A 72,089-nucleotide genomic window follows, 5' to 3' on the forward strand; every position below is an offset into this window, starting at 1 on the left:
CCTGCCTCATCCATTTGTGTAGCACTCCCTCACAGTGGATGCAGAGACATCCTGCCCTGACCTGCAGAGAATGCACTAACTGCTAGCCCCAAACTTAATGTCTCAGAGACAGCAGACAATAATAAAGTATATGAAGAAACAGGATAAGATGGCTCACACAAGTGAGCAAAATAAAGGGGCAGAAAACCTTCCTGAGGATGAAATGGTAATAGAACTACCTGACAAGGAATTCGAAAGACTTATATATGGATCCTCAAAGAGGTCAAGGAAAGCACAGACAAAATGCTAAAAGAATTCAGGAAAACAACTCAAGAATAAAAAGACAAAGTAAACAGACAACTAGAAACCATACAAAAACAACTAGAAATCCAGAAGTTTAACAATAAAATACCAGAAGTAGATAACTTGATAGAAAGACATAGAAATAGAATTGAATCAATGGAAGAAAGAATCAGTGAAATAGAGGACAAATTCCTTGATACTAATTTGTTTGAGGAACACTCAAAAAAAAAAAAAAGAAGAGGAAGAAGAAGAAAACCTAAGACTTATGTGGGATACTAGCAAAAGGAATAGTTTATGCACAATTGGAATTTCAGAAGAGGAGGAGACAAAAAAAAAAGCACAGAGAGAATTATTGCGGATTTATCTGTAGAAAATTTCCCTAATATCATGAAAGGTTTCCACCCAAGAAGCTCAATGAACTCCATACAGGACAGACCCAAAAGAAAGTCTCCAAGCCATACCATAATCAAACTCTCCAAAACCAAAGACAAAGAAAGAATTCTGAGGGCAACTCATGAAAAACAAAATATCACCTACAATGGAGCACAAATAAGAATAAGCTCTGATTTCTCGACATAAACCATACAAGCAAGAAGGCAATGTGAAGGAATACATAAAATCCCGAAATAAAAGAATTGCCAACCAAGAATCGCATATGCAGCAAAATTGCCTTTCAAATAAAATGATGAAACTGTAACATTCCCAGACAAACAGAAATGAAAGGAATTTGTAAAAACCACACCAACATTACAAAACATATTAGAGGAAGTCCTTTGGACAGAGAACCAGTGACGTCAGACAACAACCTGAAATGAAGACACATGACAACATCACCCAGATACCAAACCAGATAAAGAATCCTCAAAAAACAAAATAAAGCCTCAAAACCGAAAAGAGGGAACCAGAGGCGTCAATCTGTAAATGATGACAACTTCAAAAAAAGGGGGGGAATAAATGGTGTAGTTATAGAACTTCAATATGGAGAGGAAGTCAAGGCGATATCAAGACATAACAGACTTTTAAATTTAGGAAGAGAAAGGTAAGTTTTAGAGTAACCCCAAAGAAAATTAACAAATCTACTCATCAGAAGAAAACAAAAAGACTCAGCAAACATAAAATCAACAACAACAAAGGAAACAATAATAAAATCCATAAACAAAAGGAACTCAGCACGGAAAGTCAAGTGGAACAAAGAAACCATTAATAACACAATAAAAAGCATAACAAAATAGCAGCAGTAAATTCATGCCTATCGATAATCACACTGAATGTAAATTGCGTAAATGCACAGGGAGTGGCAGAATGGATTAAAAAAAAATGTGATCACCAATATGTTGTCTACAAGAGACACACTTAGATACAAAGACATAAATAGATTAAATATCGAAGGATGGAAAAAATATATCGTGCAAACAGTAAAAGAGAGCAGAAGTGGCAATAATAATCTGTTATAAAATAGACTTTAAGTCAAAATCCATTATTAGAGACAAGGTAGGGCATTAGATAAGGATTAAAGGATCAATCCCCAATAGAACATAATCATAATAAAATTTATGTACACAATGACAGAGCTCCAAAATACATAAAACAAACTCTAACAGAATTGAAAAGAGAAACGGACAATTCTACAATAATAGTAGGAGACTTTAACACACTACTTTCAACGATATACAGAACTAGAAAGAAACTCAACAAAGATACAGAAGATCTAAATAACACAATCAACCAACTCGATCTCACAGACATACACAGAAAACACCACCCAAAAGCAGCACAGCACATTATGCACATGGATCATTCTCCAGCATAGAACATATATTAGGCCACAAAGCAACCCTCAATAAATTCAAAAACATTGAAATAATACAAAGCATCTTCTCTGATCATAACACTATAAAACTAGAAATCAATAACAGAAAGAACAAAGAAAAATTTTAATACTTGGAAACTGAATAACACCTTACTTTAAAACTATTGAGTAATAGAAGGAAGTAAAAATGAAATTTTAAAAAATTCTTAGATTCAAATGAGAATGAAAAAGCAACACACCGAAACCTTTGGGACACAGCAAAAGCAGTGCTGAGAGGAGAATTTATAGCAATCAATGCACACATCAAAAAAGAAGAAAGGGCCAAAAACAATACCTTATCTCTACAACTCAGATAGAAAAGGAACAACAAAAGAAGTTCACGGTCACCAGAAAAAAAGGAAATAATAAAGATTAGAGCAGAAATAAATGCAATAGAAAATAGAAAAACAATAGAAAGAATCAACAAGACTGGAAGTTGGTTCTTTGAGATGATCAATAAAATTGACAAACCACTGGCCGAATTGACAAAGCAAAAAAAAAAAAAAATGAGAAGATGCAAATAACCAAAATAAGAAATGAGGTGGGTGACATTACAACAGAACCAACTGAGATAAAAAGGATCATAACAGAATACTATGAAAATTGTACTCTGACAAATGTGAAAACCTAGAAGAAATGGACAAATTTCTAGAAACACACTACCTACCTAAACTAACACAAATACAGGTTGAAAATTTGAACAAACCTATAACAAAAGAAGAAATTGAAGGTATCATTTTTAAAAAAGAAGAAAAGAAAAAAACTCTCAACAAAAAAGCCCCAGCTCAAACAAAGATGTCACTTTAAGGACTAAGGTGCACCTGACCCAATCCATGGTGTTTTCAATCGCCTCATACATGTGCGAAGGCTGGACAATGAATAAACAAGACCAAAGAATTGATGCCTTTGAATTGTGGTGTTGGCGAAGAATATTGAATATACCATGGACTGCCAGAAGAACAAACAAATCCGTCTAGGAAGATGTACAACCAGAATGCTCCTTAGAAGTGAGGATGACAAGACTTCGTCTCACATACTTTGGGCATGTTATCAGGAGGGACCAGTCCCTGTAGAAGTACATCATGCTTGGTAAAGTAGAGGGTCTGAGAAAAAGAGGAAGATCCTCAACGAGATGAATTGACACTGTGGTTGCAACTATGGACTCGAGCATAACAATTGTGAGGATGGCGCAGGACTGCACAGTGTTTTGTTCTGTTGTACATAGGGTCACTATTAGTTGGAACTGACTCAACGGCACCTAATAACCACAATATGCCCTTCATACTACACACAGATACTATCTTGGAAAGGCTATCCTGAAAGTCGCAACTATGAATTAAATAATCCTAAAATGATTACTGTTTCATCAGATGTCAAAGGAGGATTGGCGCAGAGCTCAATGGGTAGTTTTAGAGCTACAGTCACTAGCAGAAAGGAAAGAAGGAGCCTGCTTGTGGGAAGGTGTAAGCTTACTCCGCAGGCATGAGTACTCACGGGAGTAGCAAAAACTATCACTAGTGAGTGGTCCACTGCATAGAGATGGCGCGCCTTAGATGGACTCTGGAAGCAGATCTTACAACCTAAGAAATAAAACCCTAGACCTCTGAGGACAGTGTTTTGGGGGATGGAACTAAAGCTAGAACTAATTAAGGGATTGCTGTTTGTGTGGCAAAATATAACCAACAATATTAATTTTTTTTGACAACTGTACTGGAGTCATTTAGTGGGAAATATTGCCCACCAAGAAGCTTACTCAGGAATGATCCAAAAGACCCTAGGCAACACACTGGTAGAACTCTCCACTCCTCACTAGCTTCACTCACTATTTCTTGGTGTTCAAAGGGAAGCCTAAACTGCCTACTGGCCTTGGTTTGGAATAAGCTAGATGTGGGGTGAGATCCTCACCTGTAAGCAGCTAAACTGAAAGGCAAATTCTAGGCTGCAGATTACCTAATGGACCTGGCAGTTTGACATAACACTGGGATCCAGAAAAGGTACCCTGACCCATCCCTTCCCTGAGACTAGGAGCACAGGGCCCACTATGTGCTTAAATGAGGAGAGATGGGAAACGGTGGAAATACAGAGAAAAATTAAAAATTAAATTCGTATCTCAAAAATATTATCCTGCCACTGGTGAAGAGTGAGCTCCTTGGATCAAGCGGACAAATGACAGTATGTGCGCAGCTCTTGAGAAAAGGTGAGAGGGCAGAGAGGGTCAGAACCTGGCCGAATGGACACAAAAATAGTGGAGGGAAGGAGTGTGATGTTTCATTAGAGGGAGGGCAACTAGGAGTATATACCCAAAAACCCAGTGCTGTCGAGTCAAAGGAGTATATAGCAAGGTGTATATATATTTTTGTATGAAAGACTGACTTGGTTTGTAAACTTTCACATAAAGCACAATAAAAATTAAAAAAAAAAAAAGCCCCAGCTCAGACAGCTTCACCAGAGAATTCTACCACACATTCAGAGAAGAGCTGACACCAGTCCTACTCAAACTATTCCAGTACATAGAAAAGGAAGGAATACTACCTAATTCTGATACCAGAGAAAGGCAAAGACACCACTAAAAAAGGAAATTACAGGCCAATATCCCTCATAAATATAGACGCAAAAATTCTCAACAAAATTCTAGCCAACAGAATTCAACAGCATATCCGGAAAATAATACATCGTGATCAAGTGGGATTTATACGAACAAGGATTCAACATTAGAAAATCAACATAATTCACCACATAAATAGAACAAAGGAAAAGTATCACATTATCACCTCAATAAAGGAAGAAAAGGTATTTGGTAAATTTCCAACACTTTTTCCTGATTAAAAACTCTTAGGAAAATAGGAATAGAAGGGAAATTCCTCAACATAATTAAGGGTGTATATAACCAACAGCCAACATTATTCTCAACAGAGAAAGATTGAAAGCATTCCCTTTGAGAATGCAAATGAGACAAGGATGTTCTTTATCATCACCCTTATTCAAAGTTCTAGCTAGAGCAATAAGGCAAGAAAGAGAAATAAAAGATCTCTAAATTGGAAAGGAAGAAGTAAAACTACCGCTATCTGCAGATGGCATGATCCTATACATAGAAAATCCCAGAGACTCCCCAGGAAAGTTATCGGAACTAATAGAAGGATTCAGCTAAGGGGCAAGGTACAATACACAAAAATCAGTTGAGTTGCTCCATACTAACGAGAACTCTGAAAAGGAAATCAAGAAATCAATATCATTTACAATAGCCCCCAAAAGCATAAAATACCCAGGAATAAACCTAACCAGGGGTGTAAAAGACTTATACAAAGAAAACTATAAAACAATATTGCAAGAAACTAAAAGAGATCAACATAAATGGAAAAATATTCCATGATCATGGATTGCAAGACTTAACATTTTGAAAATGTCAATATTACCAAAAGTAATCTATAGATACAATGCAATTCCAGCATAAATCCCAACAACATTCTTCAATGAAATGGAAAAACTAATCTTCAACTTTATATGGAAAGGAAGGAGGCCCTGAAAACCTAAAGCAATAATGAAGAACAAAGTAGGAGGCCTCCCACTTCCCAATCTCAAAACTTAATATACAACCACGGTAATCAAAACAGCCTGGTACTTGTTCAATGACACACACACAGACCAATGGAATAGAATTGAGAACCCAGAAGTAAATTCATCTATCTACAGGCAGCTGATCTTCAACAAAAGGTCAAAGTCCATTCAGTGGAGAAGAAACAATCTCTTTAACAAATGGTGCTGGCAAAACAGGATATCGATATGCAGAAAATTAATCAGGATCCATACCTCATGCCATGCAAAAAAATCAACTCAAAATGGATCAAAGACCTAAATGTTAAAGCTAAAACTATAAAGTTCCTGGAAAATAACATAGGGTCAAAACTGGGGGACCTAATTTTCAACATAAATAGACTATCAAACAAAGCTAAAAATGTACATACAAAAGATAACACTGGGACCTCCTAAAAATTAAATACTTGTGCTTATCAAAAGATTTTACCAGAAGAATAAAAAGAGAACCTACAGACTGGGAAAAAATCTTTGCAACAACATACTAATAAGGGCCTAATCTCAAATATATATTTTAAAAACTTCAATAAAAAGACAAACAATCCAATCAAAAAATGGGCAAAAGCTATAAACAGACGCTTCACCAAAGACGACATTCAGGCAGCCAAAATAGATGAAAAGATGCTCACACTTATCAGCCATTTGTTGTTATTGTTAGGTGCCATTGAGTCGGTTCCAACTGACAGTGATCCTATGTATAACAACAAAACACTGCCTGGTCCTGTGCCATCCTCACAATAATTGCTATGTTTTAACTCATTGTTGCAGCCACTGTGTCAATCATCTCATTAAGAGTCTTCCTCTTTTTTCGCTGATCCTCTACTTTACCAAGTACGATGTCTCCAGGGACTGGTCCCTCCTGATAACATGTCCAAAGTACGAAGGAGCATTCTGGTTGTACTTCTTCCAAGACAGTTTTGTTCGTTCTTCTGGCAGTCTATGGGATTAGTCATTAGTGAGAATTAAATCAAAACTACAACGAGATATCACCTCATCCCTGCAAAAAATGGCAAAGATTAAAAAAACAGAAAACAACAAATGCAGGAGAGGTTCTGGGGGACTATAACTCTTATACATTGGCGGTGGGATTATAAAATGGTACAACCATAATGGCAAACAATATGGCACTTCCTCAAAAACCTGGAAATAAAAATACCATATGATTCAGCAATCCCACTCCTAGGCATATATCCTAGAGATATAAGATCAGTGACACAAATAGATATATGCACACCTATGTTCTTTGAAGCATTATTCAAAGTGGCAAAAAAGATGGAAACAACCTAAATGCCTGTCAGTAGGTGAATATGTAAACAAATTGTGGTACATACATACAATAGAATACTATGAACTATAAAGAATAACAAGGAGTTTACAAAATATAACATAGATGAATCTGGAGGGCATTATACTGAGTGAAATAAGTTAATCTCAAAAGGACAAATAATTGCATGGCCTCGCTTTTATAAAAAGTCAAGTATAAGTATACAGACAGAAAACAACGTTCTTTGATGGTTACCGGGGGGAGGAGGGGGAGTCACTTTCTAGATGGTAGACACTTGTTATTTTTGGTGATGGGAAAGGCAATACCCAATATGGGTGAAGTCTGCACATCTTGTCCAAGGTAACTGAAGACACCAAGAAGTACAAAGAATAAGGGCCAGTTTTGGTAAATGCTATGACATACAGTTTTGCAACAACAATAATAACAACCAAAAAAATATGCCTGTGGTTACATAGGTAGACACATATGCATATACGTGTATGTCTTAGTCATCTAGTGCTACTATAACAGAAATACTACAAGTGGATGCTTCAACAAACAGAAGATTATTTTCGCACAGTCTAGTAGGCTAGAAGTCCAAATTCAGGGTGACAGCTCCAGGGGAAGTCTTTCTCTCTCTATTGGCTCTGGATGAAGGTCTTTGTCATCAGTCTTCTCCTGGTCCAGGAGCTTCTCAGCACAGGGACCCCAAGTCCAAAGGACACACTATTCTTCTGGCTCTTGTTCCTTGGTGTTATGAAGCCCCCATGTCTCTCTACTCCCTTCTCTCTTTTACATTTCAAAAGAGATTGGCTCAAGACAAAATCCAATCTTGTAGATTGAGTCCTGCCTCATTAATATAACTGTTGCTCATCCCATCTCATCAACATCATAGAGATATGATTTACAATACATAGGAAAATCACATCAGGTGACAAAATAGTGAACAATCACAAAATACTGGAAATCAGGGCCTAGCCAAATTGATACACATATTTTTGGGAGACACAATTCAATCCATGACGTTGTACAGGAAGGATACATGAGTATATGGGTGTGCATATATAGGTGTATCTCTAGGCATATGCATAAAATATTTATATGCACTGTATACACATTCATATATATATATATATATTGTTGTTAGGTGTCTTGGAGTTGGTTCCGACTCATAGCAACACTATGTAAGACAAAAAAAAAAACACTGCCCAGTCCTGCACCATCCTCACAATCATTGTTATGCTTGAGCTCGCTTTTGCAGCTACTGTGTCAATCCAGCTCTTTGAGGGTCTTCCTCTTTTTTGCTGACCTTCTACTTTACCAAGCATGATGTCCTTCTCCAGGACTGGTCCCTCCTGATAACATGTCCAAAGTATGTGAGACATAATCTCGCCATCTGTCCTTCTAAGGAGCATTCTGGATGTAATTCTCCCAAGCAGATTTGTTCATTTTTCTGGTAATTCATGATACATTCAATATTCTTCACCAACAGCATAATTCAAAGGCATCAGTTCTTCTGAGGTCTTCCTTATTCATTGTTCAGCTTTCGCATGCATATGTGGAGATCAAACACATCACGGCTTGGGTCAAGCACACCGTAGTCCGCAAAGTGACACCTTTGCTTTTTATCATGTTAAAGAGGTCTTTTGCAACCGATTTGCCCAAAGCCGGCTGCTGCTTTTTTTGGGAATTGATTATAGATCCAAGTAAAATGAAATCCTTGACAACTTCAATCTTTTCTCCGTTTATCATTATGTTGCTTATTGGTCCAGTCGCGAGGATTTTTGTTTTCATTCTGATAAGGTGTAATCCATACCAAAGGCTGTAGACCTTGATCTTCATCAGTAAATGCTTCAAGTCTTTTTCACTTTCAGCAAGATTGTGTCATCTGCATAACGTAGTTGTTAATGAGTCTTCCTCCAATGCTGATGCCCTATTCTTGGATTATTTGCTCAGCATACAGATTGAATAGGTATGGTGAAAGGACACAACCCTGATGCACACCTTTCCTGACTTTAAACCATGCAGTATCCCCTCGTTCTGTTTGAACAACTACCTCTTGATGCATGTACAGATTCCTCATGAGCACAATTAAGCGTTCTGGAATCCCCATTCTCTGAAATGTCATCCATAATTTATTATGATCCACACAGTCGAATAATGCCTTAGCGTAGTCAATAAAACACCTGTCTGTCAGTATGTCGTACTGTGGGGGCTTGCGTGTTGCTGTGATGCTGGAAGCTATGCCACCGGTATTCAGATACCAGCAGGGTCACCCATGGAGGATAGGTTTCAGCTGAGTAACCAGAGTAAGACAGACTGGGAAGAAGGACCTGACAGTCTACTTCTGAAAAGCATTAGCCAGTGAAAACCTTCTGAATAGCAGCGGAACATTGTCTGATATAGTGCTGGAAGATGAGCCCCCAGGTTGGAAGGCAATCAAAAGATGACTGGGGAAGAGCTGCCTCCTCAAAGTAGAGTCAACCTTAATGACGTGGATGGAGTAAAGCTTTCAGGACCTTCATTTGCTGATGTGGCATGACTCGAAATGAGAAGAAACAGCTGCAAACATCCATTAATAATCGGAACCTGGAATGTACGAAGTATGAATCTAGGAAAATTGGAAATCATCAAAAATGAAATGGAACGCATAAACATTGATATCCTAGGCATTAGTGAGCTGAAATGGACTGCCATTGGCTGTTTTGAATTGGACAATCATATATATAGTCTACTATGCTGGGAATGACAACTCGAAGAGGAATGGTATTACGTTCATCGTCAAAAAGAACATTTCGAGATCTATCCTGAAGTACAACTCTGTCAGTGATAGGATAATATCCATACGCCTACAAGACCAGTTAATACGACCATTATTCAAATTTATGCACCAACCGCTAGGGCCAAAGATGAAGAAATAAAAGACTTTTATCAGCTGCTGCAGTCTGAAATTGATCCAACACGCAATCAAGATGCATTGATAATTACTTCATCAGTAAACACAAAAGTTGGAAATGAAGAAGGATCAGTAGTTGGAAAATATGGCCTTGGTGATAGAAACAATGCCGAAGATCAAATGATAGAATTTTGCAAGACCAACAGCTTCTTCATTGCAAATACCTTTTTTCACCAACATAAACAGCAACTATACACATGGACCTCACCAGATGGAACACACAGAAATCAAATTGACTACATCTGTGGAAAGAAAAAAAAAAAAAAATTTTTTTTTTTTTTTTTTACACGATGGAAAAGCTCAATATCATCAGTCAGAACAACGCCAGGGGCCAACTGTGGAACAGACCATCAATTGCTCATATGCAAGTTCAAGCTGAGACTGAAGAAAATCAGAGCAAGTCCACGAGAGCCAAAATATGACCTTGAGTATATCCCACCTGAATTTAGAGACCATCTCAAGAATAGATTTGATGCATTGAACACTAGTGAGCGAAGACCAGACGAGCTGTGGAATGACATCAAAGACATCATCCATGAAGAAAGCAAGGGGTAGCTGAAAATACAGGAAAGAAAGAAAAGACCAAGGTGGATGTCGGAGGAGACTCTGAAACTTGCTCTTGAGCGTCGAGCAGCTAAAGCAAAAAGAAGAATTGATGAAGTAAAAGAACTGAACGAAAGATTTCAAAGGGCCTCTTGAGAAGACAAAATAAAGTATTATAATGACATGTGCAAAGAGCTGGAGATGGAAGACCAAAAGGGAAAGACACACTCGGCGTTTCTCAAGCTGAAAGAACTGAAGAAAAAATTCAAGCCTCAAGTTGCAGTAGTGAAGGATTCCATGGGAAAATATTAAATGATGCAGGAAGCATCAAAAGAAGAGGGAAGGAATACACAGTCATTATACCAAAAAGTATTAGTCAATATTCAACCATTTCAAGAGGTGGCATATGATCAGGAACCAATGGTACTGAAGGAAGAAGTCGAAGCTGCTCTGAAGGCATTGGCAAAAAACAAGGCTCCAGGAATTGATGGAATATCAATTGAGATGTTTCAACAAACAGATGCAGTGCTGGAGGTGCTCACTTGTCTATGCCAAGAAATATGGAAGGCAGCTTCCTGGCCAACTGATTGGAAGAGATCCATATTTATGCCTATTCCCAAGAAAGGTGATCCAACCAAATGTGGAAATTACAGAACAATATCATTAATATCACATGCAAGCAAAATTTTGCTGAAGATCATTCAAAAACAGCTGCAGCAGTGTATCGACAGGGAACTTCTAGAAATTCAGGCTGGTTTCAGAAGAGGATGTGGAACCAGGGATATCATTGCTGCTGTCAGATGGATCCTGGCTGAAAGCAGAGAATACCAGAAGGATGTTTACCTGTGTTTTATTGATTATGCAAAGACATTTGACTGTGTGGATCGTAACAAACTATGGATAACACTGCGAAGAATGGGAATTTCAGTACACTTAATTGTGCTCATGAGGAACCTTTACATAGATGAAGAGGCAGTTGTTCGGACAGAACAAGGGGATACTGATTGGTTTAAAGTCAGGAAAGGTGTGCATCAAGGTTGTATTCTATCACCATACCTATTTAATCTGTATGCTGAACAAATAATACAAGAAGCTGGACTATATGAAGAAGAACGGGGCATCAAGGTTGGAGGAAGACTCATTAACAACCTGCATTATGCAGATGACACAACCTTGCTTGCTGAAAGTGAAGAGGACTTGAAGTACTTACTGATGAAGATCAAAGACCACAGCCTTCAGTATGGATTGCACCTCAACATAAGGAAAACAAAAATCCTCACAACTGGACCAATGAGCAACATCATGAGAAATGGAGAAAAGATTGAAGTTGTCAAGGATTTGATTTTACTTGGATCCACAGTCAATACCCATGGAAGCAGCAGTCAAGAAATCAAAAGACACATTGCATTGGGCAAATCGGCTGCAAAGGACCTCTTCAAAGTGTTGAAGAGCAAAGATGTCACCCTGAAGACTAAGGTGGGCCTGACCCAAGCCATGGTATTTTCAATCGCATCATATGCATGTCAAAGCTGGACAATGAATAAGGAAGACCGAAGAAGAGTTGACGCCTTTGAATTGTGGTGTTGGCGAAGAATATTGAATATACCATGGACTGCCAAAAGAACAAACAAATTTGTCTTAGAAGAAGTACAACCAGAATGCTCCTTAGAAGCAAGGATGGCGAGACTGTGTCTTACACACTTCGGACATGTCAGGAGGGATCAGTCCCTGGAGAAGGACATCATGTTTGGAAGAGTACAGGGTCAGTGAAAAAGTAGAAGACCCTCAACGAGGTGGACTGACACAGTGGCTGCAACAATGAGCTCAAGCATAACAACGATTGTGAGGATGGCGCAGGACCAGGCAGTGTTTCGTTCTGTGGTGCATAGGGTCACTATGAGTCGGAACCGACTCAATGGCACCTAACAACAACACCACCAACAACAACAAACATCTTCCTGATATTCTCTGCTATCAGCCAGGATCCATCTGAAATCAGCAATGATATCCCTGGTTTCACGTGCTCTTCTGAATTCAACTTGAATTCCTGGCAGTTCCCTGTTGATATACTGCAGCAGCCACTCATAGTGACCCTATAGGACAGAGTAGAACTGCCCCATGGAGTTTCCAAGGAGCGCCTGGTAGATTCGAACTGCTAACCTATTGGTTAGCAGACGTAGCACTTAACCACTACACCACCAGGGTTTCCAAAAAACCCATTGCTGTTGAGTCACTTCGGACTCATAGCGACCCTGTAGAACAGAGTAGAACTTCCGCATAGGGTTTCCAGGGAGCACCTGGTGGATTGAAACTGCCAAGTTTTTGGTTATCAGTTGAACTCTTAACTACTACGCCATGAGGGTTTCCAGCTATCTTACCGTCTCCAAAACATTTATAGGCTACTTTATCTTTTATTCATGATTTAAAATAGTGCCTTATCATATACTATATATGCACATATTACATGTCTCTTCTTTAACCTCTGTTGTGTTTCATTCATCTATATTTCTATTTATTATTGCTACAGATTGAATTGTGTCCCACAAAAATATGTGTTGTAAATTCTAATTTCTATACCTGTGGTTATAATCCTATTTGGGCAGGACTGCTGTGCTCGAAGGCCAGAAGAAGCAAAGGGCCTGCCAGGACCGAGAGGGTAGGGCTTCCACTCAGATGGACGAGAAGAATGGGGCCACTCAAAGCCAGCAGAGCAGAATTGCCATCCCAGTTGGTCTTCGAAGGCCACGCAGAAGGTGAGGGCTGAGGGGTCTCCACCCAGAATCCTGAGGGCATGGCGAAAACCTAAAGTCTGGAAGGCAGGGCCATTCCCCAGATGGTCTCAAAGAACAGAGGATTATTTTCAGGGCTTGAGAGCTAATGTAAATTGTTCTACTGGGTTTTGGACTTGTTTGATGCCTGTTTTCCCTTCTTTCCCTCCAATCTCGCCCATTTGTAATAGAAATGTCTACTTTGTGCCTGTTCTAGTATTGTACTTTGGAAGCAGTTAACTTTATCATAGATTTCACAGGTTCACAGGTGAAGAGGAATTATGCCCCAGGATGGAATATGCCTGAAGTCTCAACCATATTTGATTTGATTTAGATGATGAGATTTTGGACTTGGAATGGATTTAAGACTTTTGGTTTTGGTGATGGGGTGAATGTATTTTGCATGTGGCAAAGACATGAATTTTCGGGGTCAAAGTGTGGCCGGAAACCCTGGTGGCACAGTGGTTGAGAGCTTGGCTGCTAACAAAAAGGTCAGCAGTTTGAATACACCAGAAACTCCTTGGAAGCATTATGGGGCAGTTCTACTCTGTCATATAGGGTCGCTATGAGTCAGAATTGACTCAACAGCAATGGGTTTGGCTTTTTTTTTTTTTTCAAAGGATGGGATGTTATGGATTGAATTGTGTCCCCCAAAATATGTGTTCTAAATCCTAACCTCTATACTGATTTAGGAGATAATCGTGGAGCCATTATTCCCTGTCTTTGAGTAAAAAGAACGTGACCCAGCTGGTGCTGGACTCACAAGGGCCCACAAGGACACATCAACTGGGCCCTGAAGTATAAAGACAATAGCTACGACAATCTTGGAAAACATCTTTCATGGAAACTTTCACATAAACTAATTAAACAGAGCACAAAGACCCACATACTTTCCACTCTTATCTTTTTCTATTAGCATTTAGTGAATAGTAAGATCTGTTGGCCTAACAAAGACCCTCCTGACTGTCCTTACTGAAACCTGTACCAATGATTATTAAGAAAGACAATTCAAAATGTAGAATCACGGTGATTTGGCAGTTTTTAACCAATCTGTGAAAAGGTGAATATTTCAATGATTTTACCAATTTGTAATGTTAATATATACTGATGATTCTGTAATATTCCTGGGACTCAGGTAGACATGGCTCTGGCAGCGTGTTTACCTGTTTCCCACTTTTGCCTCTTTGTGAACATATGCCGAATAAACCTTTGTTCCTGCTGTACTATAACTTTGTGATGATTTTCCCTTAGAATAATATCTGTGGTTTGAAGCTCTGGTGGTGCAGTGGTTAACAGCTATGGCTGCTAACCAAAAAGTCAGCAGTTTGAATCCACCAGGCACTCCTTGGAAACCCTATGGGACAGTTCTACTCTGTCCTATAGGGTGGCTATGAGTCAGAATCGACTTGACAGCAATGGGTTTGGTTTTTTGGATTATACCTGTGGTTATAATCCCATTTGGGAATGAGGTTTCCTTGTTATGTTAATGAGACAGGATTAGTGTAAAGTATGTCTTGAGTCAATCTCTTACAAAACGTAAAAGGAGGAGATTAAGGAAGCAGAGACGAGAGGAGACAAGCCAAGCCACATCAATATTGCCCAGGAGCAGAAGCTCAGAAGAGACGAGGACCTTCCTCCAGAGCTGATTTAGGAAATAATGTTGGAATCATTATTCCATGTCCTTGAGCATAGACAACGTGACCCAGCTGGAGCTGGGCTCACAAGGACTCACACGGACACATCAACTGGACCCTGAGGTATAAAGACAAAAAAAACCCCACTGCCGTCAAGTTGATTTTGACTCATAGCAACCATAGGACAGAGTAGAACTGCCTCCCATAGAGTTTCCAAGGAGCGCCTGGTGGGTTTGAACTGTTGACCCTTTGGTTAGCAGCCATAGCACTTGACGTCTATGCCACCAGGGTTTCCATAAACACAATAGCTAGGATAATCTTGGAAAATATCTTTTAGGGAACCTTTTTTTTCACATAAGCCAATCAAACAGAACACATTAGACTTTCCACTCTTATCTTTTTCTGTTAGTATTTAGTGAATAGAAAATTTGTCACACCAGTGAAGACCCTCCTCCTGACTGTCCTTACTGAAACCTGTGCCTAAATGATTGTTAAGAAAGATAATTCAAAATGTAGGATCACCGTTTCTAGCCAATCTGTGAAAAGGTGACTCTTTCAATCGTTTTGCCCGTTTTGTAATGTCAATATATACTGGTCATTCTGTAATAGTTCCTTGGACTCGGACAGACATGGCTGTGGCAGCATGCTTCTCAGTTTTCCCATTCTTACTCTGCAATATTCTTTGGATTTGGGCAGACGTGGCTCTAGTAGCTTACTGGTCCGTTTTCCCACTTTTGTCTGTTCTGTAATATTTCCTTGGACTTGGGCAGACATTAGCTCTGGCAGGATGCTTGTCCGCTGCCCGCTTTTGCCTTTTTAGAATGTACGCCGAATAAAACTTTCTTTTTGCTTTATTGAACTTTGTGATGTTTCTTTCCTACAACAGAGCCCACAGAAAGAAAGCCTTCCCCTAGAGCCAGGACCCTGAATTTTGACTCATAGCTTCCTAAAACACGAGAAAATAAATTTCTGTTTGTTAAAGCCACCCACTTGTGGTATTTCTGTTAGAGCAGCACTAGACAACTAAGACAATTATTGATCTATTTATTAATGTAGTTTTGTGGTATGTTTGTAGTGAAAAAACATAAGCCAAGTTCCCCTCACTGGTTTTTTTAATAGCTTTTTTTCTTGGTTATCTACTTTGTGTATGAATTTCTGAATCAGCTCAAGTGCCAGATACTGAGAAACCCATTAAAACCATACCCATTGTCATCAAGTCAATTCCAACTCATAGTACTCTAATATACATTTTCCTATACAGTTAAACTTGTGAGAGCTGTAACTTGACAGGACTGCCTTGTTTTTTGGGGTCTTGCAAGTTTTTTGCCTTTGACAGGGCGTAGTCTTACCACTTTTCTATCACTCTCTATTACTGGAAAATATTTTACTGTTCCTTCTCTGACAGGTATCTGCCTTATACTGGTTCCAGCTTTCACAGGTTTTACTGTGATACTACTAACTGGTATTGTCAATTCTGAGCATGGCAACCCCACGTGTTAGAGTAGAACTGAGTTCCATAGGGAGCCCTGGTGTTGCAATGGTTAAGCACTCGGCTGCTAACTAAAAAAGTTGGCAGTTCAAACCCACTAGCCGCTCCACAGAAGAAAAGGCCTAGCGATCTGCTTCCATAATGATTACAGCCTTGGAAACTCTATGGGGCATTTCTACTGTGTCTTACAGAGTTGCTAGGAGTTGACATCAACTCAATGGCAAACTACAACAATCTTTACAGAAACAGATTGCAAGGCCTTTCTTCTGCAGTGCTGCTGGGTGGGTTTGAACCACCAACCTCTCAGTTAGTAATCGAGGGCAAACTGCACCATGCAGGGACTCCTATGTTAATAGAACCTCTGTTTTTAGCTGGGAACGTGCCATATAATTACAATTCCGTCTTCCTGGCAGCTAGGTATGTTACGTGACTGTTCTAAGGAATGAGATGAAAATGGAAAAGTAGGCGCCATTTCTGGGAATTGTTCTTAAAGAGAAGGCAAGCGACTTTCTTCTCTTTGTTCCTCTCCACCTGCTGGAATGTAGACAGGATGACTGGAGGTAAGTCTTTGAAAACGGCACAGTGAAGTGCAACACAAGCCCTGCATTGCCCACCTGATCTTTTGTAGGAGGGAATTACACTTCAGTTTGCTTAAGCCACTGTTATCTTTAACTTTTACAGCTACCACTAATCCTAAGTAACAAAAATGCCATTGGAATGACACTTATTTTATGAATTTGAGGATAATTGATGTCTAGGCAATATTGAGTCTTCACGAATAAGACCACATAGAATTGTTTATTCAGGTATTTTATAACGTTCATTATAATGTGTAATTTTTCTCATATGGATCTTGCACTTCTATTTATTCCTAGGTAGTATATATATATATATTTTTTAGTATATAGTCCATGGGAAACCTTGGTGGCATAGTGGTTAAATGCTATGGCTGCTAACCTGAAGGTCAGCAGTTCAAATCCACCAGGTACTCCTTGGAAACTCCATGGGGCAGTTCTACTCTGTTCTGTAGGGTCCAACTATGTGTTGGAATCAACTCGATGGCAATGCGTTTTTATACAGACCACATTTTTATCACAAATGAGATTGTAAAGGTTACATTTCCAGTTGGTCGGTGCTATTCTATAGAAAGCTATAGATTTTTGTATTTTGAACTATTAAACAAAGCTTTTTATTTCTAATGGCTTTTCAATTGATTCTCTTGAATGTATTGTCTCCACAATCACATGGCCTAAAATAATGACTATGTTGTCTTTTCCTAATATTTCTATTTCTTTGGGTTAAGTGATTGTTATGTAGACAACAGGCACTGTTGTCTAGCTCCTGACTTGAATGTGAACATTTCATCATTAGGTTCAATGTGTATTGAACGTTTTTGGTAGACATCCTTACCAAGTTAAAAAGGTTTCCTTCTATTATTCTCTGACAAGATTTAAATGGAATGAGGGTTACACGCTAGGAAATGGTTTTTCTTTTTTTTTTTCTTTCTGGTATGTAATAATTTAATATCTATTAAAATTATTGCATAATTTTTTCCCAATTTAATCTGTTGGTTTTTTTTTTTAAGTTATAATAACAGATTTTCTAAAGTATTGGATAAACTCTACTTTGCCACGGCACATTATTCTTTTGGATTTGATTTGCTGTTTTATTTCCAATGATTACAAGTTTGTTCCTAGGTGATATTGGTCTATAGTTTTCTTTAATAGACAATTTTCCTGGAGTAAGGGTTATGCTAGCCTCAGAGACCAAACTGATAGATGTTTCGATATTTTTTATCATCTGGAACAGCTTTAAAAAATAATTTTTTCTTCAAGATCTACTTCATCTCTATTAATTTCTTTTTATTTTTGCTTTGCTAGATTCATGAATTTATGCTTGGTTTACTTACGAACTTGCTTGTGTTGACATGTTTATATTTAAGACTATCTACCATTTCAAGTACATTGAATAGGTCTAATAAGTTTTTCTTTTTAAATGCAAGCACTAGGAGTGTTTTTACATCTGATTAGATTTATTAATTTATTGCGATTCACTTGTTAATTTTCAGTTTTATTGCACTATGATGACAGGATGGGGCCTATATAATTTCTACTTAACAAAAAAAATTTTTGTTGTCTGCTTCACGATCACATTTTAGCAGTATTTGAAAAGAAATGCTTTATAACTATTAAAGTTTGTGACTTGTATAAATCTGATTGTTTCAATTTTGAATTCTTTCATAATTTCTCAGAGCTGTGTTCAAACTCAGCTATGCCTGCATGTTCGTCATTTCTCATTTATCCAGGTTTTTCTTCACGTAATTTGCTACTGTTTCTGAAGTTTCATGAGTGTTAATTTCTGAATCCTTGCGTGTTCTAAAATTTCACTCATAACTTTAAAAGTGTCTTCTAGCAGCCCAATTTACAGATGAGAAGGCTGAGACCAATGTGGTTCTTGTCCCCTTAGAGGTAAATTTGTTCTCTTGAAATGGGTTGAGATGTCCCACTCCCCATCCCACCCCCCACCCCACACACCATGGGATTACAGAAATTTCATCAGAATTTATCCAAGTGTATGTCTCCTTTTTCATTGTTTCTGCACAGCACGTTGGGCACTTCAATATGAAGTCATTCATTAGAAGAATTTTTCTATTATTTCATTTTTTTCTGTTCTGACCTTTTGAAGCTCACTCACTCAAAAATATTCATTGAGCACTTATAATGTGCCTGGCATTGTGATATATGCAGGGTATTCAAAGGTGAATTCTCTATGCTTATGGCTCTGAATCTCACCAAGTTTCCTTTTAAATGGATGGAATCTCCTGGATCTTCTGCCTCGTAACTTTTTCCTGTAACTTCCAGCTCTTTGACCTTTTGTGAAAGATTCTGGGAGTATTCCTCAGCTCAAAATTCTAGCTCAATAATTTGATTTTCAGTCATGTTTATTCAACTAATTAGTCTACAATATTTTCACTTTAGCAACTATTTATTTCCAAGACGTTCTTCAGTTTGCATGTTTTAATTAGTGCAATATCCTTTCAAATGTCTTAAAATGACATGTAATAAGTCATAAGGATTACACAAAATACTAATCATACCTTTTTCTCGTTTCCCCATGAATTATTTCTGCTTGTTAAATTTGCTGCCTTTCATCGTCTTCTTCTCCTCAAATGTTTTGTTACTTCATTGTTTGTATATTATTTGCAAATGAGGGCCTGAGGGTTGACAAACTTTTTTTGTAAAGGGCCAGGGAGTATTTTTGATTCTGAAGTCTACATATGGTCACATAGTTTGTTTTCCGTAACCCTTTAAAAATATAAAATCCATTAAGAAAAAAAAAAAAAGGTCTGGGAGGCCTGCAGATGGTAGTTTGCCAACCTCTAGATTTTTCAGTATTGTTACTTGAAGTTTATTTTCTCAGCTTGAGTAAAAAATTCCCTTTCCCAGGCAGATTTTGATTAGAGGGAATCTAACATTTCAGTTGTGTGAGGAATGGAGAGGAGCAGTCAGTAAGAAAAATGGAAAATAGCCAGGGTCACTTTTTTGTTTGTTTTTTGCCTGTCTTCTTAATGTGGGAAATCACAGACCCTTGCGGTATCCACGAAACATCTGGGGCACTACCATACTTCTATGGCCCCTACATATATGCTCTGGGAGACTACCATATCAGAAGTATCACACTGTTTGGGAAACAGAAAGCTGTACCTTGGCTTTAGCCTGGAGGAATCTACGGACCAGCAGATCATTAAATGGTCCTTTAAAAATCTCACGTACCACATTACAGCCTATCTCTGCTTATTATCAGTTGCCTTCAGGTAGGTTCTGACTCATCGCAATTCCATGTGTGTCACAGTAATACTGTTCCATAGGGTTTTCAATGGCTGTGACCTTTCTTACAAGGCACCTCTGAGCGGACTCGAACTGCTAACCTTTCGGTTGGTAGCTAAGCACTTAACCATTTCACTACCCAGGCGGCCTCCCTCTTAAAGCTGCATCTGAAAATGGGGGCAAATCCTTAGTTTTCATCCGCACGTAGCTGTGAACTGAAGATAGAATTCCTGGTTTCACCAAGATCTGATTCCTTGTTTTATATTTTCTAGAAATGCTTCATAGCACCCTTGTTGTCCTAGCGTGGTTGTGAATTTATCTTACTCCCTGTACTTTATCATTCTAATTCTTCTATAATTTTAAGAGTTTTAGAAGATAATGACTTGAAACCACTATGTCACCTTGATTTGAAACTCTCTGATTCATATCTTCTACTCATTTTAAATAAGAGCTAAGCTGCCCGCAGTTCCCCTCCACACTCCATGCTATTTCACACTTCCCTGTTCAAGCACCTCCAGCTGAACAGAATGACTCCCACTGTCATCAACACCACTTCATTCCTACCCTTCAAGTACAATTTTTTAAATTATTTTAAAGAAAAAAACAAACAAACAAAAACTCAGAACATCAGGGGAAGGGAAAGTATTAAGAGACTAGTATGGCTGTTTCCCAGGAGGCCTCACAGGGTATGGGTGACTATTGAATCTACAACTGCCAAGAATTTGCCCTCTAGCCTTGCAGGCTCCCTAATTTTGCCTTCATGCCAAATAGGGGTCCAGCTATTACCAGGGCAGGATCAGCTTACCTTGGCTCAATGAACTATAACTACCAAATAAGAAAGTCAAACTGTTAATTCATAATATGAATTGTAACTGTCACACGGACTGCAACACTTCTGCCAGCATGACTATTCTATTTTTTATCCATCAGCAGAACTACAATGGATACCAAACTATAATCACAAGTTTGAGTGTATTCAAACTAAGAAAAATTTGGTAGGTAATTCAAATGTTAAATAACACAAGCCTAAGATAACCTGATAGTATCTACCTCTACAATAAAGACAATCTTGCCAAAAACAAAAACAGAATTCTCATGTATGTTTCAACATGCGCTACCAACATCTGCCTTTGCAGCTCTTTTTTCTATATGGCCATGACTTTTGATACACAAATTTCTCTGGACATTTTTTTTTTTTACCTTATTCTTAGAACAGGTATATTATATATTATAAAATATATAATAAATATAATATTTAAAATCCAGTCAAACCATACAGCTCTAGGAACCACTCTTTCTTGCAGCGGGGATCATAAAGTCAAATGACCACAGGGCCAGGCAGTTAAGATCAACATGTCAAGACTGATGAGTTAAAGACTGGATAAGTAGGCATGAAAAAAACACATAAAGCCACATACGCTACACTAAAAGCATATGGACATTATCCTGATTAGTATGGAGAGCCGATGAAGTTCAAGCAGGGGAATGACAAAAAGGATTGTTATATGGGTAAACTACTATTACTGCTATTATGACTTCACAAATATGGTTGCAGAATTAAATATCTAATGGGTTTTTAAAAAAAGGCCCAGTTTTTTGACTTCCAGAGGCGCCTGTTGGATGTTATTCTAATGCTTTAGTAAAACATTATGGAGAATCTCCCAAACCTATGCCTGATTTCAAAAGGGCAGAAGCTCTTACTTTGATATGGGAGTTGGAGGCACTAGAACTTTGAGGGCCCTAGCACAATGCTCTCAAAGTGCAATCACTGACCAACCACAAAAACCAAACCCACTGGCTATTGAGTCGATTCCGACTCATAGCGACCTCAGAGGACAGAGTGTAACTTGTCCCGTAGGGTTACCAAAGAGAGGCTGATGGAGCTAAACTGCCGACCTTTTGATTAGTGCTGAGCCCTTAACCATTGTGCCACCAGTGTTCTAATCACTGACCACTACCATCAAAAGTACCTGGGGTACTTGTTAAAAATACACCATCTCCCCAAAAATTAATTAAAAAGAAAATACACTACCTCCAAAGAGTCTGATCTAGTAAGTTTGGGGTAAAACCACCCAGTGCCGTCGAGTCGATTCTGACTCACAGCGACCCTACAGGACAGAGCAGAACTGCCCCATAGAGTTTCCAAGGAGCGCCTGGTGGATTCGAACTGCCGACCCTTTGGTTAGCAGCCATAGCACTTAACCACTATGCCACCAGGGTTTCCATAAGTTTGGGATGGTGACTCTAAATCCTCACTTGTATACAAATTTAAGAACTACTTCTTAAAGTTTCCACAGAAAAGCTTTTTCTAACATTTAACGTGATCTGAAGGATAGAAGAGTTGAACAAAGAAAGCTGATAGGTATATGCTAGAGAAAATGCAAAGATCTGGGTACAGAATAACTTTGTCAAAAAACTGACAGCATGGTTGGTAGAAAGAACAACACGATATAAAGTAGGAAAACTAGGCCAGGCTCATCCGTAAAGTTTACAGGTAAAAGGGAAGCCAATGAAGGGTTTTAAGCAGGAGAACAGCATTATTTGAAATATATTTTTAAAAATTTTTGCTTGGAAAACTGAGTCTAACAGCTTGACAGTTAATACAAAATTAGTTAATAACTTACTTCAATAGTCCAGGAAAAAGATGAGAGTAACTTGGACTGGGCTGGTAGAGCAAAGGTGGGAACAGTGGACAGATAAATGTTGGAAGCAAAATAGACAGGCTCGGATAGATTAGAGGAAGGGGGTAATAAAAAGAGAAGAATATAGGACAGCCCCTAGTCATTCACAATCAACTGTTAACTTTAAGACTGGAGGTTCGAGTCCACTCAGAGATGCCTTGGAAGCAAGGCCTAGCAATGTACTTCCAAATAATTAGCCATTGAAAACCTTCCAGAACACAATTCTACTCTGACACACTGGGGTCGCCATGAGTCGGAATAAATTTAAAGGCAACGGATAGGTTGTAAATTCATTTTTTGGGCTTATCAGAACTATATGTTTAGCTTTTTAAGAAATAAATAATACTCGGATAAAACAAGCTGAAGGCTCTTGAAGATCTTACATAAGTCCTTATTTATTACAAAAGATTGAGAATATAAACACGAAGGATCACAAAAATTAATCTGCCTGCAAACTAAACTGTCCACCTGCAAATTATCCAGCAAGATATACAAGAAAATACACTTTACTAGTCAAAGGTATAAAAGGTTTTACTTCTGTTTTTATAGACCCTGAAAGAAGAATCCACGAAAAGTTACTATTTAAATGTTCTTTCCTCTCTCATTCTAAAACATTTACTCAAAGTTGTTACAGATTGTTACACAGGATTCCTTCCAAAATTTTAGCATCTTAAACAGATTATCACTTAAAAAAAAAAAAAAACTCTACTTAGTGTCAAAATAACCAAATTCTAATTCTAACCCAACCAAAACCAAACCAAACCCACTGTTGTCAAGTCAATTTCGACTCAAAGTGACCCTACAGGACAGAGTAGAACTGTCCCATAAGGTTTCTAAGGCTATAAATATTTACAAGAGTCACAGAGCAGCTGGTGGGTTCAAACCACTGACCTTTTGGTTGGCAGCTGAGTGCTTTAACCACTGTATCACCGGAGCTCCCTTCTAACCCAAAGGAATCTGTTACTTTTTACCTTAGCCCTTCCACAAATATTTTAAAATAAAGGCGGAAACAAGAGGGCTGATCAAGTCCTTTTATCCTTAAAATTTGAACCTCCTGAGCAAAAAGACTTCTTGAAGCTTGTTTAACAGAGACTCTTAGATAGGATCCAAATGTCTCCAGTCTTCAACAAACCTTGTTCGTTTTGGCTCCAAATTCCTATAACTGAATATAAGTGCCTACTGGATTTTCTCAGTTTAAAACAAACCTAGCCAACCACAATACCCTTATTAGACTTGAAAAACTAGTTTTAAGTCTTGTATGCAAAAAGAGAAATTATCTTTGACATTCTAAAAATGCCTATACATTCATTCATCCATTTAATGCCTTAAAATTACTTAATATAGCCATATATTGATCCAAATTTTTAAGAAGCTAATTTTCATTAGAACGGTCTCCCTCTCAGCAGGACAGCAGTGGGAATGCAGACTTCAAATTCTCCTAAAAAGACCAGACTTAACGGTCTGACTGAGACTAGAAGGACTCCGGAGGTCATGGTCCCCAGACCTTATGTTAGCCCAAGACAGGAACCATTCCCAAAGCCAACTCTTCAGACAGGGATTGGACTGGGCTATGGGACAGAAAATGATACTGGTGAAGAGTGACACTCTTGGATCAAGTAGACACGTGAGAGTACGTGGGCAGCTCCTGCCTGGATGGGAAATGAGAGGGCAGAGGGGGTCAGAAGCTAGCCAAATGGACACGAAAATAGACAGTGGACGGAACGGGTGTGCTGTCTCGCTAGGGGGAGAGCAACTAGTAGTACATAGCAAAAGGTGTATATAAATTTTTGGAGGAGAGACTGACTTGATTTATAAACTTTCATCTAAAGCACAATAAAAATTTTAAGTCTTCCTCTCAAAAGGTCAACCACACCTCAGCCAGAGTAAAGATTTAAAGAAATAAAAGCACTGCTTTTCAGTGACATAGCTGGATGGTCATCTGAATATAAATGACTTAAGAGAAGACCATCTATCAATCTCATTTCTCTTCTGAGTATGTAAGCATATGAGCCATAAAACTAAGACAGAAGAGAGAAATAATTCTTTTTAATACTCATTCAATTGTTGAACTTGTTTCATTTAAAATTGCTAATCCGGGAAGAAAGTTTTTATAAAAAACATTTTATTGCTACAAAGGGAAACATGGTCACAAAAAGCCTTTAAGCGTATCTTAACGCAAATTACTATTCAATGTCCAACGCGGTAAAAAAATACACACTCAGAGCACAAAACACTTGCCCAATTTATCTAAGTATTGAAAAAAATCAATGCACACTTGAATATTTACTCCCAAGAGCAGCATTTAAGTTCAAATGATTAGAATAGATATACTAACAATACACGTTATCCTTAACAGCAATAATCAAAATTAAGCTTAAAAATTATATAAACAATTATTCAGATCTAAGTTTTGTAGCTATAAAAATCAAACTAAAACTGTCCTACCTTTATCTTATTAAACAAATGCCAAACATTTAGAAATTATATAAAACAAATTTTAATGTGTGGAAGGCATGCAACATGGGTGTTGACTCATTTTAAGCTATTAAAATTCTTAACTCTTTTCCACATTAGAACACAAAAGAAACTTAAAGCTCCATTTAAATCTAATTAATTTTCTTCAGGCTGGTCAACAGAGAAGTTGACAGGCTCTTCCTTCGCTGCTTCTTCTATTTCCCTCACTGCCTCTACTTCCCCTACTTCTCCTGCTCCCCCTACTTCCCCAGCAGCTCCCTCTACTTCCCCAGCAGCTTCCTCTACCTCTCCAGTTCCCCCTGCTTCCTCAACTGCCCCATCTTCCCCAGCTCCCCCTATTTCCTCAGCTCCCCCTACCTCCCCCACTCCCACTACATCCCTCCCTCCTTCTACTCCTCCAACTTCCTCTGCTTCTTCCACTTCCTCTACTTCCTCCACTTCTTCTTCTTCTTCCTCGTCTTCATCATCCTCTTCTTCAATAGCTTCATCGATCTTTTCTTCTTCTTCCTCATCTCCTTCTATTAGCTGATCCTGAGAATGATCTTGCATTTCGAAAGGATTCTCACCCTAAAAACGTGAGGAATAACTTTTAAAATTGGTACATCCATTTTTTTTATCAGTGAACTTTTTATTTGCTACATCATTAAGAATAAATGCTATTTGAAGCCTTTTATTTTAACTATGACATACCCATAAAATATTTAGCGAGTACCTATTTCATACCAATGCAGATATATCAATTACTGAAGTCATTACCTTATACTCCATAAACTGGATTACTTAAAGACCTCATTTTCTTAACTAAGCTTCTAAAATCATATACATAATAAAAAGTAAATATATGATTTTTGGTAGGAGCAAAGTAGATGATGCAAAGACTTACGTTCTACTTGATTACCCAAGTAGTCAATGCACAACTGTTTTAAGATCTCTCTAAAACACAAATGAAAACCAGGTGCTTTGTTATACCTATACTTGTACTTCTAAAAAGCACACAAATCTTTTACTCACTAAGCATTCATAGGTAACATTTTATTTTAATATTTAAATTATATATATCTAGATTAAATCTCAAATAAACTGAACCACAACATTAGGTTATATTAATGTAGTAAAAATATGAGGCAGTAAAAGTTTTTAAGCAGGAAAGTATTAAGACTGGTGCTACACTTTAAGATGAACCCGGCAGGAACATGCAGGATGAACTGGAGTGGCAAAATTCACAGTTAATAAAGCTCTAAACACAGACGGCACAGTGCCAGGGACTGGGAAGTGGTGGGAGAACAAATGAGTAAGGGGTTTTAGAGCTTGAAGGTAGAAGAGTTTTAAGTTATGACCAGAGCTGACCAGAAGCAGAGGATGTGATGAGGAATGACTGCAGAGGACAGAGTGGACAGGAATGCTGAACAAAGAAAAATCACTGGGTAATGTGACAAAATGTTCTGTATCAGTGATTCTTGAATTTTAACATGCACATGAATCAACTGTCATCTTGTTAAAATTAAGATTTGTATTCAGTAAGCCTGGGTATGACCTGACATTCTGCATTCCTATTGAGCTCCCAGGTGATACCATTGTTGTAGGCCATGTCTCACTTGCAGAGTAACAAGGTTCTAGAGGAGTATTCCTCAGTCCAAGTATTCTCCACAATATGCACATGAGCAAAATACATCAGAGATGTCACTCCATCCACAAAGTGACTTTCATGTGTAGATTAAAAACCTTACATAGAAATTCTAATTTGTATTCTTCTCTGACTAAAAACTACTTTCCTATGTCAGCAGAAACTGTAACTTCTAAAAAGGTTGTGATAAAGCAAGATGTAAATCTAATTTTTGGATTTCAGCTATGATGCTCTTATCTTTTTATGCCATGTTGTCATTAGTTGCCGTTGAGTTGGCCCCCGACCCATGGTGACCCCATGGAACAGAACACTGCCTGTTTCTGTGCCATCCCCATGATCGGTTGCAGATCGAACCACTGTGATCCACAGGGCTTCCTTGTGGCTGAATTTTTAGAAGTAGATCACCAGGCCTTTCTTCCTAATGCATCTTAGTCTGAAAGCTCCACTGAAACCTACCCAGCATCATAGCAACATGCAAGCCATCACTGGCAGAGCGGCTCTGCATGGGGTACGTGAGCCAGGAATCTAACCTGGGTTTCCCACATGGAAGGCAAGAATTCTACCACTAAACTGCCAGTGCCTCATTTTGATTCCATACCTCCCATAAAACCAGATTTAATTCAGGGGTGCATTATTCTTTAAAAGTAGTGTCAAAAATGGAGTAAATGGTGAGAAATATGATGAACAAATTAGAAAACAGACCCCTGAGGAACAAGCTGAAAGAAATGAGATTATTCAACATGGAGATCACTTCGTTTAGGGCTAACTGAATGGTCATTAAATATGACAAGCTTCTTCACAGAGTAGTTATTATGATACAATAGCCAAAATAAACAAAACTACTTCAATCTCATTTTAAAGATTCAGTTACTAATGTGTTTAACAGACTTTTGTACATCTTCGACATAAGAGCTCTCTTCAGTATAGAAATGATTTTAAGTAAGGTATTATTTTACGAAGACTCAAAAACCTCTAAAATTTATTTCTGTGTATTTCCTAAGCTCTTGTTTGTGCAATAAATGCTCATAATAAATATTGCATAAAGAAGGATTAAAGCAGTAATACATGGCGAAAAATCCTGAGGAGTGATGAGCCAGGCATACCTAATGGTTCAAATCTGGGTTTCCTAACATTAGGGGCAAACCTCCTTTCTTCTGGTTCCTGATTCCATGAGGGAGATTTTTCTGGAACAACGTATCTGACCTTGTGCCTCCTGCCTCCCCTCCAACTTTTACCCAAGAAAGATAAACGATTTATTCAATTAGTGTACTTGAAAGAAGAAATTAGGCATGTGGACGTCAGTTCCTTGGCTTCTCTTTTGTGAATTCCTAACCACAGAAAGATTACCTTCTAGTCTGTTCTATGCCATGTGGTAAACTAGGGGAAGTCTGTTCTGAACAGCTGGATCCGCGACAGGGGTGGGTGGAAGTTAGTCTATCTATACAGGCGTAAAACATTAGAAAGCCCACAGTTAACTGTACATCTAAGACATATTTTCCAAGCTATTCTTTTTTTTTTAAATCAAGAATAAAGCTGCCATTTTCATCTAGTATCCGACTCCACTGTTATCTCTCAATTGAGTTACAGGAAAGGAAAGGAGACAGAGGACTCATTTATTGCTCCCCCCTCCTCCCTTCAACCAAATCCCAGCAATTAGGAAAAGAGATGTTTTACCTATATGCAAGGTCTCCAGAAAAAGATCTTCCTAGTATGGTATACCATATTTAAATACAACAAAGATCTACTATGTCACCATTTAATTATTGCAATACCAAAATATTACCTAAAAGGCTTTACCCTAAACTCTTACCTTAACAAAACGTTCATATCGCGCTTTCACAATTGGATTATTTAAAATGCTTGTAGCAGTCAAGACACTCTCTCTTTTTATTTGTTCCTTATAAGCCTGTGAAAAATAGGACACATTGATAGTACTTGCCGTAAAAAATACTTATATAATTAAAACAGCATTTTTATGCTCAAATCCCTTAGATTTAAATGATTTATTTTCTGGCAAATTAAGCTACAGTTACCACAAACTAAATTATCTATGGATTAAAACAATGACAATACTATAAACCAATCAGCTTCAATAAAAAATACCCAGTTCCCAAATAACAGAAGTGAAGGTCTACTAGAGAGTTGCTTTCTCTTCTTTCCCCCCAGGCCCCAACTATTTCAACTACTAATTTTCATGCTATCAAAAAAGAAAGAATAATTTTCATACTGTAAGAGTAACGAGTCTTCCTCTGGGCTGTCATTATCACAACATTTTATTATGCAAAGGAGAAAAGGTAATAATATGGAATGTCTAGTTGCCAAAAAGGTGGCAAGTAACTATCAAAAAGGAAAGAGGAAAAAACAAAGACTAAGAAAAGACTGTATGTGCTGGAAGTGCCCAAAGTCTGAGCTAAATGAGCTTCACTTCAGCATAAAATAGGAATTTAAGACTCAGGTATATGCTCTGTTTAAAAACCTAAGTCTTTAATTTTGAAGTTTAAAATTTTTCATTTCAAACAAACTAACCCCCAATAATATAAACAAGTATATTGTTTAAAATAAATTTGACTAAATAAAACCAACCAATATAGAAGCAAAAATATGCCAATCAAAAAGAAAATAGTAAATTTTCCAGTGATATTTTACTCAAAAAAAAAATGTGAAAATAGATGGTAACTAGTAATCTTAGTTTTCATATTTTTCGAGACCATCAGAAAAATGTAACAGTTATAATCAAATCTTTATTTATGCTCTTAAACACAAATACCCACAAAACCATTTTATACCAACTTAAAAAAAAGGATAGCAACAGTTATGATTTCCTAAATGCTCACTATGCGCCAGTATTATTTTAAGTGTCTATGGGGCAGTTCTACTCTGTCCTACAGGGTCGCTATGAGTCGGAATCAACTCGACGGCACTGGGTGGTTATGCGTTTTTTTAACTAATCTAGTCCTTAAATAATCACATAAAAGAATACAATAATTATCCATCCCCATTTTACAGATATGAAAACTAAAACTTAGAAGGGTTAATTTACTTGTTTAACACGTTACATACTGCACCAGGATTCAACCCAGGAAGTCTTGTTCCAGAACCCATGATGTAAATCACTAATGCTACACTTCCTCTGAATATCCTTATAGTTATCTGAGATTAAGAGAAATTATATGCAAGTAGGTAGGTGTAAAACAATGGCCAAAGGATAATAGAGGACTGATGGATAAGTCAATGATTTTATTAAGACAGATCAAAACTTACCTGCTTTGCTTTGATATGATCAGGAGATTTTAAGTGTTGTTGAATTAAACTATGCAAAGCAGGGATATACACGCTGCAGGCATTGCAGTGAATAGTCTCTACCTTCATCATGTGATCATCTGCAGTAACACCTAAATAAGAAAGCCTATTATTAAAAAAAAGTAGATTTACGTATTCTTGTTTCTGACAGACTGTGTTTTTACTACTGAAGTTTCCACAGTCATATACAACCCTTCTTCTAAAAAACAGCGCCAGAGTATTTACCATATTTTTATTTTTGCTGGACAAAAAAATTAGCATAGCACATTTAGGAAAATACCTCATGGGGAGGAGGGCACAGTTGGCACACAAACATATGTGTGCGTTATTTGTGTAAAAATACAGGTTGAAGTTTTTCTACCACATCTCGTAAATCTGCACATATAAAGATATACAGATAGCAGATTAGAAGTCATAAGGTGCAATGACACTATATTTCCTAGTAATGTTATACTATCATGCTCTAACGCTTAAGTCTATTTCCCCAAAAATATAACATAAAAGAAATGTTGGATTATTTTACAGTAAAATAAGAACTTTCATAATTATGAATAAAAGTAGGTAGGAAATGGGGAAAAGATGTCAAAATTGGGTTCGTAAAAAACAAAATATGTGTTGGATCTTAAGAGACGGCGGTTTATTACAGGCAAAGATATTAATACATGCAAGGAAAAAGGTATGAAAGAAAATGACACTTATTGGTAACTGCAAGTAATTCAGTATGGCTGGAGTATAAAGAAAGGACAAAGGATGATAATGTGCATACTGTACTTTATCCTGTAGGTGATGGGGAAGCCATTCAAAACTCTAAGTAATAAGATCGTGTAGAATTGGAGATAAAGACTGGAAATAAGGAAACTAATTATGAAAACACAATTGTCAAGAGAAACGATATGGATGTGAACAAATGCAATATTAAAATGAAGACAAATAAATTTGGTAAATATTTTAAAAAGAGAATTGATAGCATACAGTGCTACAGATATGCTGTTGTTAGCTGTCGACACCAACTCATACTGACCCCATGAGTGCAGAGTAGGACTGCTCCGTAGGGTTTTCAAAGCTGGGACCTTTGAAAAGCAGATCGCCAGGCCTGTCTTCTGAACTGACTCTGTACCTAGAATAATTCCATACTTCTGGCTTTGGTAGATGGTGGGGCCACCTTTCAAGGTAAATGGAGGAAATATTTGCTGAGTTGTTGTTTTTTCTTTAAGAAGGTGGGGAGCATTCAAGATGATAAATTTTTCTGATATGTTGATTTTATGGGACTATAGAAAAGACATCAGTAGGCAGTTGGATGTATGGGACCAGAGTTTAAAAGACATCTGTGCTAACCTAAATCCCCATCAACAGATGAATGGATAAACAAATTATGGTACATTCTCATAATAGAATACTACACAATGATAAAGAACAATGATGAATCTGCAAAATATCTCACGACACAGATGAATCTAGAGGGCATTATTCTCAGTGAAGTCAGTCGGTCACAAAAGGGCAAATATTATATGAGACCACTATTATAAGAACTCAAGAAAAGGTTTACACACAGAAAAACCATTCTTGCATGGTTACGAGGGTAGGGGGCGGGGGAATCCCTAACTAGAGAGTAGACAAGTGTCAACTTCGGTGAAGGGAAGGACAACACACAATACAGGGCAAGTCAGCACAACTGGACCAAAGCAAAAGCATAGAAGTTTCCTAGACACATCCAAACACTCTAAGGAACTGAGGAGCTCAGGTTAGGGACCAGTCTTAGAGGACACCTATGTCAACTGGCATAACATAATTCACAGAGAAAATTTTCTATATCCCACTTTGGAGAGTAGCATCTGGGGGCTCAAAAGGTTGGGAGCAGCCATCTAAGATACATCTATTGGTCCCATCCCACCCATAGCAAAGGAAAATAAAGAAAACCAAACACATAAGGAAAATATTAGCCCAAAGGACTAAAGGACCACATGACCAGAGTCTCCACTAGCCTGTGACCAGAAGAATTAGATGGTGCCTGGCTATCACCAACGACCGCTCTAACAGGGATCACCACAGACAGCCCTGAGCAGAATAGGTGAAAAATGCAGAACATAGTCAAATTCACAAAAAAAGACCAGACTTACTGGTCTGACAGAAGACTGGAGGGACCCATAAGACTATGGTCCCTGGACACTCAGCTAACCCAGAAATGAAACCATCCCCAAGGCCCACTTTTCAAAGATTAGACAAGCTATAAAACAAAAAATAACACACATGAGACCAAATGGGCAGCTCCTGTCCAAAAGCAAGACAAGAAGGCAGGAAGGGACAGGAACTAGACGAATGGACACAGAGAACCCAGAGTGCAAAGGGAGAGCATGCTGTGACATTGCAGGAATTGCAGAGTATCATGAAACAGTGTAAGTTTTTGAATGAGAAATGAACTTCACCTAAAGCACAAGAAAATTTAAAAAAAAAAGAAAAAGATCTGTGCTAAGATATAAGTAATCAACACATGAGTATAAGTAATCATATAAGTATATAAGTATACACATAAGTATAATCATATAAGTAGTAAACATATACGTATTACTACAAGTAAATGAATTAATCATGAAGGATGAATTAATCAGGAAAGAGATGATGACTAGGCTAATGACAGAGTACTGGTAGATACCAACTTTTAAAGACTGGTATAGAAAAAAGCCAAAAGACTAAACTGACAAGGGAATAAAGAGAATATCAGGACAGAGAGGAGACACAGAAACCAAGAAAGTAAAGAGATTCACAAAGCATGCAGCTGTCAGTGAAAATTGTTGCAGAAGAAAGATGATTCAAAGGAACCTATTCAAGTCAGTGTTGGTAACCTCTGTCAGAGCAGACTGATGGTAGCCGAAGATTGTCTATTGTAGGTAAAGTAGTAAATGGTGAGGAAGCAGAAACCAGTGTGGACTACATTTGAAGAAACTTGGTTGTTTACTGAAAAAAAGAAAAAAGCAGAGTTTTTAGGAAAACTAGTGTCTGCTTTTTTTTTCCTTTTATTTTGTTTTTTTAAATAAGAGCATGTTTATAGGCTTTGGGGAGTCCCTGGATAGTGCAAACAGTTAACACAGTCAGCTGCTAACCAAAAGGTTAGAGGTTCAAGTCCACCCAGCGGCACCTGGAAAGAAAGGCCTAGTGATCTACTTCCAAAAAGTTAGCCACTGAGAACCCTATGCAGCACAGTTTATTTTGATACACGAGGTTGCCGTGAGTCAGAACTGACTTGACAGCAACCAGTTTCTCATATGCTTCAGAGAAGGAACCAAGAGAGAAAGAAAGACTGAAAAACAGAATAGACAAGTTTACCATTTGAGCAAAAATCCGTAAGGAGATGAGAAGGGATGAGGCAGAGGAAAACAGGAGGGATGAATTTTCCTCTAAAATTGAAGTGGAGGAGACAAGGGTAGGTAGAGACAAATTTGTAAGCACAAAAACAGGAAGTCAAAGGAGTTAATTTCTGCTATCCACTCAGGGCTATTACATGTGACTCTAGGCAGTACCATTTACATTGCAATAGGTTGTATTATGTAAAATACCCATGTGATTTCTAAAGCAGTTTGTTTAAATATTTACCTTCCATAGCATCTTTATCAATTATCTTGCCTGCTTCTGTTAGACTATTCGTCTGTTGTTTACGGATAGATGTTCTCTTAAATTTATTCACCATACATTCCTAGAAAACAAAATAATAAGATTTCACAGATCAGAATCCAAAAGTTTCAATGAGGGCTTAGGATATGCTTAGCACCGTGCTGGTTCTATGGAAAATACAGTATAAAAACTAGTATCTACTCTCAAGGAGCCTACAGTTTAACTGAAAAGACCACCATAAAAAACTAGGAAAGTGTAAAAAATATTCACTTTTCAAAATGTACTTTAGGCATGTAGAGAAAGATAGATTTACAAGAGCTGGAATAGTCAATAGGTTTTCTTAGGATAAGTGGGTGTTTAAATTCTAAATGACAGATAGGAACCAGTTAAGGAAATTACAGAAAGAAATCTCAGTTAGGAAATACAATTCTGCAAGGATAAAGGTGTGAACGATCACAGTATGGTTCTTACCGTCTAATAAATCCATCTCTTCTGCCCACATTAAGTACACACACAATGAGCAATCTAGCTCAAGCCCCTTCCTTCAAGCATTTCTGGTCTCAATGATCTTCTCCTTCCCCAAACTCGTATTATGTCTGTATGTACCATGCATCTTTGGCATTTGCACTTAATAGTGTCACCTGTGTTATGTGTGAATGTAGCCTATTTCCAATTATTGTTAGTTCACTGAGGGTAGTATCTGTGTCTTCAGAGTCTGGCATGGTACCTTTTGCAGGTACTCAAAAAAAACTGTTGAACTGATGGCCACACATCCATAACTGAAGGGCACTGAAACAGACACCAGGCTCCCTTGCTCTAAATTCAGACTCTACCACTTAGTGACAGAGTCCTTTAACTTCTCTGAGCATATTCTTTGATCATAAAAATGAGTTGTTAGGCAGATCAAATGAAATAATAAATGAAAGTATCTAGCACAAAATCTGATACCCAGTAGACTCTCAAAAGATGACAGCTGAATCTGCATCACTAAATAGTTATTAAATAATTCCCTCTTTGACATCTCTGTCAGAAATCACCGAAAAATGTAAAACGTATTCTCAAATAACAGATCCAATTTCTATCATAGAGGAATTCACATCTAATACTGGCCTTATTTTAAAACAATTCTTCCCTTAAATAAATGGTAAATTAAAATTTTAGAAACAAAATGGAAGAGGGATGGGGAATTGTGAAAAAACAAAATTATATGGTACTTCTCACTTCAGAAACATACTTACATGCAAAAAATCCATAACTATTTTGTCAAATTTGGTTTGTTTCTGAATATGATCTAATGTCGCCTGGTGTGAAGAACTTTCCAGATGCAGTTCAATATCTTTTTCTTCAAATGTTCGAAATTTACAGAATGAACATGTGAATGCCGTTCTGTGAGGTGAAATAGAAGCTTTTCATACATTTAGAATAATACACTAGATTATTTATTTAGAAAGAAATCATGAGAATATACCAATAAAACTGAGTTTACCAACATAAATAATTCTTTTTTCTGTCTTATGGTTGATTTCAATTTCACTTAAGTCAGAAAAACTGTTAAATACCGATTTAAGCAGCACTGTCATTGTACTGGAGTCACTGAGTGGTGTTCTGAGTCAGAATCAACTCAACAGCAATGGGTTTTTTTTTTTTTTTGGTTTTTGAGTGGTGCAAAAGGTTAAGCACTCGACTATTAAACGAAAGGTTGGCGGTTCAATCCCACCCACAAGCACCTTGGAGGGCCTGGCTATCTGCTTCTGAAAAGTCACAGCTTTGAAAAACCTACGGAGTGCAGTTCTAATCTGCAACACATGGGGTCAGCATGAGTTGAAATCGACTTCACAAAGCTGGGGTTTTTTTAGTCATTACATCACCTTGCATTTCTAGCCCATCCCAGAGCTTCTGGGTATTTAAGGTGGAGTAAGTGGATCTACATAATCTAGTCCTGAGTTCTCCACTTCTAGCCTAGACTACAAAGCCACGGAAAACTTTGAGATACATCAAATTCCAAAATTCCACTACTTATTTTACACCGTTCCATCCTCAAGTTAACAAACCACTACGGTAGCATCAAGAAAACCAGATACAACACTGCATACATACTCATTGCCGTCAAGTCGATTCCGACTTCCAGAGATCCTACAGGACACAGTAAACTGCCCCATAAGGTTCCCAAGGAGCGGCTGGTGGATTCAAACTGCCGACCTTCTGGTTAGCAGCCAAACACTGAACCACTGCACCACACTAAACAATTATAATTCACTCCCTTAGAGCTTTTAGGTGATCAAAGTCCTGCCCCCCAATAGACCTTTCCACCCTCTTTATTATGTTAAATGTTTTCTAAGGTCCAAAAGGAACACATCCCAACAGTCAGCTATCAACCTCTTATCCTGCGAATGCAAAACAAAATTGCTCTGTATACTGAAATAATTTTAGACTATTTTAAAGAATTCTTATCCTAAAATATTTAGTAGACCTGATGTTCATTTGATTATTGTCATCAAGTTTCTATTTTGAGTTATGGAGAAAACCATTAAATGAAAATTCTGTTCTTCCATTTACTACAAATAACATTTATTATATCAACATGGATATATCATAACCAAATCTGTAATTTTTAATGGGAAAAGTATTCATAGGTTAACTAAATGGAAAAATGAGTCCTATAATGTAATTTCACCTTAGATTCCTAGCACATTTGATATAAAGTGTTAATTAAATAAACTTCGCAAATGAAATAAACTTTATTTCCATACCAAAGTAACTAAGCCTCTTATCCCTACTCAAATAAAGTAATTGTATCAGATCAAGAGTGGGAGATACACTCCCAAGGACCGAAAATAGCTGCTCTCTTAAAAATGAACCCCTATCTACAGGAAGATTCATAATAAACTTAATCCTATTGTTTCTCAGATCCCAGCAAATTAGAAGCAACAAACCAGAAAGGGTACTGAAGTTATTAAAGTAAGACACAAATATTACGCAAGTAATACTTAACAGACTAAAATCAAAGAAGACAGACCAAACAAGCAAGACATAATGGGAATTCAGATGCAACTGAATTTTTTTTTACTACATTTTATATAAAACAATATCGACATGCCTATCAAGGCCAAGTAATAACAAAAAGTATCTGCTTAATATGGAAGGAAACTCATACATTTTAAAAACATCTCCAACAAAAGGATTAAAAATTCTTCTCTGAAAATCTTTTGAAGTAATATAAAGTTATGGTTACCTAGAAAATTCACTTACGTGAAACATTTCATTCCCTTTTTGCTACAAAAACAAGTTAACTTTTAAAGAGCAAAAAACATAATGAATAGGAAATACATTGGTTTTTTTTTTGCAAAGGTAGTACCTGGGCAAATTTCAGAGAAAAAGACCAAAAAATGTTATCAATTTATAGCCCTATTATTTTGTTGTTGTTATATTTCCAGGCAGTCTTTTTTTTTTTTTCCTTACACGTATTTTTATACTTTACATATATGCTTTTCTATTTTACTTGCATTTCCTTCATGTTACATCAAGTTTTATAATCTTCATTTTTCACAGTGGCCTAAGAGCTCATAGGGGCCCCTGGTGACACAGTGGTGAAGCGTTTGGCTGCTAACCAAAAGGTCGGCAGCTCAAATTCACCAGTTGCTCCTTGGAAACCCTATGGGGCAGTTCTACTCTGTCCTATGGTGTCGCTATGAATTGCAATTGACTTGACGGCAATAGGTTAAGAGCCCATAAACGGATGTGTCAAGCTGATCACTCTCTACAGCTGCCATTTGTTTTCCATTTGGAACTATTATAAATAAGGTTGTAATGGGCACCTTGGAAACCCTGGTGGCGTAGTGGTTAAGTGCTACGGCTGCAAAACAAAGGGTCGGCAGTTCAAATCCACCAGGCGCTCCTTGGAAACTCTATGGGGCAGTTCTACTCTGTCCTAAAGGGCTGCTATGAGTCGGAATCGACTTGACAGCACTGGGTTTGGTTTGGTTTTAATGGGCACCTTTTTAGATAAAACTCTTCTATATTATTATTCTATTATTTTCTTGGAGATCATGAGTATAAAAAAAGTTAAGGCACATAAAAAAAAAAAAAAGCTGCTTCATTGTTCTCCAATATATTGTCTCCTGAACACCGTAAGTATCCTTTGATCGCACCTTGGTTAGTAAAACAATTTTTTTTCTCCTTGCTAATGAAATGGCATTTAATTGCCTAACTTTTCAGTTTACCTTGGTGAGTTTGAACATTTTCTCCCAAACCTATTAACTAGCTGCATTCCTTCACCAAATTATGTATTGGGAATCTTCATTTTCTTACTTTAAAAAAAAAATTTGATTGGGCGATACTTATCTAATTTAGACATTAATCGTTTCTCATAATATTTTCCAAGCATGTTTGCTCTCCTTTTAAGTTTTAAGCTTTTACTTAGCCAAATCTGCCCATCATTTCCTTTGTAATTTACTGTGTAACTCTTACACTTGGAAAAAGAAATCTCTTTGCAGATGTCAAAATAATTGCACTTTATTTTTCTGTAATTTTCCCTTTTTTGATTTTTTAATTCATGTGAATTCATTTTAACTGATGTTGGGAAGAGTATCTTAAACTGATTATTTTCATGTTATTATTGGTCAGCCATTCAAGCAATTCCCTTTTTGTCTGTAATATCTTCTTAATCATATATTAATTTTTACATATAATGCAATCTGTTTCTACGGTAATAATTTTGTTACAGATTAGCTTTGTCTACTAACACATATTTTTAACTATCATAGTTTTCTCGTACTTCAATATCTAGAAAAGCTAGTACCTACTCATTTACTCTTCTTTTTCTGAACGTTCTTCAAACCTTGAACCGAAATTAACCGAAGATCACCTTGTAGCTAAATAACAAACTGGCTCAGAAAATAGTATCACCCGTACGTGCTGTGCTCCTTTAAAAAAATCACCTATACGAGACCAAACGGTCAACAATTACTATACAACAAAGATGAAAATATAAGGTGGCAGAGAAACTAGATGAATGGAAAGGGGACAATCAGAATGGAAATAACGTGCAACGTTCACGCTTTGTGAAGAACATAACCAGTGTCACTCAACAACCAGAAATAGTTGCATGGGAGCCTAAACATTGTGTAATCTTTCACTGAAAACACAGTAAAATATTGTTTTAAAAAAAAAAGAATGAAAGAAAACTTTATGGAGCACAGTTCTACTCTTCATTCTCCCTTGTCCCGACAGGGTGAGGCCAGTGGAGTATCCCAGACGGCTGCTCACAAGCTTTTAAAACCCCAGACACTTCTCACCAAAGTACAATGAAGAAGATTTCCTTTATAAACTATGTTATGCCAATTGAGCTAGATGTGTCTAGGAAATTATTTTTTAATGAGCCTAATTTTCTGACTTTAATAAGCACAAACCTGTAGCCATCTCCATACTTCTCGTTATTTTTTTCTCTTCTGCGCCTCTGTTTCTCTCGCCGAGCCTCAATTCGTCGTTTTTCTTTTTCTTCCATTTTAGAATCAGTTTTTGCTGATAAAAGACAAATTAAAGATCAGAAATAAAAATCAATTTCCCATTCTCCTTTTCAAACCACCAGTTCATAAATTACAGACATATAGGATTTACTTGGTAATCATGATTCAAACTGAATTCACCAGAAAACCTGAATTTGACATTACCCAGTATTCCAAAACTTCACTGATTTGACCACCATCATGAATTTAGCCATATTTGCTTCTCATCTGTGATTATTACATATTTTTCTTTAAATCTACATTTTTCTTACCCTCATTTTAAGCACTAACATCCATATCACCTAAAATCATCTTGCATATCACACCTTGAGGAACACTAAAGTAACCTGACTCTGCATGAAAATGGAAGTTCAATGAATACTGGAGCCCTGGGTGCAAGGAATTCATGTATTTCTAGTAAAAGATCTCTTAAAATATATAAACACCTCCCCCAAAAGAGTGGGTTCTTTTAATGTTTTTTTATTGTGCTAAAATACGTGTATCATAAAATTTACCACTTTAACCATTTTGAAGTATACAATTCAGTGGCATTAAGCACACTCAAAATGCTTTGCAACCACCACCGCTCTCTAGTTCCAGAACTTTTTCATTACCCAAATGGAAACCCCATGCCCATTTAGCAACACTCATTCCCCTTCCCCCAGCCCCTAAATAACCACTAATCTGTTTTCTGTTTCTATGATTTGCCTATCCTGAATACTTCATATAACTAATCATTATACTACATGTGGCCTTTTGAGGCTGGATCCTTTCACTTAGCATAATGTTTTCAAAGTTCATTCATGTTGTAGCATGTACTGATGCTTCATTTATTTTTATGGTTGAATAACGTTCCATGATATGGATATACCACTTTTTGTTTATCCATTTATCTGTTGACTGACATATGGATTGTTGCTACCTTTTGACTACTGTGAATAATACTACAGACATTGTGTACAAGTATTTGTTTGCATATGTTTTCAAGTTTTGGAGATATATACCTAGGAGTGGAATTGCTGAGCCATATGATAATTCTGTTTAACTTACTGAGGAACCACCAAACTGTTTCCCACAGCAGGTGCACCATTTTACATTCTTACCGACAACATATGAGGTTCCAATTTCTCTACATCCTCACTAACATTTATTTCCTATTTTTTTTTTTTTTAATTATGACCATCATACTGGCTGTGAAGTAGTATCTCACAGTGAGCTGGCTCTTTCTTGTAACACATTATTTTTGGATTATTGCTGGAAAAATACCTAGTACAAAATCATTCCTGGGAACTAAAAAACTCAACAGTAAATACAGGGTTGCTGTGAGCTGGAACTGACTTGACAGCAATGGTTTTTTTGGTTACATATACATATACGAGCCCCGGCAGCACGATGGTTAAGCACGCAGCTGCTAACCAAAAGGTCAGTGGTTCAAACCCACTGACAGCTCTGCAGAAGAAAAATTTGGCAGTCCGCTTCTGCAAAAATTAAAAAAAAAAAACCCACTTCCATCAAGTTGATTCCAGCTCATAGCACCCAACAGAATAGAACAGAACTGCCCGTAGGGTTTCCAAGGCTGCTGGGGGCATAGTGGTTAAGAGCTTGGCCCCTAACCAAAAAGTGAGCAGTTCAAATCCACAAGCTGCTCCTTGGAAACCCTATGGGGCAGTTCTATTCTGTCCTATAGGGTCGCTGAGTTGAAACTGACTCGATGGTAATGGATTTGGTTTTGGGTATGTACACATACGGGGACACCATTGGTCACAACTGACTCAAAAACGATGGGGTTTTTTTCTTTTAAATGTATACAAGGGAACGAGTTCCAAAATTATACAAAATCAATACATTAAAACATAGTATCTACACTATTTTTCATTATTTTATAAGGGCTTAAATGTATATTCTTATTTTACTAACCATTTTTAATATCCTCATTCACAGGTTTCATTCAAACTCTGAGTGTGCAGAATACCCATTTATACACTGCCTCAAACAGGAAGTGACTTCATTTCCCTTTCAAATGCTAAAACCAGAATTGTACGTATGTTGTACCTCTCCAGTCAAATGGCAGAATATGGTTCTTTTTCTACTAATTTTCTTCAAATCAAATAGTCTAAAATACTACAGTATAGCAAAACGTCTTTTCCTGAAAAACTAGCAGGAATCCTTCAAAATGCCCATTTCATATCTGACAGTGATAGCCTCACTGACGTAAAGAATTTTGGCTTCATCCTTAGCTACGTTACGCGATTCTCAAGTTCTGTTAAAAACAAAAAAAAAGGGGGCGGGGTGGTCATATCCATGTGCTTTAATAGCATATGCCTGTCAAGGGCCGGCTCAGCTTTGCTGCCAGAGCTACTGTGAATGGCACTGCAATAAACAGCAGTGCACTTGACTATTATTGTTTTGTAGTATATTCTGAAGTCACAAAGTCATTCTTCTACGTTATTCTTCTTTTTCACAACTAGCTATTTTGGATACCTTATAACTCAACGTGCATTTTAGAATCAGTTTATCTGCTTAGACTCAAGCTTGACTAAAAAAAAAGTCATCTGGGATTCTGACTGATTTCATTGACTCTGTAGATCAGGCTGGTGAGTACTGCCATCTTAACAATGTTGTCTTCCAAATGATGAACATGGATGTTTTTCCATTTGTTTAGATCTTTTTAATTTCTTTTGCCACTGTTTTAGAGCTTTCAGGGTATAATACATTTTACACTTCTCTTATTAAATTTATTCCTAACCATTTTACTCATTTGATGCTATTGTGAATGAAATAGTTTTCTTTCTTTCTTTTAGTGGATTCTATCTGCACTTAGTATCCTCTTTTATAATTTGGCATTTGTAGCCCTGCTTTGACCATTTCACAAGACTGTTATACCGGTTAATGTTGTAATATACATGGAGTTTATCTGTAAACCATAAGATGCCAATCAAACACAACAGTGTTTGCCATCCTGTTTTCTGAGGCTTTTGGTTCAGTGGTAGAAGTCTCCCCGTCCATGCAGGAGATGCAGGCTCAATTCCCAGCCAAAGCACCTCATGCACAATCACCACACGTCTGTCAGTAGAGGCCTGCACGTTGCTATGACTGCGAATAGATTTCAGGGGAGCTTCCAGACTAAGCAGACTAGGCAGAAAGGCCTGGTGATCTACTTCTGAAAATCAGCCAATAAAAACTCTAAGGATCACAACATCCAATCCCCAACCGATCATGGAAATGGCTCAGGATGGGGCTGCATTATGTCCCATCGTGCACAGGTTCACCATGATTCAGGGGCCAACTCAACAACAGCTACCAATAACAATGACCATGAAAAATTTCTTCCCTGAGTCTTCATAAAGGGATTTTATGGAACATACTCCTTCAACAATACCTCCAATGATAAATACAACAGCCCAAGAAAGAGGTCTGAATTAAAATCATATACAAAGACTTTTTAAAAATGTAGATGTTTTGTCCCCACCCTGTATCAGAATTAAAAGACGAGGGGTGACCAGAGCATGTGATCTTGTAAAGCTTCTTTGGGTAATTTTGATATTCACAACTAATTTAATCACTGCACTAGAGGAGTCATGAATCCCAGGTAAATAACCCTTGTACCAAACAAAGGGAAAAGGAAAAAAGTAAAGGCAAACACACAGAAGTAAAGTTAGTTAAGCTTTCAGGTTGTCTTAAAAAACTGATGTCACAATTCTTGTGTGCCAGAAAGCAGAATCCTTAGTAACAACTCAATATACACTAGAGCAATGAAATGAAAGACTTTTCAATTATATAAAAACTCATATATGTGTTTAAACTGTTAAAAGATTTAGCATTTTAAGAGGAATGTGCAAATTAAAACACAACATTACAAATGTTTGGACATTAAGACATATATTTCTAGAAGTTATCTGCTGACTATTAAAGAGTTATGCTTCAAAAATATTTGTTCAAAAAATAAGTTCATTAAAGAAACCATTTCAAACCATTCTTTAGGCTTGAAAAGAGAAACCAGACCTTCGATAACATTAAAATTTTAATCATTCAGAATTCTAAACAACCATGAAACTGCACCTTCGTTCTCAACTAGCACTTTAGACCAAGAGTTGGCAAATTTTTCCTGTAAAGGAACAGATAATAAATATTTTAGGCTTTGCAGGTCACATATGGTCTTTGTTACATACTCATTTTATTGTGTTATAATCCTGTAAAAATATAAAAGCCATTACTAGCTTGAAAGCCAGTACAAATACAGGCCAGGGCTGGATTTGGAGCACAGACCCTTGCTTTTGACCACAATACAAAAAATTAACCGTAACACAGCAGTAAATAAATAAATTGGTATTCCAAATGTAGCTGAAAAATTCAGTGTTTGATACTATCTACAAATTAAAATACAATTAGAAACAAGATGGTTATTACATCCTCCTGCAAGATTGATGCAGAACTGAAAGCCCTGAATTTTTCATCTGAAGTTTTGGATACCGAACCAGAAATTTTACAGCTCTTCAATGTTCTCACTAAATTTCATTCAGATCTAATTTTTACAATTACAATTATTTTACAGTTTTTCTATATAAACTTAGGAAAAATATTACCTAAAAGAACTGAATTTAAAAAAATTCCTGAACAAGTATAATTATGTCTTCTTACTTACTGGGTGATTTGCTGGGGTTCGTCTTCTCCACAGGTTTTGCTAGCTTGGGCTTCTTGATAAAGGTTCCACCGGGCTTATTAAATGGCTGTATCATTTTTCTCTTTATTCCTCTTGCAGCAGCAACTGCCACATTGGTGGGTTTGTTTTGATAGTCAATAACAATTCCAGGTCTATGAACGTTTCCAAAATCTCCCATATGCTGTAAATTTGTGAAATCAAAAAAGATTAGCATATTTTCCAAAGTTAAAATATGAATTTATATAAAATTTACCTTATCTATTAATTTTCACCTGAGAATTCCCAGATGACTTTAATTTTACATGTCCACTCTGAACAAACACGTTGAAAAACTTTGTACGTTACATAACTCAAATCCAGTGAATCAGTATTTTCGTTTCCAGTAGAGCAAATATGCATATTTTCTACATTTTATTTTTACAATTCAAAATTACTTGAGATCATAAACAACGTATGTGCCTCTCAAAATATTACCACTTGTACAACTCTCTTACAACTCCTCTTCAGAGTTCCTAATTGATGTTTTCTCATGAAAAACACCTTAAAAGAAATCTTTATTTTACTAAAACCTGGCTTAAAACCAAGATACACAAAGAAGACTGTATCTGTAAAGTAAAAACGATTTCTCCCTGTTGAAAAGGGAATAAGAAGGCTAGATGGAACATTAGCATGAAATAGGAGAGTTAAAACATAACCATGCATCAACTTCCAAGACACACTTCAGATTATATAATTGCATCTGCCGTTCCATTCACATTCTTACCTACGGAAACATACTGAGCCATAAGCTCAAGAAGCAAAAGTTTACAGATGAAGAGTCATGCAACCAAACCACTTTGTGTCCCTTCATCTTCTCTCGTCATTAACAAAACCACTACACCAAGAGGCCACGTGTCCACAGAAATTTACTGTGCTAACCTTACTTTTAGAAGATAAAGATTCAGAAGTAATCTGAAGAGAAGGATCCAATGGAAATTGTACAAGTGAAGATTAAAAAGAAAGTCCTACCAGTTCATCTACTTCATTAATAGGAAGAAATAAAGAAAAATCCATTCAGACTAGAGTTGTGAATACAAGGTAAAGGAAAACCTATTTTACCATCATGAAAACAAAACTGATAAAGTCTCATTAAGAAAAAAGCCTCTGCCTAAAATAATACACAGTATGGAAAATGTTTTCCACATGCTTAAACTGGGATGGGTTTTCAATTTCTAAATCCAAAGTCTACTGCCCCACAATTTTTTGATAAACCTACAATAAATAATAAAGTACGGTGGGAAGCAACATATCAGTTGCTTGTATTTGTATATCATGCCTACGAATACCTATCAAATCTAGTAGGCCTTAATAAATGTTTCCTGGTAATATATATAGTCAAATGAGAAAAATCTTCATTAACTATCCATTAAAGGTGCAATGCATTTTACATAAGAGTAACTGCAAAATTTCTACACAAGTATAAAAACTACACTGATGTAACACAGGCTAACAAACAAAAACATGTGCTCAACTACATTTTTATCAGAAGTACTTTCCTCTACAAAGAGAATATTAAGAGCCACTGACTTAAAAAAAATTTCTTACATTATAGCAAAGATACAATATTCTTTATATAATCAAACTACATAGTATCCTCACAAACTACATACACCTACTAGGTAAAATTTCCTATCAGTCGAGTTACCTAAGAACATAGGGCATAATCTTCACACTATATAATCTGAAATTAAACACTTAAGAACTAGTATATGTATTCATTTAAGCGATAATTTGCAAAATATTACTTCCTAGGAAGAGGCCATGAACGTGTTTGTACAGGTAAAAAATTATTCCTCAATAGTAAAGCTAGTGACACAAGAAAAAATAAAACAATCTGTAGTAGGACATATTGCAAGAGGGTGAGGTAGCAAAATCAAATGGAAAAAAATCATTTTACAACCTGCTATACACATCTACAACCTGCTATATACAACCTCTTTACCATGTAAACATGGTTAAGCTACCCTGAACTATCACCAACTTTTAGTCTCTTGTGTTTAATGAAATACGGAGCTTTGAAGAAATCCTACTTGCTAGAGTTTAGCAGCAAAGTATAAATGTTTATCATACATTGCACCTTTAACCTACTCAAAAGCTCAAAGGGTTCAGTTACCTTTTACAATAATCTAAGAACTGCCCACCAGCAAAACTGCTAGTGTTCACAAGAAAAAGATGCAACTCCTTTTAACCCCTTTTAGACCAAACCTAATAGCCACACCTTTATAATAAAGGGAGATTTGGCAAAACTTCATGAACAATCATCTCAAACCGCCACTTATTTTCTGAGGTGCTGGAAAAACTTTTAGCCAACCTTAAAATTATGTTTATGACTCAAGATTTTGCTTCAAAATACACTGGGATGAACAGTGTTTATTCTAGTTGAAAACCATGGTCTTGAAAGGGTTTAAAAGAGTGACTAGTGAAAAGAATCTGAAAAGATTCTGTTGTACTTACTCCTCGGCCTCGGCCTCTGCCTGTTGATGGTCCTCCAAAAGCATCATAGTTTCTGCTTCCAAACGTATTTTCAGGATAAGCAGGCGTTCCTCTCCCCCGAGAGCCTACAGGCGCAGGCTTCATATGGGGTGAAGAAAAACTGCTGTAGGAAGAGTAATTCTCTCTTCCTCTGTCCTCCATAAACCCAGGCCTCAATTTTGAACGGGAGTAAGGTGCTTCCCAGCTAGACCCGCCCTGGTTTCTACCTCCGAAAGAGTCAAGGCTATTCCGGTAGGAGCTCTCATATCGACCACCATAACTACCTCCGAAGCGGCTTTGTTCGGGTTCATTATAACCATAGCCAGATCTGTACAGATCTCGCCCACCCAGAGAAGACCTGGAGTCGTAAGACTCATAAGGTCCAAACCTGGAAAAGTTGCACAGTGAGGGAAAAAACAAAAGTAAGCTTACTAGTGTTAGACAATTCAAAAGACAAATTATCAGTTGACATTTACCAACTAAAATTCATTTATACCATACTGCTTTGCACAATTCTAATTCTATTCACGCTTGATTAGGGCTGGGCGGTTCAACATTTGACCAGATAGAAAGCTATCTGAGTCAGTTTCTATATATTAATTGAGTTTTATAAATCTTAGCTTAAAAATCTGCTTTCTGGCAGCTTTTCTATTTAATTAAAAATTTAAAAAATTTATCATTATTTAAGCCCAGCGCTAGTCTTGGAAAAGGTCATTTGCTAAAGTTCATGAGCTACTGAAACTTTCTTTGAATCCACCTCTAATATCAAAACACAAAATATTTACAATAGTTTGGCTTTCGATAGGGACACAAATTGAAGACTACATAGATGTAGGCTATTTGTGACACGGAACAGAGGAGATCCTTTTGCATCCCAAATAATCTATATCATAAAACTGCTTCATTGAGTGTGTAGTAGTCAAAATTTAGGGAATTATCTCTGCTTATAAGATGTGACAAACTGCCAAACTTTGGTCAAGTTCAATAATCAATTCTTAGTTACTTCTCACTTATAAACTACTAAATCTAACAAATCTAGAAGAATAAACACATAAAATTAAACATAAAAGTAAAAAATCACCAACATATCCTCTGCATATGAATTTTCAAGGCAGATGACAAAGAATACATTTTATAACGTCCTTAATTATTTGAAACATTATTTCCTGGCAGGAAATTATCACATAAAACCATTCTAAAAAAAAAAAAAGGAGCACACAGTCTCCTTATGGTTTTTATAGTCAACAAAATAAACAAATTATCTTATTTCTCACAAATCGAAACCATGAATTACAAAACTTGCTTGGTATCTTACGACAAAATTTTATAAAGGCCCACAATTACACATGAAATATAAGCAATAACATCTACAGAAAAAGTTTATGTACATTACATTTACAAAGAAATAGGGTAATAATGAATATGTTAAAGCATTTAAATGTATTATATCACTTCAATTATTTACAGATTACTAAATAGAAGGTAGTATTTACTTCTGAATCCTAAATAACCATATAAAAATTATCCCTCTTTCCAACTACAGTTTTCAAAATATCACAAGAGTATAACTGTTTATTTTTTCTCTACCATAAACCACAGTGGCACACTTGAAGCAGAAGGAAGTAAAGTAAGCATCATCCAGTCCATCATTAAGGAATCCGGATCCTTCAATTTACTGAACAAGTACAACAGCTTCAAATGTCTAACTAGTGCTACTTATATTCAGTAGGATTCTCTGTGCCTCAAAAAGAACTCCTTCGCCTGAAATGTGGTCAACACTAAAGCCTGTAAGCCTTACAAAGTATCGACGGTGAAATATAAATGCAATTTACAGTGCATTAAAATAAGCAAAGGTATTATTATTCATGGTTTTAATACAATGCTCTTAGCCTAGAAAACACACTTTTGGTGTAAGCAGTACCCACCAATAAGTAACCTGGACATGATTTAAAGAACATTTTTATTATTACAATATGTTCTTCCAGCTCACTTTAAAATTAAAAGAATATCTATCTTAAATGTCTCTTAGAAACTGAATATTGCTAGGCTAGTGCAGTTAAACCCATTCTAGTCAAAAACTGCTTTGCTGTTTTACATACTACCCCACATCTAGCAATTTTTTTAAAATCATTTTTAAAAAGCTTCACAAATAATATTTCCAATAACATATTTACATATTATTTGGTGGTCAGGACATTCTGATTGATAAGGTGAGACAAAAAGAAGTTAAAAAAAAAAAGTTCACTTCTAGAGTGAATACTTTCTTTTATCTGAGGTTTTAGTAAAATAATGTCTCCCAGTAATTTTGAGATAATTTTTATACCCCTTAATTAATACCTTCAAATATTTAAGGTGATCATTCGATGTCAAATAGCGAAGTTCAAGTATCATAACATATCTAAGGAACACTTAAAAAAATATACTCGCAATCTTAAAAAAGTGTCTAATTACTTGGCCAAGTAATGAAGCAATTTACCTGTTACCCCCACCACCACCACCGTGACTGTCCATGCCATATGACTGGTTTAGGTAGGAGTCCATGGATCTTTGACCCCCATAGGATCCATGGCCATAGTCACGATCCATCCCTACAAGATTTAAAAAGAAAAAAATTAAATGATGCTCACCTCTGCTGGCATTCAAAAGAAGAATTTTTAGATAAATATCCTTGAATGCCAGACCTCCATAAGATCCAGGGCCATAATCACGATCCATTCCTAAAAAAGAGTAAAAAAAAAGAGTGTGTAAAACATACCATTCCCTTCAGGAATCTTTGCGTAAAACAGCTAGATATTCAAATAACTCACTTGAGATAATAATTTATCATTAATATTTATGTTAAACTCACTCTAAACAATAAAGGAAAAGCACACAGAAGACAAGGTACTGAAAAATTTGCTAATAAAACCTAATTTTAAAGAAGACCATATCACCAGCTAAAAAGCTCTATATTAAATTATTTTCAATTTAACCAGTATTTATTCAACAAAGGGATAACTACAAGTGTTATGCATAAGGATGCTATGAGTTAGAGCCAACTCAATGGAACTAGCAATAAGTACTAGGAACCACATGGTATATAGAAATAATTAACATAATCCCAATTCTCAAGAAGAGTCAGCATTTCATAATTTCAAAAGGAAAAATTTTTGTCATTAAGTATTGTTTTTCTGCATCTAATTGCTCTCAAACTGTCAAAAAATTTCAGAAATAGCCATTTTCAATTAGCCATGTTCACAGTAAACAAAATAGGTATTTCTAAAAAGGAAAATCAGGGATATAATTTGATTTCATTTATTCAAATATCTACTGAGTGTTTGCTGTGTATCAGATACTCTAGGAGCTGGGAATACAGCAGTGAACAAAATGGGCAGTTATCTTGTAAATTTCATACGACAGGATAAATTGTCAATTTTATTCACTGCTGTATTCTCAGCTCCTGGAATATCTGATACACAGCAAACACTCAACAGAAATTTGAATGAATGAAATCAAATTATATCCCTGAAATTACATAAGTTCCTCATTTGTAAAATTTAGACAATCACCCAGACGTCAGCGTAATCAAGCAGTGGCTTTTAACCAGAGGTGCAACCCAAACGAGTATTTTTCACAACATACACAGCCAGGGATCATTGGTCCTCAGATTAAGATTCAAGAAGGCCTAGGGTATGAGCTGAACAGATACACTTTGAAAAAGTTCCCAAGGGGATTCTAACAATCAACCCCAGATGAGAACCACAAACCTTAAGAGAAAACATTAATAAAAATCAATAACATTAATGACAGAAATTTCTGAAGATGTTTTTGCCACACTGCACACTAATAACAAAATAAACTTCTGATATTAAATCCAGCCCTCTAGTAAAGCCCAGTGGAGATCATGGCCTTCTACTATTCCAAATTGCTCTCTCTTTGGCAACAGCACTGTCCCATCTACTCTAGTTTAAAATCCTAGATTCATTTTTACTCATCCCTCTTACTTTTCTAACTATTACTAGTCCGCCTGCAAGTTCTGCTTATTTTCTCTAGGAAACATCTTCATCTTTTATTATTATTGTCATCTCCCAAATTCGGAGTCTTAAATCCTTATACCTAAATTTATGAAACAGCTTATTTAGGTAAATTTCTAGTTTTCAATCTAACCTACCCGTAGATGAAAATTAAACTTCCTTTGGTAATTTTATCATGTCACTCTCCTGCTCAAAAATATAAATGGCTCCCTTTCTTCAGCATTCATTTAATATTCTTACAGTAGATCCCAAGGACTGATGACTAATGGACCACAACTACCACAGCCTCCACCCGACTCAGCCCAGAAAAACTAGACGGTGTTGGTTACCGCCACTTACTGCTCTGGCAGGAATCACAATAGAGGGTCCTGGACAGAGCAGAAGAAATACAGAACAAAGTTCAACTTCTCTTCAGGAATCAATTCAAATTCAAAAAAAAAAAAAAAAACCAGGCTTGTTGGTCCAACAGAGACTGGAGAAACCCCGAGAACACGGCCCCCGGACACCCTTTTAACTCAGTAATGAAGTTACTCCTGAGGTTCACCCTTCAGCCAGATCAGACAGGTCTATAGAGCCAACTCACAGGATTGCTTTGAGTTGGAATCAACTCAACAGCAACAGGTTTTTTTTTTTTTTGTATAGGGCCAACAACAACACGTGTAAGGAACGTGCTTCGTAGTTCAGTCATGTATAGGAAACTAATGGGCACACTAGCCCAAAAGCAAAGACAAGAAGGCAGGAGGAATGGAAACAGGGAGCCTGGGATGGGCAAGAGGAGAGTGTTGATACATTGAGGGGTTGGTAATCAACGTCACAAAACAATTTGTGTATTAATGGTTTAATGAGAAATTAATGGGCTCTGTAAACTTTCACCTAAACCACAATAAAAAAATAATTTAAAAAATAATGTATTATGGTAGAAACAACATAGAACCAAGCTGATATTCCACTTAACTTACATTATTCAGTATCAAAATCTCTAACCAACAAAAAGAACTCAGCCAGTTTCTTGTAATCCATCACTCAGAACGTAGTCAGCGACTTTTGGAATAAATCAATCCAAACAAAACAGACAAGAGTCAAACAAATTGTAATTACTCCTAACTTTTTTGGATCCCAAATTCCCAGTGCAAACACTATATACAGCACGACAACATTAGCAGTGAGAAGTGATATATCAAGAGCCAAAACAATGACTGAAACAAGAAGGAACTAGTTTTTTACACTGGTGCCTTATTATTATGGATGTGAAGAGAAGAGCTGAAATATATTCCCTCGACAAATTTAAGAGCAAATGAAAGAGGATACTTACCATTAAAGCCCTGATAGGTATTTCTGCAAGCAGAATGTGTATAATCTATGAAAACACATTTAACAGAAAACAATCAGTGCAATATTACCAAGTATCTAAAACTATAAATCCATTTACTGAAAAAAAAAAACTTTTAACATCAGTAACTCAATTATCTGCAAAAATGGGGTACAAAAAATTACCAATTAATACTCCATTTGAGGAGACATACATCTCCGTTCTTCACCACTTCTCCAAATGGCAGGTTTATCATTCAAATTGTGGTAATATAAAGATTAATTGATAACGCCTGATAAATAATAACAACTAAAAGAGGGGACCCAGTACAGATTTACACAGAGTAACAAAAGCAAAATAGATTAAATTATGTATCAAATAATGCAAAAAGCAGACAGCTGAGAATCAATTCTATGTAATATATTACTTTTTTTAAGTTAATGTTTCTTTTACTACTTAATTTGTCCTCTAGAAAATGTCAAGATCTTATCGGAGAAATGCATGTGCATACATGTACGTGTGGTATGGATTCAAGATGTAGCACAGCTGAAGACCTAATATTGCCAATTTCCTCATCAAAACTAATTTAATAAATGTTAATATAAAGGACTTGGTTTTACAAATAAATCCTTAAAAAAAAAAAAAAAAAGGGAATTTAATACAGTGGTCATTTGGATACAACAGAACCCAACAACACTACACAGGATTAGATTTAGATACGTTGTTAGTCAAATTCCATCTCCCAAATACAGCAGTGGGGACTGGGATGGGCAATGAGAGGGACTATTTTATCACTGACACTGTTTAGAATTTTATCATTGACACTACTGAGAATTGTGAGCACATAGTAATTTTTTAGTGGTAATAAAAGCAAACAATACTAAGTTTTGTTATTGTTTTTCATTTATCTACTATGGATTCCGTTATTGCCTGGGTGGGAGAAGACTGGCTCCCACTGACCCCAGATCCCTTGATAGAGTCTGCTATACCTTAGGTATTGGTCCTGTCATCAAACTGTAACATGAAAACACAACAATATATTTCTTAAGTTCACTCTCAACTCTGGCCACTTGAAATATTTGTAGTTTAAAGGTTATCTACATCAAAATGATACAAAGTCCAACTAAAACAAACAACAACACCAGAGTGCTACTGCTAATAGCTGAACTTCCTACTTCAAAAACCAAACTCATTGCTGTCCGACTCATAGTGACCCTATAGAACAGAGCAGAACTGCCCTATGGGGTTTCCAAGGAGCTGCTGGTGAATTCGAACTGCCAACCTTTTGGTTGGCAGCCAAGCTCTTAACCACTGTACCAGGTCTCCTCCTACTTTAAAGTAATTTAAAAATATCTACAAAAAGATTATTCCAGTCCCATATATTTGGCAGCTTTAACTTTTTGTGGCATGAAATCAAATCAAAGACCAAAAGATCATTTAGTAAGACTCCCATGCTGAGATCACACCTCGTTCAACGTTAAAGATAATTGTTTTGGTGGGGGTTAGAGGCTTACAGGTAATTAGTGAACTGGTTTTATTTAGAAACGTCTGGTTACTCAGGATTAAATCCAGTTTAATCATTCAAGCCCTTTTCCAAGTCTCTCTAATGCTGTCACTACATACCATTTTACATTGACACCAATTCCTATAAAAGTTGAGCAGACGAAGACGAAGTTAATTTTACTTTGTGAGCCTGTGAGAATGGCTTAAAGAGCTGGTGTGAGACACGACTGAAAAAAATACAGTTTGTTTAATCACTAAGTACAGCCTGGTCGGCTGCATACTGTTCTGAATTTGAAGGACATTTCGCGCTTGCTGTGCAAGAATTCAGACTAACTTAAGTCCCATCCATACACAGCCCATAGAAAAATGCTTTGGTTCACAAAAGTATTACAAAATAGGGATTAACGACAAGGTAAATTTGGTAGATAAATATTCCAGTTGGCTAACCAGAAATATTTTGCTTTCCATTTTGTACAGATACTTGTCTATACATACTATTTACAGACGCCCTTTAAACTCATCTTAAACTAAGAAAACCAGAAACATTGTGGCCAAGCCTTTGAAATCCTTCAAGAAGTAATCTGTGGTTGAGGATTAACTAATTAACTAAATGGATGACCTGGGTCACTCCAGAGGGGCGAAGAGAGACAAGGCAGAGGAGGCCCCTGCTCGCCTCTCTGCCCGAGACCGGGAAGTTGGTGGCGGGGGAAGGAGGGTAATTTCCACGCACTGGCGCCAGGGGCGAGTCCGGGCACCGAGGCCGGAGGCCCTACACCTTCTGGGCGCGTCCCTCCCCGCACTGAGGTCAGCACTGAACTCCCCGGCCCAGCCGGCACAAACCCGGGCTTGGAGGTCCCCAAAGAGGCAGACTCCGGGCGCCGGGCCCGCGGCGGGCGGGCGGCCTCGGGCCCGCAGAACAAAGCCCACGCGGCCATTTTGGGACGGTAAACAGACCCCCGGCGCAGGCCAGCCCACCTCCCACTCGACACGGCGACCAGCCAGAGGCAGCGCTTACCGTCCTCAAAGTCCATGGCGAAGGCTTGGAGCCGACGGCCTTGGCGGCGCTGGTCTGGGTTCTGGCCGGTGGCGAGAGCCTGCGAACCGCACTGCCACACGATCAGCCGGGACGACCGACAGCTGCGCTACGGGCTCGGAAGCCACAGGCCACAGAGAGGCTGGGGGGCGGGGCCGACCGGCGCTGCCTGCCGCCCTAGCGCTTCCTGCGATTGGCTGGCGCGAGCTAGTGGGCGGGCCTTCGCGTGGAGGCGGGAAGCTGGGCGCCTGTCACTCTCCCGGGTGCTGACCCTCTTGACCACCGAGGGGGAAGAAAGGTACAGGAAGGAAAGCCAAAGATTAGTAAAGGTAGCCTGATAGAGCTAAAGATTGGCAGGGCTAGGAGGAAAGTGAGAGCCGAGTGCTCTGAAAGGTTTGGCTGCGACCCGCCATGTTTGATCCTGGCAAGAGCTAAAGGATCTATTTTGAATATCTTCCTCCTGCTCAAACTAGTAAACCAAGTGCCGACCATTCGGTTTTTATTGGCTAGTAATGACTGCTCAGAAAATGAAAAAAGTACTGTGGAGTTTCTGCGGTGGAGACACGGAAGTCCGGGCGTTTTTAGAACTCTGTGAGCAGAGAACAGATTGCTAAATAAGAAACACTCATGGGAATGATGCAAGACAGGCTATTACCATGTTCTAAAAGTGCAAGATAAAGTACTGTAAAAATTCACGGATAGGGGAGATACGTGGGAGCAAGAGTCATTAAGTACTTGAAGGATGACCACGCACGAACACACACACATACTGCCTCTGTATTACTGGCACTTTGGAAATAGCGTTGGGGACAGTGGGCAAAGTTATTCACCCAAAGGGCAATATGGCCCTGGAGTAGCTAAAACCAAAGGTTAAAAAAAAAAAATTAGTAGACCAAATGTGTCAACAATTAATTGATCATCAGATGATTTAAAAAAAAAAAAATAGTTGCCATCTACTCAACTCTGTCTCCTGGCAAAGTTATGTGTTACAGAGTAGAACTGAACTGCTGTCCTTATGCCAGGCTTTTCTTCCAAGCTGCCTCTGGGTGGGTTTGAGCGACCAAATTTTAGTTAAGTAGCTTAGCCATTAGTGCCACCCAGGACGCTAATGATGTTGACAATAATTTGATCACTGGAAAGGAAACATGAATCAACTACTTGCTCTTCTGAGTCCCATAAGTTGCTGGAACTAAGTTTCAAAAAGGCATCCCCTGGAGATACAATGGGAAGAAAAACTCACTGGATATAGTACACATATTACTGCACAGTGGTTAAGCACTGGGCTGCTAACCCAAGGGTCAACAGTTGGAACCCACCAGCTGCTCCAACAGAGAAAAGACCTGGTGATCTGCTTCTTGGCAATGGGTTTGGTTTGATTCTGACCTGTCTTCTCCACTCTAATTCACCACCCTTTTCTTGTTTCCTTCTTTTTTCTCTCCTTTATGTGTCTTCTGTTCATCTGAACTGAACATGTTGAATGCTGAACTCATAATTTCCCTCCTCAAGCCTGCTCATCCTCCTGTATTCTTTCATCTCCACTGGTGGCATCGTGAGCAATCACCCAGTAATTCAAGCCAGAAACCATGGGCTCATCCAGTCAAAACTCCCTCAACCCCCACCCCCAAATCTATACTAAAGTCTTTTCTTTCATCCGCTTATTACCTCCTAAAACTTCTTAAACCCGCCACCTGTCCTTCTTCCCCAGGGCCACTCCCTGAGTTCAGATTCTCATTCTCTTTCCCAACTATTGCAGTAGCTTCCTAATTAATTCCTCTGCCCTTGGGCCTTCAGGCTCTTAGCCTCCTCAGAGCTGCACAGATCTAGATGCAAATTTGAACAGATCTTTCTTGGGTCACTATCACCAATTGGGTAAATTGAAACTTCTTAACCTAGAGCACCGACTTGATGACTTGACTTTGACAGCAGTGGGTTTTGGTTTTGGTAACCTAGAGCACACCTAGCTGGATTTGGCTACTGTCTTACCTCCTGCTATCCCCTTAAGGCCCCCTCCTCCCTCACCTCACACACTACCCTTTGCCCAGCATTCTAGGCTACTCGCAGTTCCCAAAATATCCCTATGCTTTTTTACGCTGCTGAGCTTTTTGCTTTTGTTGTTCCCTCTGCTAGAACACCAGGATTCTGGGTGGCGCAAATGGTTTGCACTCAAATACTAACCTGAAGGTTGGTGGTTCAAACTCACGCTGCAGCACCACAGAAGAAAGGCCTAGCCATCTGCTTCTGTAAAGGTTACAGCCAAGTAAATCTCATGGAGCAGTTCTATTCTGTCACATATGGTGTCACCATGAGTCAGAATTGTTTGTTTTTCTGCTTGGAACACCCCGTGGTTAACCAAAAACCAAACCAAACCCACTGCCAGTGAGTCAATTCCAACTCATAGCAACCCTATAGGACAGGGTAGAACTGCCCCATAGGGTTTCCAAGGAGTAGCTAGTGGATTTGAACTGCTGACCTTTTGGTTAGCAGCCATAGCTCTTAACCACTGCGCCACCAGGGCTCCTGGTTAACCTTACTCATCCTCAAAACACAACTCAGGGTTTACTTCTTCTAAGAAGCCCTCCCAGATCCCGTCGCCCACCCCTAGGCCAGTACTTCTCATTAATGTGCATACAAATCACTAGGGATCTTGTTAAAAATTAAAACTCAGATTCTCATTCAGTCAGTCAGGGGTGAGGCCCAAGAGTCTGCTTTTGAAACACACTCCCAGGAGATGCTGCAGCTTCTGCTGGAACCACATTAGCGGTCGTAAAGCCCTGGGCTCCATTAGAAGCTCCTCCTCTGAGTTCCCTGGGCTAACCTCTGTCATAGCACATCCTCCCATGCCTTAAGTACTGTTTGGCTTTACGTCTCCCCACATTAAACTGTGAGCTCTTTGAGATAAGAACCATCTCTGCCTTGTATCCTAAGTGCCAAGCGCACATTAGGCACTCAGTAAATGTTTACCAGGTGAAACTGAACTGAGCTCTCACTGACGCTTTTTACTTACCCCACTCCCCCATCATTTTTTCCTCAATTTACCTTGGCGAAGGAATGATTTTGTAACCTAAGGTCTTCAGTTCTTGGCACGACTAGAAGGAGGTAAATATAGAGTCACTGATCATGTGGCTGTGGGCACACACACATACTTCCTTCCTCATCAGGAAGAAAACTACCAGACAAGACACTTCAAACCCCAGAAGAAACCTGGCCTCTGCACAAATGCATGGAGAGCCAGAATAAACACGTCTCTTCTTTCTTTCCTCTTAAAGAGACATGTGCCATACTCCCAGAAAACTAAAACCAAGCTAGTTGTCGTGGAGTTGATCCCAACTCATAAGGCCCCCACGCGTTTCAGAGTAGAACTGTGCTCCCAGGGTTTTTGATAGCTATGATCTTTCAGAAGTAGATCACCAGGCCTTTTTTTTTATGGCACTGCTGGGTGGATTTGAACTGCCTACCTTTCCATTAATAGCCAAGTGCAAACTGTTTGCTTCATTCAGGGACCTTTCATATCCCAGAAAAACCCATTTCTGTCAATTCTGACTCATAGCGACTCTGTAGGACAGAGTAGAACTGCCCCATACAGTTTCCAAGGAGCTACTGGTGGATTTGAACAGCTGACCTTTTGGTTAGCAGCCAAGCTGTTAACCAATGCAACACCAGGGCTCCTCCTACCCCTCACCAGATATACCCCAAAATACCTGAAAGTCTTTCAAGCTTTCTCTTAATTCATTTATTTAGCAAATATTTATTGACCAGCAACTATGAGCCAGGCACTGTTTTCTCACTTCATTGTTATCTCTCTGTCACCACACAGCAATCTAGCCAGGCTACCTAACATAATTTCTACTTTGTTAGGCTCGGATTTCCACCCAAAGGGGACAATGCATTATACAGGTTCTAATACCATTTCGACGGCACTGGGTAATACCATTTCATCTATATTTTGTGACAGGGGAGATTAGTAAATGCCAGACCATCGACATCTATTGGAAAAGAAAAGAGAAAGAGGCTTTTTACGTGCAAAGATAAAAAGGATGTGACGGCTGAGACCAGAGAAGACTGCAGAGAGAAGGAGGAAATGAGGGGTTACAACTAGGACCTGATCCTGAGGGAGTTGTCAGAGAAGCTGCCACCATCCCACTCCCTGGGACCTAAGAAGAGCTAAGTAAGCGGACTCCCCGAGGACCCAGGAACCTTTGTTCCTCATCTCCTAACTCTTCGCCTACAGATCTTCTGTTCCAACAACACAGGAACCATCTGCTGTTTCCAAACAAGGCTTCTATTTCCACATTTCCGTGCCTCGGCACTTGTTGTTCTCTCTGCTTCTATTGTGTCTCCTTTGCCTCTATCATTCTTCAAGGCTCAATGTAAATGTCACCTCTTTTTGAACCTCCCCATAAACTCCTATTCAGAATCCTCTTCCCTCTGTGTAATTTTATTTAGCAGTTATTATAGGTAGATGCTTAGTTTGGTCAGTTAGTTGGCTAGGTAGGTAAGTAGGTAGGCCTTGCTCCTCGTGCATACTCTTTGGGCCTGGGAACCCTTCTGTGTTTACCTTTATATGGCCTGTGGATAAAGCATTGTCACTGTATGTAAAGGGAGAAGAGCATTAGCCAGAATCACCCCTGAAAAAGAAGACTGAGACTGAAATTGGGTGCCCATACTTCATCTGCACAAACCTACAACATCCTTTAATTGTATTGGACAGTAAGTGGATAGTGAGGTTGAAAATGGGAGTCCTGATTTCACAATGCTTTTTTAATTTGCTTCCAAATAATCTTCCTCCCATATTTTTTAGGGTATTGATAAACAGAGAGGGAAATCAAGAATTAAAAAATTGCTATCTTATAGCAAAGCAGCCACACTTAACATTAAAGTAATTCCTACAAGGGAGAGTTGGTTACAAGGCCGCAACAATAGAAAACTGCTAAAACAACTGGTGAGACAGCACTGAATGAATGTGTGGTGCGAAGGATGACTTTTGTGTGGCCTCTCTAGCCATTGTCTTGTAACTCCCACCCATATGATTGGGCAGGACTGTGTGATACGGTAATTGTGGCCCACCAAAGAGATCGATCAGTTTAGTCATCCCACTGTGCTTGAAATGAGCCACCCCAGAGGTGGGAAACAGAAGATCTGACCACCACCAAGGAAGAACACCCAGGAGCCAGCACGTCCTTTGGACCTGGGATCTCTGAGCTGAGAAGCTCCTAGAACCAGGAGACAGAGAGAGAGAAGTGGCGACAGAGACCTGGCAGCAAGAGACAGTGTGGTGGGCTTCCCAGCCCACGGAAAGAGACAGCTGAATGCCTTTGGGCAGAGGCCCAGAGCCAGGGAGAGGTAGACCTGCAAGCACAGCTGAAAAGAGGCTGTCCTAATGGAAGAACTGTATTCTGAGTGTTCCTGAGCCTGAATTGTAACCTGTTACTTCCCTAATAAACCCCATAATCCTGAGTATGGTCTGTGCGTTCTGAGTGGCCATTGCAATGAATTTTCAAACCCAGGAGAGAAGCAGAGAGTGCTGTGAGAGGGCCGGTTGGTGTCAGAATTGGTAAAGATGGCAGAGAGAGGAGGCATGTCTCACCCCTACCTCATAGGAACCAGCCTTGGGCTGTTTTGATTCTCATTCTCCCTTGTGAAGTTAAAGGAGGTAGGACACCACCCGCATGCCATTATTACAACATGGGAAGAAGTCTCTCCCTGATTTTAGTACAGAGCTTCAAAAAGATACAGATATCTCCAAAATCAGAAAGGAAGAACAATTACAATAACAACATTTACTAAGCCGTCTATGTTAGTAAATGTTCCAAAGCACTTTACATTTATTAATTCATTTTAATCTTCCCAAGAATTCTATGATGTAGGTACTATTATCATCCACATTTTACTGATGAGGAAGCTGAGACCCAGAGAGGTAAATTTACTTGCCCAAGGTCACACAGTCAACAAAGGGTAGAGCCAAGATTTCGAAGCCCTAGCGTTCATCTCTGTCATTTTGAACAATCTACTTTGTCCTACTTGGCAGCTATTGTGTGCCAAGAATTTCAATAAACACTTTACATGCCTTATTTCTAATTTTTGCAGCAAGGAAGTTATACCCTTTTCCAAATGAGAAAAACTGAAGAGAAATTAAGTTATTTGCCCAAGGCCACACAACCAGTAATTCCCGGCTTCACTTTCATGATAAATATATAGTCATGCTCAGGTCTGTTGGTGTATGGAGCCAACCGTGTAGACCCAACATCATTAACATCCTCAGGTTAAAAAAAAGGACTTTGCTAATGTATAGACCATCTTGCATAATGGTGCATAATATGGTCAAAAAGAACTGCGTCCTAATAGAAGTGATCAGGTATGGTTTAGAGATCCCCACTTCATCCTGTACTCCAGGCCATCCTCAAATTAGAAAAACTACACTAGTTTCATATGCATTTCCTTTCCAAGAAAGTAAGGTACGATTCCAAACCCAAGAATGCTTTCAAAATGTAGTATGTCCAGGACATGTTTTATGAACTAGGATGTTGTATGATTTGGACCTTGTGCAAACACTGTATTAGAGTTCACCTCGGCATTTGGCTGGTGGGCTCAATCTTTGGTCCAGGTGGGTAGGGAGCACATCCTGCACACTGAGCGTGTGTCTCAGACTGTTCTCTGTGGAAGTTGGTTGAACCCCAAAGGCGAGGCCAAGATCTTGATATTTGGGTGTCCTTAATATGAAGCCCTGGTTGTGCGGTGGTTAAGAGATCAGCTGCTACCCAAAAGGTTCTGCAGTTCAAATCCAGCAGCCACTCCTTGGAAACACTATAGGGCAGTTCTATTCTGTCCTATAGGGTCACTATGAGTTGGAATTAACTCAGAGGTGGTGGGTTTAGTATTACCAGAAAGACCTATCCAAGGTTATCATGAACTTGGCTGAATATCACCACCAAAGCCAACCACAAAGTTCAGAAAAGGACTCTGCCCCAGAGGCCGGCACCTTGCAGGCTCTAGATGCTGCAAAGGTGTGGGTTACCAAGCTTTGAAGGTAGTGCGTGCCCTCTGGTACGAGGAGCCATGAGGAGGTTAAAGTGGAAGCCCTGTCTTGCACCCTGTTCTTATACGTCCTCCTTCTACCTCTGGGGTTGAGAATGATGGGATGGGTTTTTTTTCTTATCTTGTGTTAAATGTTTACAAACAAGAATTTAAAGAATTCTCATAAATAATCGAATTTTTAAAAAATACCACCAAGGACATATATGCAGTTGGAAGTTACCAAAGGGAGGTTTATACAGCACTTAACTGTAGTTATCTTTATTCCTTGGATACATATTACATAAAGCATACATTTCTGGAAAATAAACTTTATTCCATTACAGGAGCTCAATAAAACTCTGAATTATTGCCATTCACTTTATCTTATTAATATAGTAGTATCGTTTTTAAGTGCTGTGAGTAGGTTCCTACTTATAGCAACCCTGTGTACAACAGAAAGAAACACTGCCCGGTCCTGAGCCATCCTCACAATCATTGTTACGCTCGAGCCCATTGTTGCAGCCACTGTGTCAATCTATCTCATTGAGGGTCTTCCTTTTTTTCACTGACTCTCTACTTTACCAAGCATGATGTCCTTCTCTAGGAACTGACCTCTCCTGATAATATGTCCGGAGTATGTGAGACAAAGTCTTTCCATCCTTGCTTCTAAGGAGGATTCTTGCTGTACTTCTTCCAAGACAGATTTTTTTCATTCTTTTGGCAGTCCATGGTATAGTCAATATTCGTCCCCGGCACCATATTTCAAAAGTGTCACTTCTTCTTCGATCTTCTTTATTCATTGCCCAGCTTTCACTTGCATGTGAGCCAACTGAAAACAACATGGCTCAGGTCAGGCACATCTTAGTCTTCAAGGTGACATCTTTACTTTTTAACACTTTAAAGAGGTCTTTTTGCAGCAGATTTGCCCAATGGAATGCATCTTTTGATTTCTTGGCTGCTTCTTCCATGGGTGTTAATTCTGGATCAAGTAAAATGAAATCCTTGACAACTTGACTCTCTTCTCCATTTATCATGATGTTGCTTAGTGGTCTAGTTGTGAGGATTTTTGGTTTCTTTATGTTAAGGTGCAATCCATACTGAAGGCTGTGGTCTTTGATCTTCATCAGTAAGTGCTTCAGCCCTCTTCACTTTCAGCAAGCAAGGTTGTGTTATCTGCATAACGCAGGTTATTAATGAGTCTTCCTCCAATCCTGATGCTCCGTTCTTCTTCAGATAGCCCAGCTTCTGAGATTATTTGCTCAGCATACAGATTAAATAAGTTTGGTGAAAGGATACACCCCTAACACATACATTTCCTGACTTGAAACCATGCAGTATCCTCTAGTTCTGTTTGAATGACTACCTCTTGATCTATGTACAGGTTCCTCATGAACACAATTAAGTGTTCTAGAATTCTCATTCTTTGCAATGTTACCCGTAATTTGTTATGACCCACACAGTCGATTGCCTTCACAAAGTCAATAAAACCCAAGTAAACATCTTTCTGGTATTCTCTGCTTTCAGCTAGGATCCATCTGACTTCAGCAATATCCCTCACTCCAAGTCCTCTTCTGAATCCAGCTTGAATTTCTGATGGTTCCCTGTTGGTGTATTGCTGCAGCTGATTTTGAATGATCTCCAGCAAAATTTTACTTGTGTGTGATATTAATGATATTGCTTGACAATTTCTGCGTTTGATGGAATCAGCTTTATTTGGAATAGGCATAAATATAGATCTCTTTCAGTCGGTTGGCCAGGTAGCTGTCTTCCAAATTTCTTGTCATAGATAAGTGAGCACTTCCAGTGCTGCATCCATTTGTTGAAACATCTCAGTTGGTATTCCGTCAGTTCCTGGAGTCTTGTTTTTTACCAATGCCTTCAGCGCAGCTTGGACCTCTTCCTGTATGGTATAGTCTATCATAAATTTTAATTTACTAAGTACTCTGTTGAGAGCAAGCTGGCAGCAGCATCTGTGAACCCCACTGAGTGCCAGAATTGATTTGGCGGAACGCCTTGCTTGGAAGGTGTCTCCTCTCTTCCTGCCTCTGCCACATGTGTCTCTCCCACAGTCACAGGCTTCATTGGAGAAAATGATGATTGTCTTAGATAGAGGAGGGCAAGGGCCTACAAGGAGTTAAATTCTCCTGCTGAAACATCTAATGCTTGTTAAGTAGGTTACCCCACCAGGCTGGGCCTCTCCATTGGATAATGAGTCACTTGGGGGTAGAGATTTCATTTTTATGTCTCCAACCTACTAGCACCATACCTGGAAAATGGTTGCCGTTGTAAGTTGCCATCAAGTTTGCTTGGACTCGTGGTGACCACATGTATAACAGAACAAAACATTGTCTGGTGCTGCACCATCTTCATGATCATTGGTATGTCTGAGTTCATTGTTGCGGCTGTTGAGTCAATTCATCTCATTGAGGGCTTCCCTCATTTTTGTTGGCCCTCTCCTTTGCCAACCATGATGTCCTTTGTAGTGATTGGTACTCTTTAAAATGTTTGTTAAATGAATACAAAGGAAGTAGACCCACATCTAGCTTCTGTATTTATATAGCTTCAACACTATAAGGTAATACCTAGAAATAAACAAAAAGACATAAACTTCAAACATACATGTATGCAGTCTCAGTCCCCTTCTTTACAGTTCTCACCCACCAGTTTACAAATAGAAAAAAAAAGAAAAGCACAGTCCTAGAAGAGGCAGTAGAGGGCACCACACGCCAAACATAGTCAAGATTCCGCTTCTGAAATACAGCACGTGTTCTATCTAGTTCCTGCTGGTTTGAAGAGTTCTGAGTGGACGCTGGGCAGAGACTACTCCTGTCGGCCTGTGTTTGCAGATACCTGTATTTCTATTTCTGTTCAATCGTAGATATAAATTTTTCTGTTTGCCTCATGTCCTAGAAAGTATAAAATCACTAGATTTCATGTTTAGAGATGACTTTAAAAATATGAAACAATGGGAAATGGTTATTATAATGGTAAATTTGAAAAGCAAGACACACATTTTTATATGCAGTTTGATAACAGGTGTGTTAATAAATTTTAAAAATGCATAGAAATTAAATGGACAGAAAAATTGCAAAATATGAAAGGTGATTCTTTTTGTGATGAATTTTTATATACACATAAAAACCAAACCAAACCCACTGCCATTGAGTCGATTCTGACTCATAACGACCCTATAGGACAGAGTAGAACTGCCCCATAGGGTTTTCAAGGAGCACCTGGTGGATTTGAACTGCCAACCTTTTAGTTAGCAGCCATAGCTCTTTGCTATGCCCACCAGAATTTCCTATATGCACATACACACATGTATTTAGTCTTCTATAGTCACCAAATTTCTTGAGCACTTTCATAAAGTAAAATATATATTTGATGCAAAATGAGATGTAAATATTTACTAATTATTAATTGCTTATAAAAAGTTCTCCTGAGCCAAGTATATTTCATTCTCTTTGGAGATACAATTATTCATGGGGAGAAAAGAGAGCCTCTACTGGAGTCCCCAGGTGGAGCAAAAGGTTAAGCGCTCCACTATTAACTGAAAGGTTCATGGTTCAAACCCACTTATGGGTGCCTCAGAAGAAAGGGCTGGTGATCTGTTTCTGAGAGGTCACAGCCTTGAAAACCCTATGGAGCAGTTCTACTCTAACACATATGGGTCACCATGAGTTAGTATTGACTCAACGACAACTGGTTTGGTTTTATTTGCTTGTTTTATTGACTGTTGAAGTCAGCGATTCTCAATTCTTGCTCTAGTCTAGAATCACCCAGGGCACGTTTAATAACGATGATGTCACCAATATTTAATTATTTTCAAGACCATTAAAAGAGATAATATTGGAATAAGCTCTCTTCTGCTTCAGCAGCTTGAACTCCTTGGGAAGATGTCAGGTCTAGAAAACGGACTTTAGATATCGAATAACCACACATTAACTGATCGATCCGTGTATGGAAAATGGTGAAGCAACTAGGCTCTGATTCAGGGCTGGTACGGATACACATCTTACAGCTCTAAGAGCTGGCTCAGCTCCAGTATTCCCTCTAACTACCCTGCAGCCTATGGGAGGTAATTAGCTAATGACAGTAAAGAGCTTTTAAACTTGAAACATGTTGCATAAATGCTAAACACAGGAAACACACAGAGGATTTCCACTGACTGCCAGCAAGTACTTTTCAACCAGACACTTGATGCATCTTTCAGCCAATTTCTCTTTTACAGCTGAAATCTTCCTAATCTTTAATCCAAGAAAAACAAAATGAATTGTTTATTTTTAAATGCCTTTCCTACAAGTCAAAGACCCAAGAAGATTGTCCTCTTATTCTCTATCTCAGAAGTGAGATTCCTGCCCCAACAAAACACCACATTGTAATACGGTTTGTGTGACCGAATTTAGGCTGTTGGCTGGTTTGCTTGGATAATTGTAAGCCGATGCTATACAAAAGTGGGGTCATATGAGGTAGTCCAGTATGAGTCCTGTTACTGCCCTACCCATCATCTTGTGTTTTAAAGCAAATAATTCATGCACATGGTAATCAAATAGTTCAAAGAACTTCTGGTGAAAAGCTGCAGCCTTTCCTTACTTGCCTGCTCAGCTCCCGTCCCCTCTAGAGAGGTAAACTCTTGTTTCTTCTGGTTTGCGATCATTTGGTGTTCACTTCCACTGCACTTTTAACTTCTCTTCTTGATTAATCAACTTTAGTCAATATCAGTTGATTCCCCGGAATAAAAATGAACATGTATCTCATACCACCCTCTTCCTCTCAGTGTTTGGTATCAATGATATTTTATTTCTTCTACTGGAACTAAATTTTCTATCTTTTAATAAGTACTCAGCTTTCTATTTCTTTTTAGTAGAGTATCTCTGGACTTTCTGTACTATGAAATGAAGGTGTTAACGCCCCTCCTCATTCTTCCACTTTTCTCTTCCTTCCATTTTTGTCAGCTACACTTTATCAGTAACAAAATTATTAATATTTGCAACCACAAAAAATTCCTCCCTACTTTGTCCATTGGTTAACTTCAGAAGTTAAAAACCAATATACTTCCTTCCAAAGAGTACAGTATGGAAAGGGGGGCACTGTACAGTAGAGAAACCAGACAAACCCTACTGCAACCAGGTATCCAATGTCACCTGATATATACCCCAAATATGTATCCTTGATTTGATGTGATAAAAATGGCAGTTTACCTCTGTGGTCTTCCTCCCAAAAATCTATAACTCTGGTCTCATCATGAGAAAAAAAAACAGACAAATCCCACTTGAGGGGCATTCCACAAAATACCTGACCAGAACTCCTCAAAACTATCAAGATCATCAAAAACAAGGAAAGCCTGAGAAACCGTCACAGCCAGGAGGAGCCTAAGGAGACATGACTGCTAACTATAATGTGGTATCCTGGATAGGATCCTGGAAGAGAAAAGGGGCATTAGGTTAAAACTAAAGAAATTTGAATAAAGTATGGACTTTAGTTAATTAGTATCAGTACAGGTTCATTAATCGCAACAAATATACCATACTAATGTAAGATAGTAATAGTATGGGAAACTAGGAACTCTTTGTACTATTTTTGTACATTTTCTATAAATCTTAAACCTGTTCTAAAAAATAAAGTTTATTAAAAATTTAAAATGAAAGCAAACCAATACACTGCATCTATTTTACTGTGATCAGTATAAACATTGTTCAATGCTAATATGCAAGGATGACATTTTCTTTCCCGTGGCCCTAATGTTATAACCCCTGGGTCTCTCAGATGAGGCTATCTATAACATCAGGCTCAACGGATTCCCTTAAACTCCATTAACTGCTTACGTTCTTGACTAGTTTGTTTCATGTATGGTCTGTGACTTTATTGTTCAGAATTTTTTCTTGAGTTTTTAATTATCTTTGCATCTTCTATTTTCTAGGCCGTGGCATTTTCTGCCCATTTCAACCATGAATTCTCCCTCTTTGCTTTCTATCTCTTAGAAATATGTCAAAATATCCAGCTCATTGGTTTCGCCACTATATACTTTTTTTACTTTTATATCAGTGGAGTCACAGGAGGGAAGCAGGTATACACAGGCTCAATCTCCTGTCTTGAAAGCGAAGCTTACCTCACTTTTTCCTGCAGAGTTTCATCATCATTTCTTACTCAGAGCATACTAGCTGAGCGCATACTAACTCAAAGAATGAAAAGCATATGGGGTTTTATTCTTGGGTATATCTAGTCCTTACAGAGAAATAAATAGTGCATTTGATCAATCAGTAGCTGTCTTAGTCTTCTCATGCTGCCATACATAACAAAAAACATCACAAGGGGTTGGCTTTAAAGAACACATTTATTTTCTCACAATTCAGGAGGCTAGAAGTCTGAATTCAGGGCATGGCTCCAGGGGAAGGTCCTTTTTTGTCTATTTCATTTTCTTGTAGCAGGTAATCCTTCCTTGGAGCTCCTGGACGTGTAGATGCATCTGCTGTGCATGTCTGTCTTCATATAGCATCTTCCCCTGAGTATGTCTCCGTGTCTATTCTGCTTTTTTTTTTTCATATAACTCAAAAGTGATTAGATTTAGTACCTACCCTACTCTGGTATGGCCTCATTGGCATAACAACAGAAAACCCTTGTTTCCGAACAGGATCACATTCATTGGTAGAGTGACATACATATTCAATATCTATTTTGAAGGGACACAATTCAGTCCGTAACACTTGCTTTCCTATCACCAGATAGTTTTAGAAGTAGGTTATTCTGATCAATCCAAGCCTCTTATATGTTTTTAAAGAAGCACATGATTGTAGGAAAGTGAGTTGTTCTAAAAGAAACATTCCTGAATGTTTAACAGCCCCTTACAAAAAGCACGTGTTGTTTTATATAGTCTGATGGCTTTCAGCATTGTCTTGGATGAGGCAAGCAGTATGAAATGAATCACAGAAGAGACAGTTAAGTCTGAAACAGTATTGAGAGTCCAGGTAGCTATAATCCAAAGCCCTGATTTTTCAGATGAGAACGTAAGGGCTTGTGAAATGAAGGTGCTTACCCAAAGTCACTCAGGTAATTAGTGGAAGCATTAAGAATAGAAAGCAAGTAAGGAGCTTTCTGACACACACCCCACCACTGAGTTTTAAAAAGTAATTCTCTTTATAAAGAAAATATTCTACGTCCTACTTTGGTGAGTAATGTCTGGGGTCTTAAATTTTGTGAGCAGCTGTCTAAGATACTCATCTGGTCCCACTTGTCTGGAGCAAGGGAGAATGAAGAAAACCAAAGACACGAGGGAAAGATTAGTCCAAAGGACTAATGAACCGCAGCTATCACAGCCTCCACCAGACTGAGTCCAGCACAGCTAGATGGTACCCAGGTACCACCACCAACTACTCTGACAGGGATCACAATACAGGGTCCGGGACAGAGCTGGAGAAAAATGTAGAACAAAATTCTAACTCACAAAAAAAGACCAGACTTACTGGTCTGACAGAGACTGGAGAAACCCTGAGAGTAGCCCCTGGACACCATTTTAACTCAGTAATGAAGTCACTCCTGAGGTGCACCCTTCAGCCAAAGATTAGACAGACCCATTAAAAAAAAAAAAAAAAAAGACTAAATGGGCACACCAGCTCAGGGGCAAGGACGAGAAGTCAGGAGGGGACAGGAAAGCTGGTAATGGGGAACCCAAGGTCAAGAAAGGGAGAATGTTGACAAGTCCTGGGCTTGGCAACCAGTGTCACAAAATAACATGTTACTCTACGCACATGGCATTTCCCCCAGGGCAACTGTTAGAGCAGTCTCTGGAGGATGCAACTGGACAGCCCAATACAAAGCCATATTTTAACGGCAGAAATCATGACACTCAGGTTCTAGAGCTGTCCCTCTGAATCCTGTGTTGAAAAATTTCTGGGAGCCAGCTCTGTGATGCACTGGGAGCTCCCCTCTGCGTGCTTCCACTGATTCTCATTAACCTATCTGAAAATGAAGGATAGCTGTGACTCAGCAAAATTTCCTATTTATGAGGGACTGCCCTCGTCTCCCTTAACAACTTCTCTCCATTCTCCCAGATTCTTGCCTCTTGAGCTGTACTTTCCCAGAGAGTTAGAAGGTTCAATACTAGGATCTTCTCATTTTTTACTTGAAAATTTTGGCGAATGTGAGCTTAGAAATAAAGTCTCCACAGTGAGAAAATTCTTCTTGAAGCTGAAATGAAGTGTTCAAAAATCTCAAAATGGTTTACCCTCAAAACCAATGAAGACTTAAATAAGAATGAAAAGGCATTCACATAAAAACTCCTTAAAGGTATGTAGGTGGGGTAAGTCAAAAAGTGTTGCTACAAAATCATAGAAACTTTTATTAAACAAAAATATCAAAATGTAAAGTTATTGTTTCTCCACATATTCTCCATCTAGACCTATACACTTCTGAAGGCGCTGTTTCCATCTCTCTAACTGTTCCCTGAAGATTTCTGCATGCTTCGATTTACACCACATCAAAACAGCAGTTTTGGCATCCTCGAGGGACTCAAACTGTGTTCCTTTTAAATGTTCTTTGAGATTTGGAAACAAAAAAGAAGTCTGAGGGGGCAAGATCAGGGCTGTAGGGTGGATGGTGTAAGGTTTCCCATCAAAATTCTCGTAGGACAGCCTGGGCTACCGTCGAAGAAGGAGCAGATATATTGTTGTGATGGAAAAAAATTCCTTGGCACATATTTCCTGGCCTTTTTCTCACCAATACAGTTTTCAGTTTTCTTAAAAATTCTTCATAATAAACCTCCATGATCATCCTGTATCCTTCAAAAAAATCTGTCAAGATTACCCCTTCAGAATCCCAAAAAACAGTTGCCATAACCTTCTGAGCCGTCTTCCCTCTCTTGGCTCATCTTTGAGGTCTTCCTGACTTTCCTTAAAATGCTTGATCCAACTAAAAAAAACTGTTGTTTTATGTGGGGCAACATTCCCATAAACTTGTTGCAAAGCTTCTATGATTCGGGAAGATGTCCTCTTGAGTTTTGATAAAAATTTGATATTAGCCCTGACCTCAAAGTCGTTTTTTCCATGGCACAAAAATATCCTTTTTTTAAAAAAAATTTTTAAGACAAGTGTATTACTAAGACAACTTGTCTGTAGCCATCCGCTGATCGCGGAGACAGGTTTAAACACGTTTTGTTTGGAATAAGCCTGAGCATCTATGAACTGGAACCCTAGTAGCAACACTTTGTGACCTACCCTTTATAAAAAAAAAAAAAAAACTTGTATAGTTGAGATGAAATCACTGCATATTATAGACTTATTAATAGCATGGAATTTTGGTGCTAAAAAATATTTGGGAACAACTTGGGAAATCTGAATATGGATTGGGTATAAGGTGATCTTAAAAGATCTTAGTGTGTAACAATTTAGCTATGCCCATTTCTAGCTTCCTTGTATCATTGATATATAATACATCTCTCTTACTGAACCAAAGGAGTCCTTGGGTAGTACAAACAGTTAATGTACCTGGCTGGTAACTGAAATGTTGGAGCTTCAAGTTCACCAAACATGCCTTGGAAGAAAGGCCTGGCAATCTACTTCTGAAAAACCAACGCTTGAAAACCCTATGGAGCACAGTTCTACTCTGACACACATGGGTTCACCATGAGTTGGAATCAGCTGGATGACAACCGGTTTAATGCATTGAAGTAAACTCACAGAACAGATGGAGTGTGGATGGTTAAAGCACGGAGGTACATGTACGGCTGGGGTTTGGACCCTAGCTCTGCCACACACTGAGTGAACTTGGACAAGTTTCACTCTAAGACAGTTTCTTGGTCTGTAAAGTGGGGATAACCACGGTTATCCATTTCATATGGTCATTGTTGTGAGGATTAAATGAAATAATCCATTTAGTACAGTGTCTGACACGTAGTAAGCACTCAATAAATATTGTCGTCATCATTCTTATAACCCTCGACAAACGTCTTGCCCCCTCCCCAGGAGTCTCAACATCAGTATTACGTGGAGTATTGCACATGACTGATGTGCACGTGTGCATGGGTGAGCACACATGAGTATGCTCTTTCTGAAAGAACTGTTCTTACTCTTGGCAGACTTTTGTAGATTACTCATTTAGAGGAAAAAAATATTTGGATATAAACGATCAGTAGATTTCTGATAGATTGTTTTTCCTCTAAATTTCCCAATTAAATCACTTTTTTTTGTTTAAAAAAAGAAAGTTTAGGACAATGTTTAAATTTAAGAGTCACTGCATAAGGACACATAAATACAGCAAATGCTGTTTACTAAGGCAATAAAAAGAGGCATATTGATTAATCCAATCCTTTAATTAATACACAGTTAATAATTATCAAAGAATTGAAAGGTCATATGCACTGAACACTAAAACTAAACTGAACACTATTTAATTTTTTTAATATTTCAAAAATAATTTATGGACTTCATTAAAACGAAAAGCTTTTGCTCTTTGAAAAACACCATTAAGAAAATAAAAAGTCAAGCCATCTATTGGGAGAAAATATTTGCAATATATATATCTGACAAAGAACTTCTGTACTACAACACAGTAGTAAGAAAACAACCAATTTTTTTAAATGGGCATAAGATTTGAACCGAAGCATCATAAAATAAGATTTACAAATGGCCAAAAGCTCACAAAAAGATGTTCAATATCACTAAA

The 72,089-nt window shown here is 38.1% G+C and overlaps 1 protein-coding gene across 4 annotated transcripts; it reads right to left on the reverse strand.

Annotated features, from left to right (window-relative positions):
• Window positions 1–18,929: 18,929 nt before the first annotated feature.
• On the reverse strand, window positions 18,930–54,561 carry ZNF326 (zinc finger protein 326). Of its 4 annotated transcripts, XM_064282326.1 has the most exons (12): window positions 54,405–54,560; window positions 51,890–51,934; window positions 49,246–49,281; window positions 49,041–49,152; window positions 46,547–46,952; window positions 44,036–44,234; window positions 39,298–39,409; window positions 35,128–35,275; window positions 33,872–33,971; window positions 30,245–30,375; window positions 28,794–28,889; window positions 18,936–25,926 (listed from the first exon to the last, which is right to left on the reverse strand). In XM_064282326.1, exons 1-12 carry the CDS (start codon window positions 54,418–54,420, stop codon window positions 25,495–25,497), a joined length of 1,833 nt encoding a protein of 610 aa, XP_064138396.1. In that variant the 5' UTR covers window positions 54,421–54,560; the 3' UTR covers window positions 18,936–25,494. The 4 variants fall into 4 exon arrangements, with proteins under 4 accessions (XP_064138398.1, XP_064138399.1, XP_064138397.1 ...); XM_064282327.1 differs by lacking the exon at window positions 51,890–51,934 and having other exon boundaries at window positions 18,935–25,926; window positions 54,405–54,561; XM_064282328.1 differs by lacking the exons at window positions 46,547–46,952; window positions 49,041–49,152; window positions 51,890–51,934; window positions 54,405–54,560 and having other exon boundaries at window positions 18,930–25,926; window positions 49,192–49,281.
• Window positions 54,562–72,089: the final 17,528 nt, after the last annotated feature.

Source organism: Loxodonta africana, chromosome 3, assembly GCF_030014295.1.
Source record: "Loxodonta africana isolate mLoxAfr1 chromosome 3, mLoxAfr1.hap2, whole genome shotgun sequence".
Lineage (NCBI taxonomy): Eukaryota > Metazoa > Chordata > Mammalia > Proboscidea > Elephantidae > Loxodonta > Loxodonta africana.

Coding starts and splice junctions, on each gene's coding strand:
- ZNF326 (XM_064282326.1), bottom strand. Junction 35,276..39,297: donor AAGTATGGAGATGGCTACAG/GTTTGTGCTTAT, acceptor TTCACCTCACAG/AACGGCATTCACATGTTCAT. Junction 28,890..30,244: donor ATCATATCAAAGCAAAGCAG/GTAAGTTTTGAT, acceptor TATTTTTCACAG/GCTTATAAGGAACAAATAAA.